The following is a 72,089-nucleotide window of genomic DNA, read 5'->3' as shown; positions in this document are numbered from 1 at the left end:
AAATATATCACTCTATCAAATTATTGTAAATCTACCTATTCTCCTCTCCTCACTATGAAAGACACTTAATGACACTAATCCACTATCAATCTGTATTCTGTGTTTTATGATTTCTCACACTCTGCCTGACGTCCTCTCTCTCCTACTGTATTCCCACAAAACACTATCATTTTCTGATTGGGCTGTTTATAGTGGCTATGGCTCATATGACTGTTATCAACTGAGTCATCAGTGACTTACACCTATACCTCCCATGATTGGATGTGCTAGATTGAAAGCTGCCTGCAAAGCATTATGGAGAAGCCCATTGGGTTATGTGAGCCTGCTTCTCTGTCTTCTTGTCTTTTTCTGATCTGTAAAATGGCGGCCACCATTTCGAGCGATTCGTGCGGAACAAATCTTAAAAGTTTTGGATTTGCTAAAATCTGAAACTTTTGTGAAATTCGTAATGAATTCAATTTGTGTTGAATCGTTTCGCTAATATTTACTTATAAGCATTAATAAGATACTACAATTTTGCTGTTAAAAAATGCTATGGCTGTATTTCATTAGCACTAAAGCATTACACTTGCAGCCTTATACATCTGGAAAGTGAACAGTCTTCTTCAAGGGAATATATTAACACTTAATCAAATTATACTTTTTTAATCATTTAAACTCAATTATGTAAATTTATCTTCAGAATGCTGAAATTATAAAATTGTTCTTGAATGGCTTAGCTGAGCTGAACAATAAGATCATGGCAGCTGAGTTCCTTTGATTATAGGAGTGGATCCTGACAAATAAGTCTTTATCCAGCCATTATTCTTTTATGAAATGGATTTGAGCAGCTCATAAATAAATAATAAATAAATAACATGGGAAATGTGCTTATCTTCTGTATGTATCATAGACTTGTAATTATTAATTTCAAAATATTTTGCATATAAAAGAAAAAAGTTTTTCCTACAATCCAATGTGTTACCACAGGAAAAAGCTATTTATTAATAGATTATTAACAAATAAAATATTAATTTTTTTCAAGTCAACTAATTTAATATAGAAAGATTTTCCAAATGAATGACTAAAACTAGGGTAAGCTTTAAGTGCAGATCCGATAGCACTGAAGTGATAGCACTGAATTTATAATTTCAGTCTCTGGGGCTGCATTTAGCATACTACATCTGCAGTTTATTCTCATCATGCAGACATTGGTTTATTATGAAGAAGGATTAAAGATAGAAGAAAAGGGAAGTAATCAACACAACTGTCCATGGTAACCAGGATTTAGACCAGAGCGGGACACTACTGGTAAAAGCTGATGTCAGACAGGGTCTAATGTACAGAAGTGTAGTAATCAAGGAACCCACAGGCCTCTATCAGGTGGACATTGACAAGACATTCACCTTTATTATTTGTTTCATCTTTATCCACCCAGGACTTTTAAACTTTGCTGTGTGAGACTCAGAGATCATGGTCCTTTGACTAGGTGTAAGCAATGCAATGGGTGAATGGACCAAATACTGTGGGTGCATAGAAGAGCTGACACACAGTAAACATTGTCAGACAGGCCTAGTCAGCAATGGCAGCACATTCATCAATATCAAACAGTGTATAGAAGAGTCAGATAGAAAACTCCTTCTACTTTAGTCACCATCACAAGTCCCTGTCACTGTATAGGCCTTGGGAGAAACCTTTCAGAAGCCACTATATTTCGACATAGAAATGAGAATTTTTTTTACTACAATACACAAGGTCACATTTCAGAACAACAAAATACAAAATGCAAAAGTTAATAAAAATATGTAACAAAGTTGCTGCAAACCCTATTTTATGGTGAGCAAAGGAAAAACTAGGCCTTATTCACACCACAGGGTCCGAGTGTCGGCCGATAAAATCACCCGTTTTGGGCCGTTTTTCCCAGCCGGTTTGCATCTGTTTTGCATCCGTTCCGATTCCATTCCGGGCCGTGTTGCCGTTTTTAACGGCCGATTATGACCATTTTGCATCCGTTTATTTCCCTGTCCATTTTAAAATTGGATGAATTTCATTTCTAAATTTTTGCCACACACTTCCCTCTGTATATACTGCCACAGCCCCCCTGAAGGTAGTGCCACACAGCCCCCTGTAGGTAGTGCCACACAGCTCCCTGTAGGTAATGCCACACAGCCTCCTGTAGGTAATGCCACACAGCCCCCTGTAAAGCCACACAGCCCCCTGTGGTTGTGCCACACAGCCCCCTGTAGGTAGTGGCACACAGCCCCCTGTTGGTAGTGGCACACAGTCCCCTGTAGGTAGTGGCACACAGCCCCCTGTAGGTAATGCCACACAGCCCTCTGTAGGTAATGCCACACAGCCCTCTGTAGGTAATGCCACACAGCCCCCCATAGGTAATGCCAAACAGCCCCCTACAGGTAGTTCTACACAGCACCCACCCCATAGATGGCACCCCCCTACCTGCCTGTAGATAGCGCCACCGTTCCAGGAGAAGTACCTGACTTCAATGTCCATATATGACCAGTGAAGTCAGGGACTTCTCCTGGAGCGGAGACACCGGCCACAGGGTCAGGGATTCCGCTTCAGAAGTGCCTGACGTCACTGTGTCCATATATGGACACAGTGAAGTCAGGGACTTCTCCTGGAGCGGAATCCCCGGCCACTTCGCCGGGGATTCCGCTTCAGAAATTGCTGACATCACTGTGTCCATATATGGACACAGTGAAGTCAGGGACTTTTGCTGGAGCGGAATAACCCAATCCCCGGCCACAGTGTTGACGAAGCTCCTACAGGGAGCAAAAAGCATACCCTCCTCCTCCTCCCCACATGCACTTCGCACTGTTGGGAGAAGGTTAGAAAAACGAGTGACGGAAGACACGGCCGTCACTTGGAGCAGATTCAAGTGATGGCCGTGTATTAACCGGCCCCATAGACTTCTATGGGAGCCGGGCGGCCGGGAGAACGGCCAAAAATAGGGCATGTCCCATTTTTTGACGGCCGGGTTTTCTGGACAGTGACATCAGGGGCAACTCCTGAAGTGGAATCCCCATGTGGCCGGTGATTCTACGGCAGGAAAAGCCCCTGACGTTTGTGTCCATTTATGGACACTGAACATTGTACTGGCTTCTCCTGAGGTGGAATCCCCGGTCACAGAGTGTTCGTGGATTCTGCTTCAGGAGTTGCCCCTGATGTCACTGTCCATATATGGACAGAGACATCAAGCGCTCTGTCCCGGAGCAGAATCCCCGAACACACAGGGATTCCACTCCTTCAGGGAGCTAAAGTGGGGCTAGCACATAGCAGAGCAGGGAGATACCTCCTTGCTCTGCTATAGTGGCATCGCTACAGCAGTAGCAGCCGTAGCAGCTGCTAGCGGCGCCATCGGCCATGGGAGGTGTCGCCGCTAGTAGCCGCTATTGCTGCTATATTGGTAGGGTTGCCTGAAGAAGCTCCCGGGCGGAAAGGCGGCTACTGATTTGCCGGGCCAAGGCGCTTTTAAAACAAGCAGGGGAAGGAAGCCAACGCAGCGCCCCCTCCCACCTGCTGTACACCCCGGCCTGCCACACAGTACCCCTGTATAAGGGCACGCCCACATTGTAGAAACTTACCTTCAGCATACAGTGCTTCATCCGAATGGCATAAACTCCTCCTCCTCACATGCACTCTGCGCTGTGAGGAGGAGAGAGCGAGCGGCGGTAGACACGGCCATCACTCGGGACACATTCCAGTGATGGCCATGTATTACCTGGCCCCATAGACTTCTATGGGAGCCAGGCGGCCGGGTGAACAGCTGAAAATAGGGCATATCCCATTTTTTGACGGACGGGTTTTCCGGCCCGTCCAAAAATCGGTCGTGTGAATAGCCCCATCAGGGGTCTATTGTTCCTACTCCGGCCGTGTGACGGCCGTTTTATGAATGGCCGTCACCCGACCGGGAAACCCTGTCCTGTGAATAAAGGCTAAGTATTGTATGGAGTCATAATGTAGCACCAATAGAACTCTATGGGGCCCTAGTGTACATCCATGTGCCTTCAATTACATAATGAGGCATAAAGAGGTTTTTTTCCTATTGGATGAGGCCTAACATGAATGATTTAGTTGCACATAGATACAAAAAAACAGATATACTATGCAATCCAAACCTCAGGTTTCTGCAGATCTCTTTGTTTAATTGTAGTATTTTTTGAACAGTAGCAAATTATTACAAAAATAAATAAAAATACAATCATAATATTGTAAGTAGGATAATAAATCAATGATCTTGGAAATACAATCAAATTTCTTATTTAGGATAAGATTCTACTCAATTTTAAATCAATAAAATATTTAGCATTACAATAACACATACCTGATGATTTGGCAAAGTACTTGGTCTTGGTTAGACTGTTTTGAACACAGTAACAATAAAAAAGTAATGAGGAATACAGAAAAACACAAACCTGCAATGCAAGCAAAGAAAGACATTTCCCCCACAGTTGGTGCTGCTCAGATGAATTATTTGTTTCTAAAGAAAAAAGAGTGGGAACCTGTTCCTCAGGCTCTTATTACATATACAGTGATCAATATGGCAATTTCACTTCATAAAATGTTTACTTTTATGGGCTATAAAACATTTTCTATAGCAAATATATTTCACTTCGTTTCCATATTATTTTACTTCTGTCAGTTAGGGCTAACAGAGAGTAATGTTGGATTTATTCTACTGTACAATGTAGGCGGGATTTTAACATAAAACCTGGATTATTCATCTGTTGTTTAGGTGAAAAATCAAAGAAGAAATTGGGACAATTTTACAGACCGACTTCTTGATTGCTGACCACTTATTTCATTTATTCAATCACTTGTATTTTAATGTTGGCCATACATAGTACAATATCATTGAGCATTATCATAGCAACTAAACGCTAAAAGTAGCGTCCATGGCTGCGGGCCATCGGGTATACTCACCAACCCGACGCCCGCAGGCATGGATCAGTGAGCGCTGGCTCGTATCTCCTTCCTAGGAGACGCCACCGCTCACTCCTGCAACGGTCCGCTGTGTCCCGTAGGGTGCGCACGCTGGCCCTTTAAGATCGGGCACGAGCGTGCGCACCCTACGGGACACAGCGGACCAGAGCAGAAGTGAGCGGTGGCGTCTCCTAGGAAGGATGATGATTTCCTGGACTATAAGAAGGCTCCTGCCCTTCTGATCCTTGCCTGAGCGTTGTTAGTGTATCCCAAGTCTGTCTTGCAAATGGTCCCTTAGTGTTTTCCCGTCCAGTTGTTACCTGTGCCCTGTTACCCGTATCCTGTATCCCATGCTGTGTTCTCGTTTCTGAGCCTCTTGGTGTTGGAGTCGTGCCCTACTGAACCTGCTGTCGTTTGCCACGTCCAGTGTCGTTTGCCACGTCCTGTGTCATCTGCCACGTCCACTGTTATCTTCCACGTCCAGAGTGATCCGCCATGTCTGGCACAACGTGCTGCCCCCCTGTCATTTGCAATATCTGGCGTAACCTGCTGCACCCACCTCCATCCGTGCTAAAGCCTCGGCCGCTGTCTGGACTAGTCAGGTACCCTAGTGCAGGACTTTGTATTGCTGGGGTGCTCTGTTGTTTGGCCAGCTGCCTTCCCACTACGGCGGTGCGTCCTAGTGGGTCCACATACCCACAGACCGTGACAGTCCGCTCAGGCCCTGAACCCCGCTGAATGCTTGATGACACAAGCCATGCTGGTCGGGATGCAAAACCTCCAGTCACGGCAAGACCAACTCCTTCTATCGGTAAACGCCATTGCTAATCGGCTGGTTGCTCAACCACAGTCGTCACCCATTTCTGCTGTTCCTCCAGCTACACTTCCTGACAATACCAGTGCCGATCCCCTGTGCTTCTTGCCGCTACTTCCTCGTTATGACGGAGACACGAGGACCTGCAGGGGATTTCTGAATCAGAGCCATAGCCACTTCAGACTACATGCCAGGGTCTTCTCTTCTGATGACATCAGGATCGCCTTTATCATGTCTCTCCTTACTGGAAAAGCCCTGGCATGGGCAAATCATGGCAATTGTGGGAACATCAGGGACCAGAGACCCGTGACTTGCAGTGCTTCTTACGGACTTTCCGCTCGATTTTTGAGGAACCTGGGAGAGTTTTTTTGTCTGCTGCATCCCTGCTGACCCTACAGCAGGGAGACAACTCCGTGGCCGAGTATGCCATCCAGTTCCATACCCTGGCTGCTGAATTAACTTGGAACAACAAAGCTTTGGTTGCCACATTCTGGCAGGGACTGTCTTATGGGATTAAAGACGAGCTGGCCGCTCGCGATCTGCCATCTACCCTGGATGATCTCATTCTACTTGCCACCCAGGTTGACATAAGGATTTGGGAGCGTTCCCAAGAGTTTCTCAGAGAGAGAGAGGACTTCCTAGGCTGGATTCTACTTTCCAGCAATCCTTACTATCCTCCTCAGTCATCCCACCAGAGGATCCTATGCAGATGAACAGAGTCAAATTGTCTACCCAGGAGAAACAACACAGGCGCACTTCTGGACTTTGTCTGTATTGAAGCCTCGGAGGCCATATTGTGCGTTTGTGTCCACAGAGGCCAGAGAGACCCCATTGCCTAGGATTGGTTGGAGAGACAACCCTAGGTGTAACGGTAGCAAATAAAGCATTCTGTTCCAAGTTGACTATTCCTGTGACCATAGTATCCGGCGAGAGGACGCTCCAGGTTTCTGCCTATCTAGACTTCGGGTCCGCGGCAAACTTCATCCAAAAGGAGCTAGTGGATCATCTTCAGTTGCCCACAGTTCTCCTGGAGACACCTTTGGCTATTGCCTCGGAGAATGCACTGCCTCTGCCCGATCCGATCGTATCTAAGACCAAGCTGTTGAAGTTGGAGCCCTTCATTCTGAACTAATTGAATTTCGTGTTTTGCCCAAGGCCATCAATCATGTTCTGCTGGGCCTGCCTTGGCTTCAACTGCATGCCCCAGTCCTGGACTGGAATTCTGGAGAGGTTCTCCAATGGGGCTCAAGTGCCTCGGTCGTTGTCGGTTGCAGATCCATCCTGTCCAGCCTCCTCTGCCTCAGTCATTGGCTGGACTGCCCCCCCCCCCATTTTGCTCAGTTTGCAGATGTCTTCAGCAAGAGGGAGGCTGAGACGCTGCCTCCACATGGGACTTATGACTGCCCCATTGAACTGGTTCCTAATGTGGACGGGTATAACCTCTCTCCTTGCCAGAGTCTCTTTCCATGTCCGCCTATATCAAGGAGAATTTGGAGAGGGGTTTCATACGAAAGTCTTCCTCCCCGGCCAGGGCTGAGTTCTTCTTCGTTAAAAAGAAAGACGAATCCCTTCAACCCTGCATTGACTACCATGGTCTCAACCAGGTCATGGTCAAGAACAAATACCCGTTACCACTTTTATCCGAACAGTTTGACTGTATACGAGGAGCCAGAAACTAGATTTGCGTGCGGCTTATAATTTGATCCGAATCCGTCAAGGGGACGAGTGGAAGACATCGTTCAACACTCGAGACGGGCAGTACGAATACCTGGTGATGCCATGCGGACTGTGTAACGCTCCCGCGGTCTTCCAAGAATTCGTCAATGATTTCTTTCGAGATCTCCTCTATGTCTGTGTTGTAGTTTATCGCAATGATATTTTGATTTTCTCCCAAGGTCTGACGACTCTTCAAAGGCATGTCCATCAAGTTCTACTGCGATTAAGGGAGAATCACTTATATGCCAAGCTGAAGTGCGTCTTTGAAAATAATTATCTGCCCTTCATGGGCTACATCATCTCAGATCAAGGTCTCAAGATGGATCCTGAGAAAATAAAAGCTGTCCTGGAATGGCCACATCCTCAAGGCCTGAGGTCCATACAGCGTTTCCTGGGATTTGCCAATTTCAACCAGCAGTTTATCCCAAAATTCTCATCACTGACAGCACCCATCTCTACCCTTACCAAGAAGGGTGTAAACGCCAAGGTGTGAACTCCAGAGGCAAAATCCACATTTATTAGCCTCAAGAAAGCCTTCACTTCAGCCTCGATCCTCCATCATCCTGACGTACTGTATCTCGGCAGTTTTTATTGGAGGTGGATGCTTCTTCTGTTGGTGCAGGTGCACTTCTCTTCCTGTGGACCTCCAAAGGAAAGGCAGATTTTGCTGCTATGGTTTTCGGGTGCCATGTCGCATTTGCAGAGCCCCAGAGGTATCAAATCAATGGAAACCCACCAGAAGTGACCCCATTTTGGAAACTACACCCCTCAAAGAATTCATTTATGGGTAATGTGACCATTTAGACCCCATAGTTTCTTCACAGAACTTATTTGAATTGGGCTGGGAATTAAAACAAAAATAATTTTTTTCCAATAATATGTAGTTTTGGCTGAAAATGTCTTATTTTCACAAGAAACAAAATACCCCATTCTGTTGTGCAATTTGTTCTGAGTGCTGCAATACCCCATTTGTGGTGATAAACTGCCGTTTGGGCCCATGGGAGAGCTCAGAAGGAAAGGACCACCATTTGGCCTACTGGGGATTTACTGGTGCGAAGTCATGTATGCAGATGCCCCTGAGGTACCAGTACAGTTGAAACCCGCAAGAAGTGACCCCGTTTTAAAAACGACACCCTTAAGGCATTCATCTAGAGGTGTAGTGAGCATTTTGACCGGAGACATACACCCCATAAACTGTAATGTGGGTTCTCCTGGGTACGGCAATACCCTACATGTGGCTGTTATCAGCTGCCTGGGCACACAGCAGGGCCCAGAGGGGAAAGACGAGGGGGGATAAGCTGTGCGGAGTACATCAGGGTAAGTAAAATTGGGGTAAATTATAAACCAAGGGATGTATGATAAATTTTAAAACACTCTTTCATACAGAGCTCTGGTTTTTCCGCGACACGTGTCACATTGAAATATTGTGTCCTCCCTTATCCCCCTCTTATAGAAGACTTTGCACCTCTTTTGACTTTTTCCCTTCTTGCCAGTTTGGGGAACTTCTTCTGGAAAGTGTTTCCCTGGTATGATGCGTGTGGCCTCGCTGCCATAAGAACTGAGTGCCCCCCCCCCCCTTCTTGGTCCCTAAAGATTAGGTTCTTGATAATCACCTCTTGAAATTCCAGGAAAGTTCCCGTCTGGCCTGTACATTGACGTAGCACGTACACATTGTACAAAGCCATCGGTATGATGTGCACGGCCAGCTTCTTATACCGCACCGCATGGCGCTGTAGGTCTACAGGACTTGATCTGACAAGTCCACCCCTCCCATGTACCTATTGTAGTCCAGGATGCAGTCTGGTTTGGGTTTCAATGTACTGGTACCTCGTTCTGGTACATGGGTACTGGTGTGGCCATGTATTGTTGTCAATACAAGGACATCTATCTTGTCCTTGTACTTGACACACAATATGTTGCTGCTAAAATGTGCCCTGCTCTCACCCCTTCTGAGTGTTTGCCCAAGCAGAGTCTTAGGGAGGCCTCTCAGATTTCTTCTAGCAGTGCCGCATTCCGCAGGACTAGAAGCGAGGCAGTTGAAGAGTGGGACGCTGGTATAAAAATTATCCAGGTAGAGGTGGTAACCCTGGTCCAGCAGTGGGTGCACCAATTCCCACACAATTTTTGCATTAACTCCCAGTAAGGGGGGAGGGGCATTCTGGGGGCTGAATACTGCTGTCCTTCCCTTCATATATCCTAAATCTGTAGGTATACCCTGATGCACTCTCGCACAGCTTATACATCTTCACGCCATACCTTGCCCTCTTACTCGGCAGGTACTGGCGGAATTGAACCCTCCCTTTAAAATGTACCAAGGACTCATCAATAGAAATACACTTCTCGGGGGTGTATGCTTGGGAAAACCGGGCACTGAAACGGTCTAATAGGGGTCTCCGTTTATACAAACGGTCAAAACTGGGGTCATCTCGGGGTAGGCACGGCTCATTATCAGTATAATGTAAGAAGCGAAGTATTGCCTAATTTATTAATTTTTTTAGGTTACAGTTTAGTTCTGAAGTTGCTTTGAGGGGCCCATATATTATAAACCCCTATCAAACACCCCATTTTAGAAACTAGACCCCTCAAAGTATTCACTACAGCATTTAGAAAGTTTATGAACCCTTTAGATGTTTCACAGAAATTTAGAGCAAAGTAGAGGTGAAATTTTCATTTTTCTTTTTGTCAGATAATCCTCTTTATACCATTTTTTTATAACACAAAAGGTTTTATCAGAGATTACCCAGATTCTGCAGTTTTGAGAAATATCCCACATGTGGCCCTAGTGCGGTAATGTACTGAAGCACCGGCCTCCGAAGCAAAGGAGCACCTAGTGGATTTTGAGGCCTCTTTTTTATTAGGCACCATGTCCGGTTTGAAGAGGTCTTGTGGTGCCAAAACAGTGGAAAACCCCCAAAAGTGACCCCATTTTGGAAACTAGACCCCTTGAGGAATTCATTTTAGTTTTCTTGGGGTGCATGTGGCTTTTTGATCAGTTTTTATTCTATTTTTAGGTAGCGTGGTGACTAAAAAACAGCAATTCTACTATTGTTTTTATTTTCTATTTTTTTTACAGCGTTCACCGTGCGCTATAAATGACATATTCACTTTATTCTGCGGGGGCGATACGATTATGGCGATACCCTATGTTTATCGTTTTTTTTTATGTTTTATGGCGTTTGCACAATAAAATACGTTTTGTAAACAATCATTCACTTTTTGTGTTACCATATTCTAAGAGCCAGAACTTTTTTATTTTTCCATCAATAAAGCCGTGCGAGGACTTATTTTTTGCGTAACGAACTGTAGTTTTGATCAGTACCAATTTTAGGTACATGCGACTTTTTGATCTCTTTTTATTCCATTTTTTGGGAGGTGAAGTGACCAAACAATTGTGATTGTTGTACGGTTTATTATTATTTTCTTTTACGGCATTCACCGTGCGGGATAAATAACGAAATAATTTTGTAGTTCAGGCCGTTACGGACATGGCGATACCAATTATGTATAGTTTATTTGTTTGTTTATATATTTATATTAACCCCTTAGTGTCTAAGCCTGTTTTGGCCTTGTGGACACAGCTGATTTTTGCAAATCTGACATGTGTTACTTTATGTGGTAATAACTCCAGAATGCTTTTGCCTATCCAAGCGATTCTGAGATCATTTTCTCGTGACATGTTGTACTTTATGATACTGAAAAAATGTTGTCGTTAAATTCAATATTTATTTGTAAAAAACACCAAAATTTTGAGAAAATTTGCAAAAATCTGCCTTTTTCTAAATTGTAATGCATCTGCTTGTAAAACAGATAGTAATACCACACAAAATATTTACTAGTTAACATTTCCTATATGTCTACTTTATGTTTGCATATTTTTTGAACGTCCTTTTATTTTTCTAGGACGTTACAAGGCTTAGAACTTTAGCTGCAATTTCTCGCATTTTCAAGAAAATTTAAAAAGGCTATTTTTTCAGGGACCAGTTCAGTTCTGAAGTGGCTTTGAGGGTCTTATATATTAGAAAGTCCCCATAAATCACCCCATTTTAAAAACTGCACACCTCAAAGTATTCAAAATAGCATTCAGAAAGTATTTTAACCCTTTAGGCATTTCACAGGAAATAAAGCAAAGTAGAGGTGAAATTTACAATTGTCAATTTCTTTTTTATGAAATTCATTTCTAATACATTTTTTCTGTACCACAGAAGGTTTTACGAGAGAAACGCAAATCAATACTTATTGCCCAGATTCTGCAGTTTTTAGAAATATCCCACATGTGGCTCTAGTGTGGTAATGGACTGAAACACAGGCCTCCGAAGCAAAGGAGCACCTGATGGATTTTGGGCCTCTATTTTATTAGAATATATTTATGTCAGGTTTGAAGAGGTCTTGTGGTGCCAAAACCGTGGAAAACCGTGGAAACCCCCCAAAAGTGACCCCATTTTGGAAACTACACCCCTCAAGGAATTTTTCAAGAGGTATAGTGAGCATTTTTAGCCCACAGGTTTTTTCCTAAATTTATTGGAACTGGTCTGTGAAAATGAAAATCTACTTTTTTTCTGAAAAAACATACAATGTTTAAGTTTTTACAAGAAATAAAGGAGAAAAAGCACCCCAACATTTGTATAGCAATTTCTCCCGATTACGGTAATACCCCATATGTGGTAATAAACTGCTGTTTGGACCCACGGCACGCCTCAGAAGGGAACAAGGGCCATTTGGATTTTGGAGCACAGATTTTGCTGGAATGGTTTTCGGTGCCATGTCGTGTTTGCAAAGCCCTGGAGGGACCAAAACAGTGGAAACCTCCCAAAAGTGACCCCATTTTGGAAACTACACCCCTCAAGGAATTTTTCTAGGGCTATAGTTAGCATTTTGACCCTACACGGTTTTTGCTGAATTTATGGGAATTATGCTGTGAAATTGAAAATCTAAATTTTTTCTAATAAAATGTCGTTTTAGCTCAGATTTTTTCATTTTTACAATAGATAAAGGAGAAAAAACACCCCAATATTTGTAAAGCAAACTCTTCTGAGCACAGAAATACCCCATATGTGGTAATAAACTGCTGTTTGGACACATGGCGGAAGTTAGAAAGGACGGAGCACCATTTGACTTTTGGAGCTCAAGTTTTGCTGGAATGGTTTGCGGCCCCATGTCACATTTGCAAAGCCACTGAGGGGCCAAAATAGTGCAAACCCGGCAAAAGTGACCCTATTTGGGAAACTATACCCCTCATGGAATTTATTTAGCGGTATAGTGAGCATTTTGACCCCACAATTTTTTTTGCTGAATTATTGGAATTATGCAGTGAAAATGAACATCTACATTCTTTCCACTAAAATGTTGAATTTTTTTCATTTTCACAAGGAATAAAGGAGAAAAAGCGCCCCAACAATTGTAAACCAATTTCTCCCGAGTACGGTAATACCCCACATGTGGTCATAAACTGCTGCTTGGATACACCACAGGGCTCAGAATGGCAGGAGTGCTACTTGGCATGTAGATTTTGGTTGATTGTTTTTTGGGCGCCATGTCGCATTTGCAGAGCCCCTGAGGCACCCGTACAGTAGAAACCCCTGAGATGTGACTCCATATAGGGGTGTACTGAGCATTTTGATCCCACAGGTGTTTCATAGATTGTATTAGAATGAGGCAGTATGAAAATGAAAAATTATTTTTTTTTCCCAAAAATATCTAGTTTTGCACCCAATTTTTTTTTACACAAGGGGTAATAGGAGAAAAAAACACACATAATTTGTTACCCAATTTCTCCCGAGTACGGCAATACCCCATGTCTGGCCCTAAACTGCTGTTTGAGCACATGGCAGAGCTCATAATGGAAGGAGTGCCATGTGGCTTTTAGAGCACAGATTTTGCTGGACTGGTGTATGGGCGCCATGTCGCATTTGCAGAGCTCCCTTAGGTACTAGAGTGAGTGTAAAACCCTGAGAAGTGACCCCATTTTGTAAACTACACCCCTCAAGGCGTTTATCATTTGCCTGGACATATGACAGGGCTTAGGAGTGAAAGGTGCATGTGAGACCTATTTTGGTGATTTTCGCAGCATTAGCCCACAATGGCAGGGCTCTGGGGTCAAATAGTAAAACAAACCCCCAAGTAGTAACCCCCATTTTGGAAACTGCACCCCTGAAGGCATTTTATTAATGGGTGTAGTGAGCATTTTGACCACACAGGTTTTGTTTTTTCTATAATAAATGAATGCTCAGTGGATGGTGCAAAGTGAAAATTTCACATTTCCACAGGTTTGTGCCATTTTAGTGCACAATATTTTGTGCCCAGTTCATGCCACTGAAGACAAATACCTCAAACTGTTAAGCGGGTTCTCCCGGGTATGGCGATGCCATATATGTGGACGTAAACTGCCCGTTGGGCACACTGCAGGGCTCAAAAGGGAGGGAGCGCCATTTGGCTTTTGGAGCGCAGATTTTGCTTAGTGGTAGTTTTGTTTGGGGTTTTGCTGGTATTTCAGTTTATGATGTGGGGGCATATGTAATCTGTGCGGAGTACATCAGGGGCATAATAAGAGGGTATAATAATGGGGTAAATAAATAATAATTCATAGATATGTTGCCGGCAGTGTCGCACTGATAAATGGTGCCAGATCTTATCCGCTTTTGGAACACTCTGCACATTTTGCATCGCCATATTCTGAGAGCCAGAACTTTTTTTTTTCTCCACCGGAGCTGGGTGAGGGCAAATTTGTTGCGGGACAATCTGTCGTTTTCATTGGTACCATTTTGGGGTACATGCGATTTTTTTGATCACTTTGTATTTCATTTATTTGACAAGCAAGGTGACCAAAAACCTGCAATTCTAATGTTTTTTATAAAAAAAAATTTACGGCGTTCACCATGCGCTATTAATGACAATTTTACTTTATTCTGTGGGTCGGTACCATTACGGCGATACCATATGTATATAGTTTCTCTTATGCTTTGCAGCGTCTGCACAATAAAATCACTTGTTTCAAATTTATTTTTTGTGTCACCATATTCTGAGAGCGATAACTTATTTATTTTTCCGTCAAAAAAGCTACGGGAGGGCTTGTTTTTCGCGGGACGGGCTTCAGTTTTTAATGGTATAATTTTGGTGTACATGCAACTTTTAGATCCCTTTTTTTATTCTGTTTTGCGAGGGGTAGTAACTAACAAACAGCGATTCTGGAATAGTTTTTTATTAAATTTTTTTACGGTGTTCACCGTACGGGTAAAATAGCGTGATATTTTTATAGTTTGGGTCGTTACGGACGCGGTGAAACCACATATGTGTACTTTTTTAATGTTTTTTTGTTTTTCCTATAATAAAAGACTTATTATAGGAAAAAAGGCTGTTAGTGTTTTTTGAAACTTATTTTTTTCATGAAACGTATTTTTTTTAATTTTTTACAACATTTTTATTAACTTGTTTTACCTTTTTTTTGTGTCCCACTAGGGAACTTGAAGGCATGAAGCCCTGATCGCTATTCTAATACACTGCACTACCTACATAGTGCAGTGTATTAGAGCTGTCAGCTATTCACTGACAGCAAGCATATTAGGCTTCGCCTACCGGCGGGGCCTAATAGGCTTCCGTACTAAGAAGCGATTGTTAGGTTACGGTTGCCGATGGTTGTCATTAGCAACCATAGCGTGCGGTCCAATCACTTAGATGCAGCGATAGCTGCATCTAAGGGGTTATTCGGCTGGATCGGAGCCTAGCTCCGGTCCTGGCCGTTCGAGCACGATGTCAGCTGTGACAAACAGCTGACATCCGCGGCCGTGGCAACCATCATGGTTGCCGACAGGCTACAAGACGCTTCGATGCATCGATCGCGTTGATCGATGCATCGAAGGGGTTAATCGGCCGGATCGGAGCCTAGCTCCAGTCCTGGCCGTTGCAGAGGGGTGCCGGACATCTTATTACCGGCGGTGATAGCGCTGGCTCAAGCTGAGCCAGCGCCATCACATACACTACGTCATGGAGCTGTGATTGGTCACTCTGCTTTGACTGACCAATCACAGCGAACGTCGGCAGGAGATTGCTGTGAATGGTCCCCTGCCGGCTTACTGTGCCGGTCAACTGTCATAAACAGTTGAGGGCACAGTTCTGTCACCTTGTCCTTTGACAGGGTGACAGTTTTTAGCCAGGATGCACCGGTACGCCCTGGTGCCTTAAAGCACTTCAATGCAGGAAGTACCGGTGCATCCTGGTGCGGTAAGGGGTTAATAATAAAGGACTGATAAGGTAAAAAGGGGGATTTTTACTTTTAATACTTTTAAAACTTTTATTTTCTTATTTTTACACATCTTTTTTTTACTTTTTTTTTTAACTTTATTACTTTGTCCCACTAGGGGACTTGAGGGCAGGAGGCCCTGATCACAATTCTAATACACTGCACTACATGCGTAGTGCAGTGTATTAGAACTGTCAGCTACTCACTGACAGCAAGCTTAGTGGGTCCTGACTTTGTCAGGACCCACTAGGCTTCCGTCGATGGCATAGCCGGACGCCATTGTTTGGTGTCCGGTTGCCATAGTCATCGTGTAGCAGGCCGGCGATGGCAGCTTAACCCCTAAAAATCTGCGATCTCTAATGAACGCGGCTTTTAAGGGGTTAATCAGTGGGGACACAGCGATCTGTCCCCGCTGTAGGAGCTGTGACAGCTGCTGTACGAGACAGAAGCTGTCACAACTCCTGTATGTGTCGGGAGGACGGCCGAAATGGCCGTTACTCCCGAGACGTACTATTAGGTCATGGAGCGCGAACGATACAGCTACCATGACCTAATAGTACAGGAGCGGGAAGGGGTTAAGAACAATTCTGCATGTTTTATCGGAAGCTGTATGACTAGCTCCAGAAAGTTTACTGTAATACGGAGACGTCATATAATGACACATGAATCACCTACGGCTCACTGCTACGGAGCCATAGGGACACAATGTACCATCGTACAGGATCTGCGCAAATGGCTCTGCTATTTTAATACAGCCCTAGAACAGCCATATAGGAAGTAAATACATAACGCTAGTTAAACTTTCATAAGTCTAACTTCCTTCCTCAGTAAATTCTCAAAATGTGGGGAACATTGGTGCTCTAAATAAGTCTTGTGTGCTTCCATCATCTATTATTAAATCTTAAAGGGAAACAGTAAAACTTAGTAAAGCCAACAATAAGTTTTACTTTAACCCCTTCCCTCTTTAGCCACTTTTGACCTTCCTGACCGAGCCTCATTTTTCAAATCTGACATGTTTCACTTTATGTGGTAATAACTTCGGAATGCTTTAACCTATCCAAGCGATTCTGAGAATGTTTTCTCGTGACACATTGGACTTTATGCAACTGGCAAAATTTGCTCGATACATTCAGTATTTAAATGAGAAAAAGCCCACAATTTAGCGAAAAACTGCAAAAATGTGCATTTTTATCAATTTAAATGTATCTGCTTGTAAGACAGGCAGTTATACCACAAAAAATAGTCACTAATTAACATCCCCCATATGTCTACATTAGATTGACATATTTTTTTGAACATCCTTTTATTTTTCTATGACGTTACAAGGCTTAGAACTTTAGCAGCAATTTCTCCCATTTTCAAGAAAATTTTAAAAGGCTATTTTTACAGTTTCAGTTGTGAAGTGGCTTTTAGGGCCTTATATATTATTAAAAACCTCCAAAAAGTCACCCCATTTCAAAAACTTCACCCCTCAAAGTATTCAAAACAGCATTTAGAATGTTTCTTAACCCTTTAGACGTTTCACAGGAATTAAACCAACGTAGAGGTGAAATTTACAAATTAAATTTTTTGTTGTTGCTGAAATTTATTTTTAATCCATTTTTTTTGTAACACAAAGTTTTACCAACGAAACGCAACTCAATATTTATTGCCCAGGTTCTGCAGTTTTAGGAAATATCCCACATGTGGCCCTAGCGTGCTTATAGACTGTAGCACCGGCCACAGAAGCAAAGGAGCAACTAATGGATTTTGGGCCTCCTTTTTATTAGAATATATTTTAGGCACCATGTCGGGTTTGAAGGGCTCTTGCGGTGCCAAAACAGTGGAAATCCCCCAAAAGTGACCCCATTTGGGAAGCTACACACCTTAAGGAAATTATCTAGGGGTATAGTGAGCATTTTGACCCTACAAGTAGGCCGTGAATATGGAAATCAACATTCTTTCAAAGAAAATGTAGGTTTAGCTAACATTTTTCTCATTTCCACAAGGACTAAAGGAGAAAAAGCACCACAGAATTTGTAAAGCAATTGCTCCCGAGTAAAACAATACCCCATATGTAGATTTTGCTGGATTGCTTTCTGGTCGCTATGTAGTATTTGCAAAACCCCTGTGCGACCAAAACAATGGAAACCCCACAAAAGTGACCCCCATTTTGGAAACTACACCCCTCAAGGTATTCACCTAGGGGTGTAGTGAGCATGTTAACCCTGCAGGTGTTTTCCAGAAATTAGTGTGCACTCGATGTTGCAGAGTGAAAATGGGAATTTTTCTATAGATATGCCAATATGTGGTGCCCAGCTTGCGCCACCATAACAAGACACCTCTCTAATTATTATGCTATGGTTCCTGGTTTTAGAAATACCCTACATGTGGCCCTAATCTTTTGCCTGGATGATCAACAGGGCTCAGGAGTGAAAAAGCACCATGCAAAATTTAGGCCTATTTTGGCGATTTACAAAGTATTGGTTCACAATTGCAGAGGCTCTGATGTGAAATAATAACATAAACCTCTGAGAAGTGAACCCATTTTGGAAACTACACCCCTCAAGGCATTTATCAAGGGGTGTAGTGAGCATTTTCACCCCACAGGTCTTTTTCATAAATTAATGCACTGCGGATGGTGCAAACTAAAAATTAAAATTTTTCCGTAGATATGCCATTTCTGTGGCAAATATGTCATGCCCAGCTTGTGCCACTAAAGATACACACCACAAAAATTGTTAAAAGGGTTCTCCCGGGTATGGCGATGCCACATATGTGGAAGTAAAAAGCTGTTTGGTCACACTGTAGGACTCAGAAGGGAGGGAGCGCCATTTGGCGTTTGGAGCGTGGATTTTGCTTGGTAGTAGTTTTGTTTGAGTATTGCTGGTGTTTTCAATTATAATTTGGGGGTACATGAAAGATGGGCAGAGTAAATCAGGGACATAGACAGGTGGTATAATAATGGGGTTAAAAAAACAATAAAATAATCCATAGATGTGTGTTCTGCTGTGAAGCAATCCTTTCTGCACAGGGAAGTGTTGCACTGATAAATGGTGTCGTTTGTTATCCCCCTTTTGGTCCACACTCTGCTGGGAAAGAGTTGTCCTGGTATAATGCAGACGCCCTTACTTCCATCAGATATGTTTGGGCCCTACCCTTCGTAGTTCCCTAATTTTATTTTTTCATAGACGTAGTGGTATGGGGGCTGCTTTTTTGTGGGACGAGCTGTAGTTATTATGAGGGCGGATTCACACGAACGTGATTTGCATCCGTGCAGCCCGCATTGTTTTCACGCACCTCGCGCAGACCAATACAAGTATATGGGGCAGTGCAGACAGTACGTGTTTTTTGCGCAGCGTTAGTCGGCTGCGTAATAGTCGCGACAAGTTCTATATATCGGCGTTTTTTGCGCATCACGCACCCATTGAAGTCAATGGGTGCGTAAAAATCACTCATGCCACACGGAGGCACCTGCGTGGAACGCACGTTTTTCACGCTGGACTGGTTGTCTCTATGCTAATGAGTTTTAGAGCAAACTTGTCCAAACCAGCAGAAAAGCAGGAAGTTGTTTAGAGCCCTGGTTTGAAAAGAGAACAGATCGTACTCCAGCAGCACAATCAACTTGCAGCCATGCCACGCCACATGGATGTTGAGCAGCTCATAATTTTAGTTCAGGAGAGGCCGGAGGTATGGAACACCCGTGCGGAGTCATACCATGACCGGACACTGAAGGAGGTGGCATGGGAGCATATTGCGGAGGCGCTCTTCCAGCAGGATTGGGCCAAGAGCATCTCCCGCGACCGGCAACGCATATGTGAGTCGATGTCTTTATAGATATACGTGTAATGACATCCCTATTCACTAGTGTGGCCCTGTGGTAACAGTTCCTGTCATGCCCAACGTTTCGGTTCAGTCGCAGCTTTAGCAGCTTCAGTAATGTGTGTTCTTCTGTGTAGGTGTCGTCCTGTCGTTTCTAAGCAGTGCCTGTGTGGCCAGTAACATCATGTGTGTTCATTTAATGTTCTGTTCATTCTACAGTGGATGATGTCAAGAGACGGTGGCGAAGCACACGCGACCAGTCCAGCGGGCGCAGCGGAGATGGTGCCACCAGGAAGCGCCGGTATATATATTATGACCAGCTGCTGTTCTTGTGCGAAATCATGGACATGCGACAGTAAGTCATCGACCTTTCCCCTTTATGCAACAGTGACCTCGCTGAAATGTCATATACGGCAAAGAGCCTTGTTTTTCCAACAGGAAAATGTGATAATCAACACTCCCAGGCATTCCTACCAGAATTTGTAGGTGTGCGTGGTCAAGGCCCTTTAAGTTGGGGAAACCCTTGACAGGGTAGTGTTCCTTTTACAGTTTATGTTTATAGCATCATGTTGGTGCAAAAATGTGATTGGGTATTTTATCCAACTATGTCGTTTGTTTTTTTGGTCTTTATGTGACAAGAACATAAACTAGGAAGTAATTTGTTTCAATCCGTGTGGACAATCCTTCTTTTATACATCTCTCCAAAATTAGTAGTGCCTCTCACGCTAGGAGGTCACATGTTTTAAGAGGTTTGCAGGATACCACACTTATCCACCCCATCGTTGAGGTATTAGTTTATCGGTAGGGGTTTGTAATTCCAGGTACTAAGGTGTTAGTATTTTGTTGCCCACAACTAGCTTACCTCAGGCAGAAAGGGACGCTGACATAGGACAGTAAATCATTGGTCTACACAAGGGGATGTTGTGCCAAGGACTTGGTGGCCGCAAAAAAGGGAACTCCAAACCCCTACTGATTTTTAAGCTCGCAACTCACGTCAAGGGTCCTCAAGTATTGCGAGTCCCTGACACAACTCCCCCCCCCACCCAAAACAAAAAAGGACTAGAGGGAGAAACTACCTTTCTCTCCAATAATGATAACTTAGCAACTCTTTAAATGGCAACGTGCTGCCAGGGTACAGCTCCAGCCGGGCTGTCAAAATACTCGCAGCCCAGATGTTGGTGGGCGACCTGCGCGAACTGCCTGCACAATGTTGGTGGTGGGTGCAGTTGGTAACAGATATTCCCCATCATAACTGGCATCATGGATGCGGGTAAAGTTGTGCAGCACAACACACGCTTTGATCACACGTGTCACATTGGCCGGTGACATTTGCATCGATGTCATCAAGACCCTCCACTTGTTTGACATGATGCCAAAGGCGCATTCCACACATCTTCGTGCTCTGCCTAGCCGGTTATTGAACATGTGCCTACGGTCATCCAAGCCCCTCCTCGCAAATGGACGCATCTAAGGGGTTAATAGCAGGTACCGGATCTAGGACCCACTTTCACTGAACCCGTCAGTCCCACGGACCTGACGGATTCAGGTCTTAGCGCAGCATACAGTTTCTCTGTATACAGTATACAGAGCAGCTGTATCTCCAAAAGTGAAAATAATTTTTAATAAAAAGTATTTTGAAAGTTGCACCAATCCCACTGATAGACATTTTTATTAAAAACAAATAAACGATTTCATAGGTTTACATAGCCTTTAAGGTTTCCAGGTGGCCATTGCACCAAATAGGTGTACATATAAGTGAAGAATATATACACATCATCGTCTTCATTTTCCTCCATATCCTATGTAGCATGTCACACAGTTTTAAACACTTGAATGGGAGGTTACGAAACCTGCCACACTCCAACAATTAAAAAGTGTTTTTCTGATCCTTTTTGTTGTCTATTTGTACCAAAATATTATTTATTAGATGCTTATGCAAATGTATTAATTGTTGCAATTGTGAGGCCACGTAGTATAGCCTAAAACTCGAGAGGCTTACTCCTCGATTGTTTCTTGAAAATTTTCAAAAAAAGCTGCCATAGTCTGACACGTTTGCCCCTCCATAAAAATTCATTAACCGTTATATCTAATGTCATGAATATTTTTTATTTCAACCCCACTGAGGAGTTGCTAACCACATAAAGTCCAGTAATTGTGGATCACCATTTTAATAACGTTCACTCTAGCCATAAACTTTATTGGCAGTTTGTTTCAGATTTTTAATTTGTTTGTGACCCTTGACAGCAGTGGATACAAGTTCAATTCCTCATATTCACCAAGGTTGCTTGTTATTACAGTACCCACATATTTGAGTCCCCCTCCCTCTGCAACATCTGTATTGATGCTAAGGGCATGGTCAACATTCTCCCAATGGGCAATAGGACCATCTTTACCCAATTTATTCTGAGGCCTGCATACCTACTAAACAACGCATAATGTTTTACGACTTTGTCTACTGACGTTGAGGCCCCTAAAAGCAACAGTCCGCATATAACCCAACTTTCTCTTCCCATTGCCCACATTGAAATCCTTTTATATTCTTATTACAACATATCAGGGAAGCCACAGGAAAAGCTCCCAACATATATGTTATACACATTAATATTTTTCTTTGCAGGGAGATTCATGCATGCAAGTGTACCAGTATCTATCGACTCGGCGAATTGGAAATGCTCAGACTAAAAATCACAAAGTGACCGAGGAAACTATCACAAAGAAGATTTTACAGTGGCATACGTCACCCATAGGCTCCCATGTGTAAAAAAAAAAAAAGGTATATCGCACTGTAGAATTTTTTTGCGGGATCCTTCGGGATGGAAAAGCGTAATTTACTACACTTTTCATCCTCCCAAAAAAACGGTATACTGACATAAACCTGCCCAATGGAAGCCAAAAGGACACACTTTTGATCTCTATTGGTCTAATGGAGCCCTAAGAACATGTTTAGCGTGTACGGTAAGAGCTTTCCCCACCTAGACAGTAAACATAGAGCAATAACCAGATGTGCATATAGCCTTACATGCACATTATTAAATCTTGAAATTGTGAGTCATAGCAATTCTGCAAAACACATTAATATTTTTCTTTGCTGGGAGATTCATGCATGCAAGTGTACCAGTATCCATTGACTCTGCGAATTGGAAATGCTCAGACTAAAAATCACAAAGTGACCGAGGAAGCTATCACATAGAAGATTTAGAGAGAGCTATGAGCTGTGGAGTTGGCGAGAAAGAGACAGCAAAGAGATTAAAAGAGATGCATTGTGCCATATGGCTGAGTTATTGCTACACCAGAGCTACTTAAAAATGTTTGAATATGATAACTTTGACTCTGATTCATGCGGTCACTAGTTTGTTGCTGTGTCATGCTCCACCGATTCTCTTCTTTTGACTAATAGCAGCACTTGCAAATTGTATGAAGTAGTAGATACAGTAAATATATTGCTTACAATTCACGGTAACTGAATTGGCTTGAAGACACACAGCTCTGAATATCCACCATGCCTCTTAGAATATCATCTGCATCATCCTGCAAGAAAAGGTCATGAAAGCAAAGAAGACAAAGAAAGGTTACTAGTAGAGATGAGCGAACTTATCAAAAGTTCGGTTCGGCTAGTTCGCCGAATTTCACAAAAAAGTTCGGTTCGGACCGAACTAGTTCTGACCGAACCTGTCACTTACGTGCGCCGAGCATGCTACTGTCCAGGGTGCTGATAGAGTTAATGGGCTGCACTAACTCTTTCAGCAACCTTCACAGTACATGCTCGGCGCGCGGAAAATACCATTTAAATGTAATAAAAAAATAAAAATTATACGTTCGTACTTACTTTCCTCCTGTCCGGCCTCCAGCGATGACGTTTCATCCCTTTCGCCGCTGCAGCCAATCACAGGCTGTAGTGGCGGTCACGTACGTCAGGATGACGCTTCATCCCACGTGACCGCCTCTGCAGCCAATCACAGGCTGCAGCGGCGACATGAATGAAACGTCATCGCTGGAGGCCGGACAGGAGGAAAGTAAGTATGAACGTATTATTATTATTTTTTGGCATGTATGTATGTTGGCATGTATGTATGTATGTATATCTGTGCATGTATGTTTGCATGTATGTTGGCATGTATGTATATATGTGCATGTTTGTATGTATATTTGCATGTATGTATGTATGTATGTATGTTTGCATGTATGTATTTTTGCATGTATGTTGTCATGTATGTATGTATGTATGTTGTCATGTATGTATATATGTGCATGTGTGTATGTATATTTGTATGTATGTATGTTTGCATGTATGTTTGCATGAATGTATGTTTGCATGTATGTATGCATGTTTGTATGTATATTTGCATGTGTGTATATATATATATGTATGTATGTATGTTGTCATGTATGTATGTATGTATATATGTGCATGTATGTTGGCATGTATGTGCATGTGTGTATGTATGTATGTATATTTGCATGTATGTATGTTGTCATGTATGTATGTATATATGTGCATGTATGTTTGCATGTATGTTGGCATGTATGTATACATGTGCATGTTTGTATGTATATTTGCATGTATATATGTTTGCATGTGTGTATGTATGTTTGCATGTATGTATGTTTGCATGTATGTATGTTGTCATGTATGTTTGTATGTATGTTGTCATGTATGTATGTATATATGTGCATGTATGTATGTTTGCATGTTTTTATTTTTGCATGTATGTTTGCATGTATGTTTATATATATATATGTGCATGTATTTATGTTTGCATGTATATTTGTGCATGCTTGTATATATGTATTATGTATCTTTGCATGTTTGTTTGTATGTATGTTTTCATGTGTGTGTGTGTATGCATGTATGTATGATAGTTTGCATGTATATATGTGTGTATGTTTGCATGTATGTATATTTGCATGTATATATGTGCATGCTTGTATATATGTATGTATGTATGTTTGTATATATGTATGTATATTTGTATATATGTATGTATGTATGGCCATGTATGATACTGTCTGCTGGCGCCCTGTATCTAAGTCAACTTCACGGCAGGCTTCTATACATGGTATAACAGTCAGTATCACACATTAAACTGAATCTAAGCCTACGACATGTTTTATTTCATTATTTTATTTTTTTACAGGTTTGGTGTTTGGACTACGTCGGTTTCGAGGACTACTTCGATGACGTTTTTTTTTCTACAATAAAATGGTTAATGAGGGTTGTGTTGGGGGTGCTTTATTTCAATAAAATATTTTATCTATATCTTTGTCTTTTTCTTTTCAAATTTTATTATTACCACTTTAGTAATGGCCGCTGTCTGAGTGACAACATCCATTACTAATGCGAGGCTTAGTGTTAGCCGGTGCAGAGGCTAACACTAACCACCATTATTACCCCGGTACCCAAAACCACCAGGGGTGCCGGGAAGAGCCAGGTACGATCCAGTACCCGACCATCTGTTGTGATGGTCGGGCTCTGGGGCGGCCGCAGGCTGGTATTATGAGGCTGGGAAGGGCCAAAAACAGTGGACCTTCCCACCCTTGTAATGCTAGGCTGCTGCTGCTGTGTTGTATCTGGCTGGTTATAAAAGTGGGGGGGACCCCACGTCATTTTTTTAAATTATTTATTTATTTAAATTTTTTTTTTTTAAAAAGACATGGGGTTCCACCCAATTTATCATAACCAGCCACATACAACACAGTGTTATTAGCCTGGGAATGGACAAAACCAGTGGCCCTTCCCACCCATGTAATGCCAGACTGCTGCGGCCTTGTATATGGCTGGTTATTAAAAATGTGGGGGACCCGTCTATTGCTAAATTTGTTAAATTCCAAAAAAAAAACGACGTGGGGGTCCCCCCCATTTTTATAACCAGCCCGATACAACACAGCAGCAGCAGCCTAGCATTACAAGGGTGGGAAGGTCCACTGATTTTGGCCCTTCCCAGCCTCATAATACCAGCCTACGGCCGCCCCAGTACCCGACCATCACAACAGATGGTCGGGTACTGGATCGTACCAAGCTCTTCCCGGCACCCCTGGTGGTGGTGGGTACCGGGGTAATAATGGGTGGTTAGTGCTAGCCTCTGCACCGGCTAACACTAAGTACCGCCTTAATAATGGACGCTGTCAATCAGCCAACTGCCATTATCTAGGCACTAATAAAGTTTGAAAAAAAAACACAAAGACAATTCTTTTTTATTGAAATAAGAAATCCCCAACAAAACCCTCGTTAACCATTTTATTAAAATTTGAAAAAACGCAGATCTACGCAGTAGTCCAACGAATCGTAGATGTAGTCCAATCGGTACATCAAAATCTGCAACAACATAAAAAAACAGTTATCAATGTGAACAATACCAATACTTCTACTCTCCTACACACACATATATACACGCACACACACACAAACAACCATACACAGACACACATATATACACAAACACAACAAGATATACACACACACATAAACAGACAAACACATATACACGAACTCACACATATCCAAACACACACACACACACAGTTATACACACATACACGAACACATATACACAAACACATATACAAACAAAAACACACATACCCAAACACACATATACACAAACACATATACACAAACACACCCATATATACACACAAACACACACCCATATACACACATATACACATATACAAAAACACACACAAACATCTACACACAAACATATACACAAATACACCCATATATACACAAACATATACACAAAACACATATACACAAACACACCCATATATACACACACACATATAAAAACAAAAACAGACAAAGTCACATACCCAAACACACATATATACACAAACACACATACACAAACACAGTTTCTTTTAAATGCTGCTGGGGAACCCGCTCGATCCACTATATAAGGCTGCGCTACAGTGCAGCATTTAAAAGAAACAGGATCCTGACCTGTCCATAGAGTTTAAGGCAGCACAGAGTATTTCAGGAGATGAGCGTGCAGATTCAGTGCTGCTGCGAACTCTGCTCTTACCATTACGTAGCTCTCAGTCTGTTACCTCTCCTCCACTCCTGTCCTCCAGAACACCTTCACATGATTGGCAAGTCACCACGTAATGGTAAGAGCAGAGTTCACAGCAGCACAGAGTATTTCAGGAGATGAGCGTGCGGATCTTGTGCGGGGTGGTGACTTGCCAATCATGTGAAGGTGTTATTGAGGACAGGAGTGGAGGAGAGGTAACAGACTGAGCTACGTAATGGTAAGAGCAGAGTTCACAGCAGCACTGAATCTGCACGCTCCTCTCCTGAAATACTCTGTGCTGCTGTGAACTCTGTTCTTACCATTACGTAGCTCAGTCTGTTACATCTCCTCCACTCCTGTCCTCTATAACACGTTCACATGATTGGCAAGTCACCACCACGCACAAGATCCGCACGCTCATCTCCTGAAATACTCTGTGCTGCTGTGAACTCTGCTCTTACCATTACGTGGTGACTTGGCAATCATGTGAAGGTGTTCTTGAGGACAGGAGTGGAGGAGAGATAACAGACTGAGAGCTACGTAATGGTAAGAGCAGAGTTCACAACAGCACTGAATCTGCACGCTCATCTCCTGAAATACTCTGTGCTGCCTTAAACTCTGTGGACAGGTCAGGATCCTGTTTCTTTTAAATGCTGCACTGTAGCGTAGCCTTATATAGTGGATCGAGCGGGTTCCCTAGCAGCATTTAAAAGAAACAGGATCCTGACCTGTCCACAGAGTTTAAGGCAGCACAGAGTATTTCAGGAGATGAGCACGGGCAGCCGTTCGTTTTTCCGAGCCGTGCTCCCATCATGCACACGACCGTAAAAACACCCGTTATTGCGGGTCGTAATTACGACCCGCAATAACGGGCTCATAGACTTCTGTTACCCACGGGTACCTTTCCGTATTCTCACGGGAAGGTGCCCGTGCCGTTAAAAAAATAGAACATGTTCTATTTTTCTATTTTACGGGCCGTGCTGCTATAATTATAATGACAGCACGGTTCGCAAAAGCGGCCGGCTGCCCGTGGCCGGCCGGCCGTGCTCGTAGTTACGAGTCGTAATTACGAGCACGGCCCGTAAAATAAAAAAATAGAACATGTTCTATCTTTTTAACGGCACGGGCACCTTCCCGTGAGAAAACGGGAAGGTACCCGTGGCTAACAGAAGTCTATGGGCCCGCTATTTCGGGTCGTAATTACGACCCGTGATAACGGGTGTTTTTATGGTCGACTCGTGTGCATGAGGCCCCGTAATGACGGGTGGCTACATGTGTGCACCCATCATTACGGCAGCGTTGCTAGGTGACGTCAGTAAGGGTATGTGCACACACACTAATTACGTCCGTAATTGACGGACGTATTTCGGCCGCAAGTACCGGACCGAACACCCTGCAGGGAGCCGGGCTCCTAGCATCATATTTATGTACGATGCTAGGAGTCCCTGCCTCTCCGTGGAACTACTGTCCCGTACTGAAAACATGATTACAGTACGGGACAGTTGTCCTGCAGAGAGGCAGGGACTCCTAGCATCGTACATAAGTATGATGCTAGGAGCCCGGCTCCCTGCACTGTGTTCGGTCCGGTACTTGCGGCCGAAATACGTCCGTCATTTACGGACGTAATTAGTGTGTGTGCACATACACTAAATAGTCACTGTTCAGGGTGCTGAAAGAGTTAACTGATCGGCAGTAACTGTTTCAGTACCCTGGACAGTGACTACCGATCACAGTACCTGTAAAAAAAAAGACGTTCATACTTACCGAGAACTTTCTGCTTCCTCCAGTCCGGTCTCCTGGCCGTTGCCTTGGTGACGCGTCCCTCTCGACATCCGGCCCGACATTCCTTGATGACGATGCAGCCTTGTGAGCGCTGCAGCCAATCACAGGCTGCCGCGGCCTCTGCAGCCAATCACAGGCTGCAGAGGCCTCTGCAGCCAATCACAGGCTGCCGCGTCAGAAAAGGTCGGACTGGAGGAAGAAGAGGGACTCGTTAACAAGACAACGACCGGGTACGTATGAAATGCTTTTTATTTTATTTTTAATCAGCAGCCTCTTTTCTCTATCAGTGATTGATAGAGATAAGTGGCTGCCGATTTGTATAATGTTTTTGACCGGGTTCGGTCAAAACGGGTTCGGCCGAACCCGGTGAAGTTCGGATTCGCTGCGAACCGAACTTTACCGGAAGTTCGGACCGAAACCGGGTTCGGTTGTCCCGGTTCGCTCATCTCTAGTTACTAGGATATGAGCCTCCGGGAAATAACTGCTCTGGGAGGGTGGGGAAGGTTTTCATGGGGTACAGATGCTATTAAGACAAAGCCTCAGACTTTATTTAAATGCTGGATGGCTCCATGTAGCCTTTTAGCATTTCATTTTGATATCTAATAAAATAATTACTACTCGTTAAAAAGTACTCAGAACACATTATTATAGACTATTTAATTATGCTTCATTGTGCAGGAAACTCTTCATACTGTCTTTGTTTACTCTTCTTATTGCAAGCAAAACATTGCAGAATACAAGTTATGGGTCACTTTTGAGTCTGGAAAAACATGTATTTCATACCAAGCATTCCAATATCCTCTAAAAAAGCCCTAAATAGCTCATCTCACCACCAGCATTTTAAATACATTTTGATAAAAATTTCCAAAACTGCGGGACATTGAGTGACAATTGTTTAGGCAAGTATAGAAATACACTGGCCCCTCAGGTTTCAATAGACTGAGGTTACAATATTTTCATTAACAAAGGACCTTTCCTGAGCCATGAAACCACATCTAGGAAGTGCCTATTTGTGATGTCTGTGATTGGCTAGAAGATCCAGCCAATCGGCAAGTACATTTCTGTGGTAAACTGCCTTTGATTGACAACAGTGAAGAGCCAATCATCATATCAAATTAGAGGAAAGTTTTAGGGGGCCTCTTCGTGCCTCCGATCAAACTCATGAATATACTGAACTCATAAATAGTCTGCCGTTTTCTTATTTCTCAGCTTTTAAAAAAAAAAAAAAAAAATCTTTATTCAAAGAAAAAGTTTTTCATTTTAATACAAAGAAAACAAATAAATGGGTGTACTTTTACATTCAATCTCAGTAATATATTGAATATTGCATACATACACAAGTGCGAGAAAATGTCACGACGTACAGCAGTATGGACAACTGGGGTCCGTAAATGATACATAATATATAAACATGAACTATTTATATGGAGAGATACTGTGTTCGTAGGTAGGAAAAGATAAGATACTTCAATAGTCTATTGCAATATCACACCTGGCCATCCTCCAGGGGCCCCAGATTCTTTAAAATTAGGAGTGTTGCCTGTCTTCCCAGCTGGCGAGCTCCTCCATCCTACACAGATGGTTCATTTTGTCTACCCGCATTCGAATGGAAGGTTTGTGACATCCAATTTACAGAAATAAGCAATTTTGTCGTGGTTATCATAAAGGTCGCAAGGTCGTTTTTAGAAGGCTTAAAGCCTGAGTTAGATTTTCATAAGAGAACCGGAGCGGCAGAGAGGTCAACAGTAATTTTGCAGAAGGATGAAGTAAAGGAGGAGATTGCTAGACAGAAAGTTTTAATTCTCGGGCAATTCCACCAGATACGTGACAGTGAACAAGCGTGGTCGTTGCAGCACCAGCAAAGGTCAGTAGGGTTAAAGACTATTCTGAATCGGAATTCCGCTGTTCTATACCATCGGGTAAAGAGTTTGTATGTGTAAACATGAACTTGAATGCATATAGTGAATACATGTGAGAGTATTTGAAGAGTATTTGAAATATATCCTGAGCATCTAAGCTTATTTAACGCTCTTTCTCCCAGGGTAGTAAAACGTTTGCAGGCGCTTTACGAAGAGTAATTTCAGAGTATATTTTAGATAATAATTTTAGTGGGGGTAAGAGGAAGCGGGTTAGAACGAGAGGGCTGGGTACTTGCTTTGGAAATCTCTACAGGAACTACTGATATCTGATGAAAACAGAAAGTTAGAGTTGCTCGGTGGAAGGAAGAGACTTGGGTCTAATGTTTGAAGGTCGTCAAAAACTTCTGAAAGAGGTACCTCTTTTAACAGTTTCCAAATTCCTTCTAGATGGGGTCTCGCCCCCAAAATTATTGGTATCATGCTCAAGGAGGAGTTTGGGGAAAACTGTCTACGAGTTCAAAGGATGGGAAATATTTATGGAAAGTTTGGATTGTCCCCTAAAAAGAGGATTGATATCTTTCTTGACTGGTAGATGAGGGAGAAGCCCCCACAGTAACGGGTAGTGGGTACTGCCCAGCAGGTAGCGTTCAACATCTATGTGAGGGGCGTTCTCAGTTTTTCTAGATAGGGAGACCCACCTACTCAGGTGAGTGGCCAGGTAGTAGTTATATGGTTCTGGTAGACCCATATCCCTGTGATTAGTTTTGAGGGCCAGTAGTGTATATGGAATCCTAGGATTTTTTTTTTGCCCAAAGAAACCCAGTAAAAAGACTTTTTATTTTTGTAAAGAAAGATTGAGGGAGGAAAATAGGGTAGGTCTGCATTACATTAGGGGGTAAAGGAGAGAGGGGTCTCCAGGGAGTGAGATTCCTAGGTATTTTATAGGTTTGTCTGGCCATATAAAAGGAGAGTTTCTTATGAGGGGTTGTAAGTCTGAGGCGGAAGCAGAGATGTTTAGAGATTCGGAGTTGCTAAAATTAATCTTATAAATAAGAAACAAAGCCAAAACCTTCAAAAATCTGCAGAATCCCATGGCAGGACCAGGGTTGGTGGTAAGTATCAGCAAGTCATCAGTGAAGGCTGCAGTATAATGAACAAAGCCAGCAGCCCTTAAGCCAGCAATCATGTCAGATTAGCTTATTTTCTGTATTAGGGTTTCCATCGTTAAGATGAAAAGAGAGGGGGAGAGAGGACAACCCTGTCTAGTGTTATTATAGGTGTTAAAAAGAGATGACAGGGTGTCGATTAGTTTGAGTCTGACCCTAGGAGTGGAGTAAAGAGTAAAAATGGATTGGACAAAGCTAGAGGAGAAACAATATTTTTCCAGGACTTCCTTCATTTAATCCCAGTTAACCCGGTCAAATGCTTTTTCTGCATCAGTACTTAGTAATACTAGGGGTGTGTTAGTCTTTTTTGCGTGATAGATGAGGTGGATTAAGCGGGAAGTGTTGTGCTTGCCTTCCCTATCAGGCACAAATCAGATTTGTTCAGGACCAATCAGGGTGCTCAATAGGGGCTTTATCCTGTTGGCAAGTAGCTTAGCCCATAACTTTAATTTATTAACGAGATTGGCAAATAGCTTCCGCAGTCCTTTTGGTCTTGTCCGTCTTTAAGAATAAGAGGGATATAGGCTTGTATGGTTTGGGGAAGTAGATGAGACTTACCCAAAGAGGGAGTAGAGGGAGAAGTGTTTGTTGAAACTTTTTAAAATAACAGATCGGAAGGCCATCAGGACCTGGGCTTTTACCGTTTGGCACTGGACCCAAAGTCAGGGCTAACTCTTCTAAGGTGAACGGAGCTAAGAGTGAACTCCTCTCAGAGCCAGAAAGGGAAGGCAAGTTCAGGTAGTCAAGAAAATCTTCAATTCTATTGGGAACATTAGAACTCGTAGGAACATTTTAAAGGGAGTCATAAAAATAAACAACTTCACGTGTTATGTCATCAATATCTAAAACATTTGTTCCAGATCCAATTCTGATCTCAGATATGTGGGCTACATCATTGCGTCTATTGACCAGGATCAGACATGAACTTGGACCCCTTGTCCTCATGTGCGTAAAATTTAAATTGAGTAAACGGGTACCATTTGACCGACCTAATGTTAAGAAGGTTTTTTAATTGTCTGAAGAGTTGTTCACGAATATGTTAAAATGGAATCCAGTTCCAATTTTATTGAATAAACAGCATAAAACAGGGAGTCTTGTTCCCCAGTGGGTAAGGTGGATGCAAATAGAAGAAAAATGAATGCGTAGCCTACGCGTTTCAGACGATAGCCTCGTCCTTAGTCATGGCTGAGAATGAAAGGTTTGACAGCTGAGATTGGAGCTATATCCGGTTCTCGACAGGTGAAAATAGATTGCGGCTCAACACTCAAATCGGGTGGAACGCTAAAACGCTAAAAATGTGATTGGACTGATGTTGCTGTTTATCAAACATTGATTTTTACATCTGGGAATACGATGCAGTAGTCTACCACTTAAGAATCATTCAATGGTAGGTGAATGATTACATTATGTGTCAGTTGCCGACAAATTGGTAACCAAGGACGCGCAAATGCCAGGGAACATGACAGCGCGATCAACTCTTGGTAAGTAGATGGATAATTTATATATTTATTCCCACCATGTTTTGGTATCTATTTCAGTCCCGGGGAGGAAAATGTATAATGAATAATGATAATTATTAGTCTAGAACCAGAGATAGCTCCTATTTAATACGTCTCAGCTTGTCAAAAAATATTCTAAAAGGAAATGAAAAGATGCTTGTGATGCAGAGTGAAGAAAAATGAGTTAAAATGAATAAAAAGTGACAAACATTAATTTAAATGTTTATAGTGGACTGCTGAATATATATACACCTAATCGCTTGAAAAATAGTTGTATATATATATGTTTGTGTACAACACAGGAGTTAGAACACCAATGTTGTTACTATATTAATTCCTGAGACGTACAGTGAATGGAAATGTAAATTGATATATTGTAAATGTAACAAATATTTCAATAAGAAAACTACCATGCAGGAAAATGGAGAGAACAACTTTACACTAACGGGTTGATTGGAGACAAATGTTTCTAAAGATGGGAAAGGGAGTACAAGTATGATTTCCCTATATGGCAAATTATTAATTAATCTATTTTAATTGTGTATATTGAAGAGTCTATATAATCAAGGCGAAGCCTGAGTGTTGATTATAGACTAATTTTTAATATCCTGTTTGAATTGTGATTTTATAGTATATTTCAGAAAACTTAGTATAAACAGGGTATTTTAATAATGAAACATGAGTTCTTTCCTTAGATTTAACCCATGAGGGTGTCTCGTTTTGAGACGGAAAATCCAAAAGGCTTCCCTTCCCAAAGTTTTGTGCTTCAAGTTTCCTCCCCGTTTGGGTGAAAGTACCTTTTCAATGGCGTAGCATTTAAGGGAATCAGTAGATCTATTATGGTGTTTTATAAAGTGCTTGGCTGCATTAGATGTATTTAAAATATTTGGATTCCTGATATATCCCAAATGTTCCAGAAATCTTAGTTTGAACCTGCGATTGGTGCAGCCAACATATTTCAAATTGCATGCCAAGCATTCAAGAATATAAATCACTGACTCACTGTTGCAATTAATGTAGTTTTTAATGGGAAAACTATGGGTATCTGAAGAGTCGAGAAAGGTTTTTCTGGGAGAGGCGTAAGTACAAGTTTTACATGGATGTGTGCCGCATCTATAAAAACCATTTTGTTCTATCCACGTGCTTGTGCGTGTATCTGGTCGCAGCATAGATGGAGCTAATGTATTACCTAAAGTAGAAGCTTTACGTGCAACTATATTGCAGCCTTTTTTCAGAATCTGATCTAATATTGGGTCCTCTTTGAGGATTGACATATGATTCAAAACAATGTTTTTGATTGCCGCAAATTGATTGCTATACTGAAGGATAATAACTGGTTTGTTGGTATCTGTTCTTATATGTTTGTTGGTATTGGTGAGCATATCTACTCTACTTTTTTTAGATACAATTTTAGAGGCTCTCTCTAATGTCCAATTTGGGTAACTCCTATTGTGTAGTCTCTGGCATATAATATTTTGTTCCGCCATAAAATTATCATCCGTATTACAGTTTCGTCTAGCCCTATGCATTTCCCCAACTGGGATAGATGTAATCGTTTGCTTGGGATGACTGCTTTTAGCGTGGAGAATGGTGTTCCCCGAAATAAGTTTGCGATGTGTTTTAGTGCAGATGTATTCGCCTGCAGTCCCTTTCAATTCCAAATCCAAGAAGACTGTATTGTTGGGATGAAACGTATGAGTAAATTTGAGGTTAGCAATATTGGAATTGAGATAACTAGCAAAATGAGAAATATCTGAAATTGGGCCTTTCCAAATGAATAGCAGGTCGTCTATGTAACGACCATACCAATGTATTTGTTTAGTGAAGATGTTATTGTCTGAAAAAATGTAGAGTTCTTCCCACCATGCCATTACCAAATTGGCCATGGATGGTGAGAATTTTGCTCCCATGGAGACACCCTTGAGTTGGAGGTAGAACTTTTTATTGAACAAGAAGTAATTGTGTTGCATCAGAAACAATGAGACATCTAAAATAAAGAGTTGGAGCTCTTGGCTATAGGAACTATGTCTGAGTAAGTGATGTTCTAATGCTTTGTGTGCCACCATATGAGGTATGTTAGTATATAGTGAGATGACATCACAATTTAGCCAAACAAATTCTTGAGACCAAGACTCTTTTTCAAAGGAGCTGAGGACATCCTGCGTATCTTTGAGAAAACCCGGGGTGTTCTTAGCAAGAGGCTGTAACAGAGAGTCCAACCATTCGGAAAATCTTTCAAGGAGTGATCCAATCCCAGATACGATGGGTCTCATCGGTGGAGGGTTCAAATTCTTGTGTACCTTCGGTAACGCGTGTAAGATGGGTATAGTTGGAAATTCAACATCAATATACACGGATTGTTTTACAGTAAGGAGACCTTTATTGAGACCTTCTTGGATTAACTTCCTGATTGTAGTTTGGAAGTTCTTGGTAGGATTGTAGTCTAAAACTTTATAAGTATTTCCGTCTGATAACATATTGGATACTTCTGTTATGTATGTTTCTCTGTTCATTACTACAATACTTCCTCCTTTATCTGATTTCTTAATGATAAGGTCATTATTATTTTCAAGAGATTTGAGTGCTATAGATAGATCTTTGGATAAATTCTTTGGATGTTTCAGCACTTTTGTGGAATCTGTGAGTAGTTGAAGATCTCTCTCTATAGCCATTTGAAATCTGTCCATCGATTCTGTTCTTGATTCTAGTGGATAGAACTTAGGGTTACTGGTTTTTAGTGTTGTAGACAGGTGTGTCCCCTGTGTCAATGTTTCCGAACTTAAACTTTCAAGATCAGTCAAAGTTTTCAATTCATCAAATAGAAAGAGCCCTGGGTTCTGATTTTTGGTAAATATTTTTCCCGGAATAAATATTTGGGGATCGGGTTCTTGCTCTTTAATATTGATGAAGTGCCTCTTGATGGTGAGGTCCCTCACAAATTTATTAATGTCCAAGAGTGTAATAAATGGATCAAAGTTCCGTGCAGGGGCGAAGTTTAGCTCAAGTGAAAGTACTTTTTCTTGTGCTGAGGTCAGTATAGTAGATGACAAATTGATAATGCTGAGTTGAGATGTTACATCCTCCGGTGCCTCAGACGTCGACCTTGATCCTGTTCCGTGTCTTTGATGCTTTCTCCCCCCCCTTCTGCCCCGTTTTTTGAAACCTTGGATTGGTTTTTGTCTGAATTGTATAGGACTGTTGATCTATAATTGGAACCTTCACTGTCCGAAGTTTCTCCGGACTCGAACTCCGTAGAGCTGAAACTGGTTACCAATTTGTCGGCAACTGACACATAATGTAATCATTCACCTACCATTGAATGATTCTTAAGTGGTAGACTACTGCATCGTATTCCCAGATGTAAAAATCAATGTTTGATAAACAGCAACATCAGTCCAATCACATTTTTAGCGTTTTAGCATTCCACCCGATTTGAGTGTTGAGCCGCAATCTATTTTCACCTGTCGAGAACCGGATATAGCTCCAATCTCAGCTGTCAAACCTTTCATTCTCAGCCATGACTAAGGACGAGGCTATCGTCTGAAACGCGTAGGCTACGCATTCATTTTTCTTCTATTTGCATCCACCTTACCCACTGGGGAACAAGACTCCCTGTTTTATGCTGTTTATTCAATAAAATTGGAACTGGATTCCATTTTAACATATTCGTGAACAACTCTTCAGACAATTAAAAAACCTTCTTAACATTAGGTCGGTCAAATGGTACCCGTTTACTCAATTTAAATTTTACGCACATGAGGACAAGGGGTCCAAGTTCATGTCTGATCCTGGTCAATAGACGCAATGATGTAGCCCACATATCTGAGATCAGAATTGGATCTGGAACAAATGTTTATTCAATAAAATTGGAACTGGATTCCATTTTAACATATTCGTGAACAACTCTTCATTTCTTTGCGCTGGATCTCAACTTTTTCTCTGCTACAATTTCATTAGCGTGTGCCGACACGAGGATCCGTGCGCATCAGGCATCTACAATTCTTCTGCCTCAAGGTGAGCTGGAGGTTCTCTCCCATTTACTTTCTTTCTTGAACATCGGCCATAACCTTACGTGCTCACTTTCTGCCTGCCCGTTTAACTAGGGCTTGTTTGTTGAAAGTAGACACTCTGAAGTATAAGTGTCTCCTGAATTTGGGAGGTGGATGCAGCAGCATTTACCTGCAAGAGCAGAGTTTTTGCTACAGAAGACCCATCATTATCTGGTCTGAAAATTTGTGTGTTTTTACTTGTGTGACACAACATTAATTTATACTGCTGATATATTACCAAAAATATGCATCGGACAATGCCACTTGAAGTCCAATTTGATAGAGCGGATTTGGCTGCTCAGGTGTTTGGAAATATTGAAAATCCAGGAGAAAACCACCACAGCCTTAAAAATCTCTTCCATCAAGTTGAAAGACTCAAAACTCAGGAAGCAAAGGTGTGGTGGGATTTAACAACTTTGAAAAATTATTTATCCAAAAATATGATTCCGAGAGGTCTGCGGATAAAGAAAAATCCCTCCTTTAAATATTCAGAAGAGTTTCTTACTAATTGGAATCAAACTTTAACCATTTGTTCTCTTAAACTTATGGAATTGATCACGAAGGAGGAAGAAAGTAAGCTCATAAGTCTTGAAATTGATATACATAAAGTAGAGACACAAATCCATGCAGCATCCAGCTCACCTGATTTTGCAACTCTAGAGGCTCGTACTTCACAGTACATTAATAAAGTCAATCAATCACTGGCGGAAGTTAAAAAGAGAAAATTCCTCAGAGATTCTAGAGATTATGCCAATGATGAGATCTATTCATGGAAAATAGAAGATAGAACATCTAATTCAGCTAGATCCAAATCCATCCTTAAAAAACGGAACTTTGGAAGAAATAGAAGTATTAATACATCTAGAGTCAGTTTCAGCTCTACGGAGTTCGAGTCCGGAGAAACTTCGGACAGTGAAGGTTCCAATTATAGATCAACAGTCCTATACAATTCAGACAAAAACCAATCCAAGGTTTCAAAAAACGGGGCAGAAGGGGGGGGAGAAAGCATCAAAGACACGGAACAGGATCAAGGTCGACGTCTGAGGCACCGGAGGATGTAACATCTCAACTCAGCATTATCAATTTGTCATCTACTATACTGACCTCAGCACAAGAAAAAGTACTTTCACTTGGGCTAAACTTCGCCCCTGCACGGAACTTTGATCCATTTATTACACTCTTGGACATTAATAAATTTGTGAGGGACCTCACCATCAAGAGGCACTTCATCAATATTAAAGAGCAAGAACCCGATCCCCAAATATTTATTCCGGGAAAAATATTTACCAAAAATCAGAACCCAGGGCTCTTTCTATTTGATGAATTGAAAACTTTGACTGATCTTGAAAGTTTAAGTTCGGAAACATTGACACAGGGGACACACCTGTCTACAACACTAAAAACCAGTAACCCTAAGTTCTATCCACTAGAATCAAGAACAGAATCGATGGACAGATTTCAAATGGCTATAGAGAGAGATCTTCAACTACTCACAGATTCCACAAAAGTGCTGAAACATCCAAAGAATTTATCCAAAGATCTATCTATAGCACTCAAATCTCTTGAAAATAATAATGACCTTATCATTAAGAAATCAGATAAAGGAGGAAGTATTGTAGTAATGAACAGAGAAACATACATAACAGAAGTATCCAATATGTTATCAGACGGAAATACTTATAAAGTTTTAGACTACAATCCTACCAAGAACTTCCAAACTACAATCAGGAAGTTAATCCAAGAAGGTCTCAATAAAGGTCTCCTTACTGTAAAACAATCCGTGTATATTGATGTTGAATTTCCAACTATACCCATCTTACACGCGTTACCGAAGGTACACAAGAATTTGAACCCTCCACCGATGAGACCCATCGTATCTGGGATTGGATCACTCCTTGAAAGATTTTCCGAATGGTTGGACTCTCTGTTACAGCCTCTTGCTAAGAACACCCCGGGTTTTCTCAAAGATACGCAGGATGTCCTCAGCTCCTTTGAAAAAGAGTCTTGGTCTCAAGAATTTGTTTGGCTAAATTGTGATGTCATCTCACTATATACTAACATACCTCATATGGTGGCACACAAAGCATTAGAACATCACTTACTCAGACATAGTTCCTATAGCCAAGAGCTCCAACTCTTTATTTTAGATGTCTCATTGTTTCTGATGCAACACAATTACTTCTTGTTCAATAAAAAGTTCTACCTCCAACTCAAGGGTGTCTCCATGGGGGCAAAATTCTCACCATCCATGGCCAATTTGGTAATGGCATGGTGGGAAGAACTCTACATTTTTTCAGACAATAACATCTTCACTAAACAAATACATTGGTATGGTCGTTACATAGACGACCTGCTATTCATTTGGAAAGGCCCAATTTCAGATATTTCTCATTTTGCTAGTTATCTCAATTCCAATATTGCTAACCTCAAATTTACTCATACGTTTCATCCCAACAATACAGTCTTCTTGGATTTGGAATTGAAAGGGACTGCAGGCGAATACATCTGCACTAAAACACATCGCAAACTTATTTCGGGGAACACCATTCTCCACGCTAAAAGCAGTCATCCCAAGCAAACGATTACATCTATCCCAGTTGGGGAAATGCATAGGGCTAGACGAAACTGTAATACGGATGATAATTTTATGGCGGAACAAAATATTATATGCCAGAGACTACACAATAGGAGTTACCCAAATTGGACATTAGAGAGAGCCTCTAAAATTGTATCTAAAAAAAGTAGAGTAGATATGCTCACCAATACCAACAAACATATAAGAACAGATACCAACAAACCAGTTATTATCCTTCAGTATAGCAATCAATTTGCGGCAATCAAAAACATTGTTTTGAATCATATGTCAATCCTCAAAGAGGACCCAATATTAGATCAGATTCTGAAAAAAGGCTGCAATATAGTTGCACGTAAAGCTTCTACTTTAGGTAATACATTAGCTCCATCTATGCTGCGACCAGATACACGCACAAGCACGTGGATAGAACAAAATGGTTTTTATAGATGCGGCACACATCCATGTAAAACTTGTACTTACGCCTCTCCCAGAAAAACCTTTCTCGACTCTTCAGATACCCATAGTTTTCCCATTAAAAACGACATTAATTGCAACAGTGAGTCAGTGATTTATATTCTTGAATGCTTGGCATGCAATTTGAAATATGTTGGCTGCACCAATCGCAGGTTCAAACTAAGATTTCTGGAACATTTGGGATATATCAGGAATCCAAATATTTTAAATACATCTAATGCAGCCAAGCACTTTATAAAACACCATAATAGATCTACTGATTCCCTTAAATGCTACGCCATTGAAAAGGTACTTTCACCCAAACGGGGAGGAAACTTGAAGCACAAAACTTTGGGAAGGGAAGCCTTTTGGATTTTCCGTCTCAAAACGAGACACCCTCATGGGTTAAATCTAAGGAAAGAACTCATGTTTCATTATTAAAATACCCTGTTTATACTAAGTTTTCTGAAATATACTATAAAATCACAATTCAAACAGGATATTAAAAATTAGTCTATAATCAACACTCAGGCTTCGCCTTGATTATATAGACTCTTCAATATACACAATTAAAATAGATTAATTAATAATTTGCCATATAGGGAAATCATACTTGTACTCCCTTTCCCATCTTTAGAAACATTTGTCTCCAATCAACCCGTTAGTGTAAAGTTGTTCTCTCCATTTTCCTGCATGGTAGTTTTCTTATTGAAATATTTGTTACATTTACAATATATCAATTTACATTTCCATTCACTGTACGTCTCAGGAATTAATATAGTAACAACATTGGTGTTCTAACTCCTGTGTTGTACACAAACATATATATACAACTATTTTTCAAGCGATTAGGTGTATATATATTCAGCAGTCCACTATAAACATTTAAATTAATGTTTGTCACTTTTTATTCATTTTAACTCATTTTTCTTCACTCTGCATCACAAGCATCTTTTCATTTCCTTTTAGCATATTTTTTGACAAGCTGAGACGTATTAAATAGGAGCTATCTCTGGTTCTAGACTAATAATTATCATTATTCATTATACATTTTCCTCCCCGGGACTGAAATAGATACCAAAACATGGTGGGAATAAATATATAAAGTATCCATCTACTTACCAAGAGTTGATCGCGCTGTCATGTTCCCTGGCATTTGCGCGTCCTTGGTTACCAATTTGTCGGCAACTGACACATAATGTAATCATTCACCTACCATTGAATGATTCTTAAGTGGTAGACTACTGCATCGTATTCCCAGATGTAAAAATCAATGTTTGATAAACAGCAACATCAGTCCAATCACATTTTTAGCGTTTTAGCGTTCCACCCGATTTGAGTGTTGAGCCGCAATCTATTTTCACCTGTCGAGAACCGGATATAGCTCCAATCTCAGCTGTCAAACCTTTCATTCTCAGCCATGACTAAGGACGAGGCTATCGTCTGAAACGCGTAGGCTACGCATTCATTTTTCTTCTATTTGCATCCACCTTACCCACTGGGGAACAAGACTCCCTGTTTTATGCTGTTTATTCAATAAAATTGGAACTGGATTCCATTTTAACATATTCGTGAACAACTCTTCATTTCTTTGCGCTGGATCTCAACTTTTTCTCTGCTACAATTTCATTAGCGTGTGCCGACACGAGGATCCGTGCGCATCAGGCATCTACAATTCTTCTGCCTCAAGGTGAGCTGGAGGTTCTCTCCCATTTACTTTCTTTTTTAATTGTCGCCTCAGTTCAACAAGGTCATCTTGGGCTGAGAGAGCTAAGGACTGTTTACCTAAGGACTCGAAGGTAAATATCTAAGCTAGTAGAGAATTGAGTTTAGCCTGTCTCATTTTTTTAACCTTGATCCTAGGTCAATGAATTTGCTGCGGATAAATGCTTTGTGGGATTCCCACACCAAGGTAGAAGAGACACTAGGGGTTTCAGTTCTAACAAAGAAGTCATTTAGGGCTTCTTCTATGTGCTTAACCTCTCTCCCACCATCTAGAAGCGTTTCATTGTGTCTCCACATCCAGCTTTGTGGGGGACGATGACGATGTAGAGAACTTCATATGGATAGGGGCATGATCAGAAAGAGTTATATTTCCAATTTCAGTGTGATGAGCTAGCGAAAGGTGAGATCTAGATATAAACAGGTAATCCAGTCTATTGTTGGTATTGTGGAAAGCAGAGTGGAAGATGTAGTCTTTATCGACTGGGTGTTGAAGGCGCCACACGTCCACAAGTTTGGGTACATGTAAATTTTTCATTAATCTTCTAAGGGAAGCAAAGGCATGTACTGATCTTGTTGATGAGCCTAATAGTGGTTTAAGAGCTAAGTTTAAGTCTCCGCCTAAAAGAGTCAAACCCTCAGCAAAGATGAGGAGTTTATCTAACACCTCCAGCAGTCAGTCAACTTGACAAACATTAGGTGCATACAAATTAGCAATAGTCACCATAGTACCAGCAAGATTATCCTTTACAAAAATGAAACAACTCTCGGGGTCTGAGTGAACCAGAGTGGGAGAGAAGGGAAGGGATTTCCTGATCGCTATGCTAGTTCCCTTCGAGGCAGAAGAAGGGTATGTGCTATGAAACCATTGGGAGAAGTAGTGAAGGGATAATTTGGGGATGTTGTTACTTCTAGGAGGGGAAAAAATGACTAGGGTTGTCATTTAAATCAGGGTATAGAGCAGCAAAGCTGAGATCCTAAGGAAATGCAACTTAAATTCTCAAACAGCATATCCGTATATAAAAGCAGAAAAACAGAATAACAGTGGTCAAGTCTGGATTAGATGCAATATCAGCAAATGTGAGCTAACAGACTGCACTTATCTATGCCATGACCTGTAAGCCAAAAGTTAATAGTAACAATATTAAACAGAGTAAGATACGAAATCAGGTAGTGTAACATCCGTGGTCGCTGACCACAAACTCCTTTCATCCAGTCGACGCCCTTCTCTCAAGAGATGTTTGCACATACGGCCATCATGCTCCACAGTGACCACCAGGGTGCACTCACGAGCTCAGTCCAGACTTGGGAAGCCAGAGCGCAAGCATATTTGTGATTGAGCTAATTGGTCCAGAGTACCCTGGGCTATAAGAAGAACCCAGCCCCATCCTCCCACGCCTGTGCTTTGTTGTTGTATTCCTAGTCTATCTTGCAAATGGTCCCCTAGTGTTTCCTGCTCCCAGTGTTTCCTGTTCCTCTAACCTGTATCCTGATATAGAGCCGTGCTTAGCTGTAGCCGTGCTGTGCTGTATACCACGCCTGTCCTGCTTCTCTACGCCTGATGTCTACCTGATGCCTAGTTCCTGCCAAGCCTGCCTTGCTACTGTCCAAGCTGCCACAGGTACCCTATATAAACTATAGACTCTGACCTGCTCTCTGTTGGCCAGCTGCCATACCGCCAAGGCGGTATGGCCCATTGGGTCCACGAATCCTACGTGACAGGTAGTGTCCATGTCAATTCTCTTCGGGGTCAGTTTCCCAGACTTTTTACGAGATTTGCCAGCTTTGCCAGAGCTAGCTACTTCCCAGGGAGTAGGAGGTTGGGGTGTGGGAAGCGAGCCCAGATCTTGGACGCTAGACCAGTCTGGAATGGGCAAATCTTGTTGGTTCAGGGCTTCTAAAGTGGCAGGGAGATCTCCATGACAGCGAATGAGAAACTTTTTCCAGAGATTTGAAAGGTTATCCCGAAGGGAAAAAAACATCTTTATGGAATATGTTGTCATCTAAGGGTATCCGTTAGTGGCTTTAGGGTCCTTCTTTTGGAAAGTGTAATATTGGAGAGGTCCTGGAAGATGGAGACGTCTGAGCTTTTAAACTGAAGGTGTTCCGTTTCTCTGGACTTCCATAAAATGTCATCCCTCTAAAGTTGAATAGCCTGCAAAATGTTATCCCTAGGAGGCTCAGAGTGCTTGGATTTGGGTCTGAGTGATCTATGGGCTCTTTCTATTGATATTTGTCCCCTAGGATTGAGATGAATAGTTACTTGGTATTAGAAAGCATGGATTCAGGTTCAACAGACTCAGACAGACCTTTAAAACGTAGGTTATTCCTCCTGCCTCTGTTGTTTTGGTCCCCCAGAAGATCCATTACGAAATTGAGGTGTGTTTGGCAAGCCCGGAAGGACTCAATAGTGGCTGTAGGGTAGGAAATATTGTGATTGAATATCTTCAAGGCTTTCTACTCTGGCTCCGATCTGTTTGACCTCTTGTCCTTGATCACTGGATCAAGAGGTTTGGTCAGGGCCCTGGTGATGAAGAACCCAGAGATTGGAAGTTCTGGGTTGGTGCATAGTCCTTCATCTTCGCTATTAGAGTCTTGCAGGGCACCAGGGAGTGGTTTAGGAGGAGCCATAGAAGCAGTATGAGATTCTCCCGAAAGATCTCCTTCAGAAGGGAGACTTTTCTTTAAGTAGGTTACCGTGTCTGTTCGGACTGTTGGAATACCTGTTCTTACTGGGACTAATCTTGAACATTATAATACTATGTTATTGCTTCTAAGGATCAGGGAGCTGCCCTAAAGAGCTAGAAATCATGGCATGGTTAGGGGAAGTCCGAAAAAATTAAGGGCAATGCCCTTAACTGCTATGCCGGAGTTGCTGAGGGGCTACCAGATGGTCCAGAGAATGTGACTTCTAATGTGTCAAATTCCCGTATCCATTTTAGGATCTGGCAGATATGGCGGACAGAGCAAGTGTGTGGGGGGGGAGGCAGTAATCCCCTAATGGACTGCACCATTATCCCACAGTGGGTGTGGAGGAGTAGGTGATCAGGACTAATGTACAGCAGTGAATGCCCAGTCCAAATGGCGGGGGTTATGCCCTCTGGTGTCACACCTCTTCCCCAAAGTACTCACAGTCTTTTAGACTTAACTCTCACAGTCCTCAGTAGAGAGGTGCCAGGATCAGGAGAGTTGGTTGTTCAGGCCAGGAGGGCCTCAGGATTGCTAAGCAGGGATCACTTCTCGGCTTTTATCCAATGACCGCCAATACGCCTTTTCACGGTCCAGAATCTCCTTCACCTCGATTGCATCAGAAGAACCACTGAGAGCAACTGCATAACCAATTGCTTTACTATAGCGGTTCAAAACTACGTGGGTTAAGGAGGGACACATGAATCTTGAGAGTAGGAGGCAACCGAAGTTCATAGAATACAGGGTTAATCCGTTGTAGAACCTTGAAATGGCCATGGAGCCTGGGAGCGAATTTGTGGGAAGTCATCTTGTGTCGAATGTTTCTCGAGGACAAACAGACATTGACTCCAGGAGAGAACTGGGGAAGGACTTTTCTTCTTGTATCGGCATGCCTTTTCATGCGGTCCACTGCTTGGAGAATCGCAGCCTTAGTTTGCTGCCAGATGTGAATAAACGAGCCAAAAGAAGAGTTAGCTGCTTGTACTTGAGTCATGGCTCGCACAAGAAGAGGAACTCAAGGATGCTGGCTGTACACGATGTAGAAAGGAGACGAGGAAGTAGACTCACTTGTGTGATTGTTCTATGAGTATTCCGCCCAATGCAGAAGTTGTTCGTGTTGGGTGGAAACAAAATGACGAAGGTAATTCTCTAAACTCTGGTTGGTCCTCTTCATCTGACTATTGGACTGTAGGTAATAGGCAGAAGAGAAGTCCAATTTAACGTCTAGCAGTTTGCACAGGGCTCTTCAGAACTTGGATGTAAACTGTACACCCCGGTCCTAGACAATATATAGAGGAAGTCCGTGTAACCGGAAGATTTGTAAAATAAACAGGCTTGTCAGGCAAGGAGCAGACGGAAGGCCAGTCAGAGTAATTAAATGTGCCATTTTAGAGAACCGATCCACTACTACCCAGATCGTAGTACACCCAGCTGAAGGAGGAAGATCCGTGATAAAGTCCATAGTGATATGTTGCAAGGGGCCTCAGGAATGGCAGAGGTAGGAGCAGACCAGTATGTTTGAAGCGGCAGGGCTCTGGCACGGATAAAGTTAGGTGTGGCAGGTTGCGCCAGACTTGGCGGATGGCACCAAGGATGGCAGATCACACACAGATGTGGCGTATTCAGCAGCCGGCACCACACGACTCCGATACAAGGCAGGCTCAGGAAGAAAACACAGCACGGAACACAGGAGATAGGATGCAGGGAACGGGAACACTGGGAGTATGAAAACACTAAGGGACCATTTACAATACAAACATGGTAAAATTACAAACAACGCTCGGGCAAGGAGTGGGAGCTCAGAGCAATCTTTATAGTCCAGGATACACTGGGGCAGGGTAGGGAACTTTTAGGAAGTGCGTGCGCTGGCCCTTTAAGGCTCGGGACGAGCGCGAGCGGGCACTCCATTGCACACTCCAGGAAGGGAAGGCCGCGCCAGCTGGGGTCTCCGGGGAGGAGGATGTCGGCAGGTGGCCAGGAAGTTGCGGTCGTGGCTGTCCACCGAGGGTGAGCGGCAGCGGTCCGCGACTGCAGCCATAACATTGGCCAACTAATTTAAATCCTAATGTAAATCCATATCTTTAATCTCCCTTCTTATTGTAACTCTCCTTTATTTCTGAAACATTTAAAAAATAGACCATTAAAATAACCAAGCAATGTTGTGTTAATTACAACAATCTCCTAGTTATTTTGATTAAATCAGTTTGGCTGACCTGTTTTAGGCTGTAATAATCACTGTTCACGAGCAAGAGAGAGCGTATAAATGAGGTTTGTGATTACTGGAATAAATCTTACTGTAGGCTTACAATACTTATCAGGTGCTATAAATTCATAACTGAAAACTGGAGATAAAATTAAAACTGTAATGGATTCAAAGGTGATGGCCAAAGCTTTGAATGGCGGAAACATCTGGTTCTAAAACAACAGCTCAAGCCTAGTGTTCTCAGTATTACATACAGTGTCTAATACAATCTGCCATATTCCCTAGGGCAGTCCACCCATTCTACTCCATGTCCACACATATAAAAAGGGTATACTGGGAACCAGACATTGATAAAGAATCGGCTTGGGTCTAACAGCAATGGGAGCTGTGAGATGGCTCGAAAAATATTTCTCCAATGATATCTCACACTGACCAGATTTGCAAGGACGAGCAGCCCCTACTCTGAAACATGTTGGACAGGAAGTCATTTTAAAGGGGCATAATTCCATATGTGAAAGTATTGTGCTGTGATTCCTCCCTTCTGATTTGAGACTATTAGGGTATTTTCACATGCACTGTTTTCAGACGTAATTCGGGCAATTTACACCTCGAATTACGCCTGAAAAAACGGCTCCATTACGCCTACAAACATCTGCCCTTTGCTTTTAATGGGTTTTACGGTGTTCTGTTCCCACGAGGTGTTGTTTTACGCGTCGCTGTCAAAATACGGCGCGTAAAAAGACGCCCGGGACGTTTTTGGAGCCGTTTTTCATTGACTCCATTAAAAAACAGCTCCAATAACGTCTGTAAAATACGCAGCGAAAAACGCGAGTTGCTACAAAAAAGTCTGAAAATCAGAAGCTGTTTTCGCCTGAAAACAGCTCCGTATTTTCAGACATTTTTGGTCACTGCGTGTGAACATACCCTGAGGGTATGTTCACACCCAAACTCAAAAACTTCTGAAAATACGGAGCTATTTTCAGAGAAAACAGCCTCTGATTTTCATGCGTTTTTGAAGCTAAAAATGAAGTTTCTTTTATGGCTTATTTAGACAAACGTGATATATGTCCGTGCAACGCGCATGGTTTTCACGCGCCTCGCACGGACCTATGTTAGTCTATGGGGCCATGCAGACTGTCCGTGAGTTTCACGCAGCGTGTGTCCGCTGCGAATAACTCACGACATGTACTATATTTGTGTGTTTCAGACAAAGGGTGCGTGAAAATCACGCACAGCACGCGGAAGCACTTCCGCGTGACGCGCGTGATTCACGCAAGAGCAGTAAAAAGTATGAATGAAAACAGAAAAGCACCACGTGCTTTTCTGTTTACAAACATACAAACAGAGTGTCATAATGATGGCGGCTGCGCGAAAATCACGCAGCTACGCATCATATAGTGATGACACACGGAGCTGTTAAGTACCTTTTGCGCGCGCAAAACGCTGCGTTTTTTTGCACGCGCAAAACGCACACGCTCGTGTAAATCCAGCCTTAGGGTATGTCCACACGCAGAGTTTTCAGACGTAATTCGGGCGTTTTACGCCTCGAATTACGCCTCAAATAACGCCCCTAATACGCCTACAAACATCTGCCCATTGCTTTCAATGGGAATTACGATGTTCTATTCCAACGAGCCTTTATTTTATGCGTCGTTGTCAAAATATGGCATGTAAAATGACGGCTCGTCAAAAGAAGTGCAGGACATTTCTTGGGACGTTTTTGGAGGCGTTTTTCATTGACTCCATTGAAAAACAGCTCCAAAAACGGCCGTAAAAAACGCAGCGAAAAACGCGAGTTGTCAAAAAAAGTCTGAAAATCAGGAGCTGTTTTCGCCTGAAAACAGCTCCGTATTTTCAGACGTTTCTGGTCACTGCGTGTGAACATACCCTTAATTTGGAGCTCCTTTTGAGGCTTCTTTTGAGGTGTTTTTTGAGGCGTTTTTCATAGTGTTCAATGGAAAATCAGCTCCAAGAATTGCCTCAAGAAGTGACATGCACTTCCTTTTACGGAGCGTCTTTTTGCTCTCCGTGTTTTAAAACAGAGGCGTAAAAGACGTCCCATATGAACTAAATGCGGTTTTTCCCATTGATTTCAATGGGCAGATTTTTGTAGACGTACAGCTTTCGTTTTTTCAGGCGTTTTTCGAGGCGTAAATGCCCCGAAATACGCCTGAAAACACTGCGTATGAACATACCCTCACTCTCATCAGAACTGTCACACAGACTAGCCTTCAACTAGAACCCGCTCTAGCACTATGCTTTTTGAACTCGTTGAATCTCTCATAACCCTGCATATGGCATATTATTCCGGCTACTAGGATGATTATAGTCAAAAAATGGAAATCACACACTTTTGTTTTTATGTGGATATATTCCGAATCAGTTTATTGATTTTTTTTTCTTCATTTCCTTTTTAACACAGTAGATGCTCCTCAACAGTAGATGCGCTATAATACATTATACTCATTTCTTTCTTTCTTTTCTTGTCTTTTTTTTTTGTTATTTATGCTTCTGAATGCTGGTTTGACACTAGCCTAGTATTTTTTTCTATTAACATTGATTTTATAACCTTATTGTTATAAACATGTGAATATAAATGCACCTTGTGCTTATGAGTTTCCTTTTTTCACCCCTTGTAAATTCTGTTATTTGTTTTGATAATTAAATCTTAATAACAAATAACACAGAAAAACAAAAGCAAAAAAACAGGAACAAATTGTCAACCTTGCCTCAAACAAAACTAAATTGTAGTGACTAACGTGCTAGCGTTTTTTTTAAAGCGCTTTATAAAATACATATTTGGAGCATTTTGTGTGCGTTTTTTCAGCTTGTTTTTTTGGAGCATAATTCCCATTGACTGTGTCAATTAGGCGCAATTTTGGCGCTTTTTACACGCCAAATAATTTATCTGACGCTTTTAGTTACACTACGCGTTTTTTAAACATGCGCCCGTAAAAAAAAAACGTGTTGTATGCATTAACAATGCGCTTTCCCATTGATGTCAATGGGAAGCTCAAAGCATGCATTTTTGACGCTTTTTTTTAGCGCATAAAACATGTCAAAAAAAGCGTCGAATACATTTTGTGTGAACAAGGCCTTATCCAGTTTTAGTGTAAAATAATAGTTACAGATTTAATAATAATGGCTTAAAGATAAATAGCCTAAAGCTAGATGTGTTAGGCTGGAAATGCACCAATTTTTTCAATTACGTGCATGCTCTTTGATAAATTTGGTGCATTGTGGCTCATGTTAGACTCCTTGCCCTTCTTTACACCACCTTTTGGGTAATATACTTTTAGACAAGTATTTTGCGCTGCATAGTGATAATTCTGGCACATTTCACGTCTCATTTTGCAAATCAAGGTTCTTTCTAGCACATACATTAATAAATTTGGCCTACAATATATATGCCAAGAAAATAGGCTCACGCTAGAAGCAAGGAAAACATAGATATTTAGAAAAAGCATAGGAGGTTTAAGAAAATTAGGTGAAAAAGCAAGTCTGCTGTGAATCAATATTGCTGATTGCTGGCAACGTATGCATCTAGTGGACACCTGCACAATAGATGAGACTTTATACACTTAAAATCAGGTATATTTTATTAAATACTGATTATTTAATTATTTATTTCCTGCTGTTCATATAGCATAAACATATCCCTTAGGGTATGTTCACACAGGGCAGTTACGCTACGTAAAAGCACACAGCATATCCGCCCTGGGCACCGCAGGGCGTCGTAGAAAAAAAAGTTTCCTGGGATGACGTTTCATCCCATGTGACCGTTGCAGCCTGTGATGGGCTGCTGCGGTCACATGGGATGAAACATCATCCCAGGAGGTCGGCCCGGACTAAGAAACACAGAATTCTGCGTAAGTATAAGATTTTATTTTTCTCCGAGTTTCGTTTTTTGCAGCTGAATTGCTGCTTTTCCCGCCTCAAAAACGCAAGAACTGCTATTTGTTGCGGGTTTTACTTCCCAATTGCATTCAATGGGGAAAACTTGCAACAAATAAGCAGCGATTACACAAATACATTTGACATGCTGTGGATTAAAAAAACGCATCATAGGTCAATTTCTGACCTTTTTTTCCGCTGAGAATTTATGTAGCATGTGGATGACGTTTGTGCAAATCTCTTGCACTTTGCTACTACTTTAATGCACTGCGGATTTCCGCAGTATTAATGCTATGTGTGAACTTACCCTTAGGGCTTATTCAGACGAACGTATAATACGTCCATCGCACGGACCTATGCTAGTGAATGGAGCGGTCAGACTGTCAGTGATTTTCATGAAGCGTATGTCCGCTGTGTGAAACGCACGACATATCCTATATTTGGCCGTTTTTTGCGCATCACGCACCCATTGAAGTCAATGTGGCATGAAAACCGCGCACGGCACACGGACGCACTTCCGTGTGCCGTGCGTGATGCGTGCAACAGTAGTCAAAACTATGAATGAAAACAGAAAAGCACCACGTGCTTTTCTGTTTACAAAAATAAAAACAGAGTGTCATAATGATGGCGGCTGCGCGAAAATCACGCAGCCACGCATCATATGCTGCTGACACACGGAGCTTTTATGAACCTTTTGCACGCGCAAAACGCTGCATTTTTTGCGCGCGCAAAACGCACACGCTCGTGTGAATATGGCCTAAGGGTATATGCACACGGTGTAAAAACCGCACCAAATAGGTGCATGCGTTTTTACCGCAATTTGTTGCAATTTTGTAAATCTCAATAAAAACGTATGCATTATTTCAATGTAGTCGTCAGCCGCGCGGCAAAAATCGGGGTAAAACCGTGAATACACCCTTAGTGATGCACAAAGATTGTCATCACTCACATCGTCCCCATCAGCAATGGGGCTCACAATCTAAATTCTCAAACATACTTTGTTTCATAGAAAGCCAATTAACCTATCAGTATGTTTTTACAGTGTGATGATAGCAAAGTAACCATAGGAGACCCACACAAACATGGTGAGAAAATACAAACCCCATGTAGATTTTGCCCTTGGTCAGATTTGGAGGCAGGACTCCAGCGCTGCAAGGCAATAGTGAAAAACCAGTTTACTGAACTACCGGTTACATTTTTGGGCACAATAAGGAAATCAATAAGCATTTGCCGATTTCAGATTGCCACAAACAAATAGAAAACAATCTGCCCATGAAACGCCCAACTGACAAAAAGGTGCAGCAACCGTGTAAATGTTCTCAATCATCACAATAAAATATAAAGAACCATTGCGCTCTATCGGTGTCTTCAGTAAGCGAAGTGGTATAGTACTCCAACTCTCCATTCTGTTCAATGAATAAATGACAATCCCTGCTGGCTGAGAATTGTCTCCACTATTCAGTGAAAAACTGAATATGATATTTAATGGTTGTCTAAATCATTATATAGATAATAAAAAGATGTACAATGTTTGTCATTAACCTGCTGTTAAAAAACTGATCCAATAAAGAATATTGACATTTGCATGCATAGTAGGAACCTACCTGGTGCTCAAAGTGTACAGTATAGCAATGTGCACTTCCACCTAATAAGCTCAGTGCTGGGTGATAGGCATACTCAGCCACTCTGCTCACAGTCAGTCCTCTGCATAGTGATCCTCACTCTACTCACAGTCAGTCCTCTGCATAGTGATCCTCACTCTACTCACAGTCAGTCCTCTGCATAGTGATCCTAACTCTACTCACAGTCAGTCCTCTGCATAGTGATCCTCACTCTACTCACAGTTAGTCCTCTGCATAGTGATCCTCACTGCAGAGCAGCCAATAGAAATAGCTTTCTCCCCTGTTTATCAACGGAAGGAGCGGAGCCTCTGCAATAACATGGCAGCATTTCTACAGGGGAAGTAAGAAGAGACTATATCATCAGCTGTCAGAGAGGGATGGAACATGATTCTGCTCAGAGTCCCTCCCCTGCAGCACAGAGTAGCAGCAGCACCAAGGGGGTCACAGGGAAGCAAAAAAGGAATGAGAAAGGTATTTTCGATGCTAGAAACTTTGCAAAGTAACAGCTATTAACAGCATTTCTGGACTTTTAGTATAAAAATTATTCATGGGATGTAAGGTTGCCAACTTTTGCCAGATGGTACTTAGGGTTCGGTGCAGGATAGTTTATACAAAGACAAGAGGTAGTTGCATAATTGAAACTCTTTATTTACAGGCCGGCACCGATGGTCCATATAGCCACATGTATATGCAGATCTTGTCATTATGGAATGCACAATAATTGGGTACAGTTTAGGTAGGCTAAGATGGATGGCTTGCTGTTTACTGTCACAGACAGGGCCAAAGGTGCACCTCCTTGTTACAGGGGTTAGTCTGGCAATTTAGGCCTAGTAGGCCACAAAATGGCTGCTGCTTCTTGCTGTCTCTATTCAGGCTTTGTAGGCCACAAAATGACAGCTCACAACTTGTTGTATCTGGGTTGGCGCCTGCCCATTACCACGACTGCTCTCACACCGGGACGCCAGACAATCGGGAGATTTCTACCCACCCACTGCTAGCTCTTCAGGGCTTCTGCCGCACAAGCCCAATGATAGACACCAGCGCTGTCTTCATGGCCTTCATAGAGAGTACAGCCTCCTTGATCAAAGCTCTTAGCATGACACTCGTCAACAGTTTCAGCTCTCTCAGCAGCTTGTCACCTTCAGCAGCATGTCTGCTTTTATCTCCAACAGCACTGCTTCTTGTCACAGTTTTTCACTCCCTTCTGCACAGACCTATTACTTTATGGGTATTAGCCCTCGCTCTGAACCCCTTTTGGCGGGCTCACTATGGTTTTATACACCAATATCTACCTACTGATGCTAAGCTTTGCCCCCTGCACTAAGCTCTGGTTAGCCAACAACTCAACCATCATTTGTCGGACATGCAAGGGAACAAAACTATACACAGTGCAATATATACAGTGGCTGGACTGATTACTTCACATCGCTGTCATCACAGTGGCTGCACTAGCCACTGACTGTACACCTCCTACTGGGCAAGAGAACACCAAACCAGCAGATAACAGCAGACATCAGCACATCTTAAAAATACAGTGAAATTGTATATTTCCTTATTATTTACAATGTCACGGATGGCCTTATTTATTGTGGAATTACATGTATTTTTGCACTAAGTTAGGGTACGCATAACTTAGTGATTAACTTCTATTAACTCTCTCTGGAGGAAAAATGGGAAAAAACAGCAATTCTGCCTTCTTTTCTTTGCGCTTTGAAAACATATTTAAAAAAAAGACAAAAATTTTATATTGTATTGCCACATTCTAAGAACCATATAATTTTATTTTTTTTCTAAGGTTGATGAAAATTCCGCCAATGTTTTATGTGTTATCTGCATTGGAAAAGTTTCCAATGAAGGTTAAATAACATGTTAAACTTATGGTTCATATCGTTATGATCCCGGTAATACCATAACTATGGATTTATTTAATTTTTTTGCACATTTAAAAAATAAAACCATTTTTTTATAGAAAAATTAGTTTTATTTTTTTTACGGTGTTCTCTTCTTATAAAACTTTATTTTACTTTCACAAAAACATGTTTTATTATTAGTGGTGGTCTCTAAATTCACAGAGCCTCCTCATAATTCACCAACTGTGTCATTAGCAATACTCATTGCACCATTAAAAGCAGTGGCGGATTAAGTAGATGCGCCGTAACTATTGTTACACTACCTTTATGTGCAAACATTAACAAATGGGTGTTACGATTCCCCTTGTCAAAGGGCTGTGTCCCCACATACTGATAGTATCACACTGTGCAGGGACACAACCTCCTGACAAGGAGAATGGTAACACCAATTTTTCTATCAGTCCTGGACTGCACAAAGACTTTTTGTGAAATATAAGGATTTCCTATAATATACATGTCAGGAAAAGTAACAGATTTTATATAAATCTAGTGTCTCCATCCGATCCAGACTTTATGACGACTTCTCCCGGCAATGGCCAATTTCTGCAGAATTTGCCACTCAGATGTCTTCGGCTCTTTACTTTCCAAAATTTCAACACCTATAAACGAAGATAAAATTATCATGGTGCCACACACTGTGCCCCTAAACATAATAGCACCATACACAGTGCCCCCTGTAGATAGCGCCACACCCCCAAGTAGATAGCGCCACAGCCGCCACACACACCCCTGTAGAAAGCACAGGCTCCCTATAAATAGCACCACACAGACCACCTGTAGATAGATAGCATCAAACACATCCCCCTGTAGACAGCGCCTCACACAGCCCCCTATAGATAGTGCTACACAGCGCTCCCCCTTTGTATATAGTGTCACACAGCGCTCCCCCCTTGTATATAGTGTCGCACAGCGCTCCCCCTTGTATATAGTGTCACACAGCACTTCCCCCCTCGTATATAGTGCTGCACAGCGCTCCCCCTTGTATATAGTGTTTCACTGCGCTTCCCCCTTGTATATAGTGTCACACAGCGCTCCCCCTTGCATATAGTGCTGCACAGTGCTTCCCCCTTGTATATAGTGTCACACAGCGCTTCCCCCTTGTATATAGTGTCACAAGCGCTTTCCCCCCTTGCATATAGTGTAAAACAGCGCTTTCCCTCCTTGTATATAGTGCTACACAGCACTCCCCCCCTTGTATATAGTGTCTCACAAGGCTTCCCTCCTTGTATATAGTGCCACACAACGCTCCCCCCTTGTATATAGTGTCACACAGCGCCTCCCCCCATTGTATATAGTGCTACACAGCGCTCCCCTTGTATATAGTGTCACACAGCGCTTTCCCCTTGTATATAGTGCTACACAGCGCTCCTCCCCCCTTGTATATAGTGTCACACAGTGCTTCCCCTCCTTGTATATTGTGCTACACAGCGCTCTCCCCTTCTTGTATATAGTACCACAGAGCACTCCCCCCTTGTATATAGTGCTGCACAGCGCTTCCACCGTTCTTGTATATAGTGCTACACAGCGCTCTTCCTTGTATATAGGGTCACATAGCAACTCCCCCCTTGTATATAGTGCTACACAGCACTCCCCCCTTGTATATAGTGTCTCACAAGGCGTCCCCCCTTGTATATAGTGTCACACAGTGTCCCCATTGTATATAGTGTCACACAGCACCTCTCCCTTGTATATAGTGCCCAATAGCGCTCCCCCTTCTTGTATATAATACGACACAGTGCTCCCCCTTCTTGTATATAGTGCTGCATAGCGCTTCCCCCCTTCTTGTATATAGTACCACACAGCGCTCCCCCTTCTTGTATATAGTGCTATACAGTGCTTCCCCCTTCTTGTATATAGTACCACAAAGTGCTCCCCCCTTTGTATATAGTGCTACGCAGCGATTCCCCCTTTGTATATAGTGCTACACAGTGCTTCCCCCTTCTTGTATATAGTACCACAAAGTGCTCCCCCCTTTGTATATAGTGCTACGCAGCGATTCCCCCTTTGTATATAGTGCTACACAGTGCTTCCCCCTCTTGTATATAGTGCTACACAGCACCCCACCCTTCTTGTATTTAGTGCTACACAGTGCTTCCCCCCTTCTTGCAAATAGTACCACGCAGCGCATCCCCCTTGTATATAGTGCACACATTGCTTCCCCCTTGTATATAGTGCTACACAGCGCTTCCCCCCTTTCTTGTATATAGTGCTACACAGCACTCCCCACCCAAAATAAAACAAACAAATAAATTAAAAAACATTTTACTTACCTTGTCACGTTTCCGCGACGTGCGGAGCGCTACACATTCTCCAGGCGGGACGCATGCGCAGACCAGCATGATGCAGTGACGTCATCACGCCGGCCTGCGCAGGAAGGCTTCCCAGTGCCTTATAGGCTGCAGGCCTAACGTGGCCTGCAGCCTATAGTATTCACTTGTATTTGCGTCCTGTGGACACAAATACAAGTGAATGTGGCTGTTGCTAGCACCAGTGCTAGCGATGCCACCGGGCATGAGGGGACCCATGTGGTCATGTGCAGTTCAAGTGGCCATGGGCCCCCTGGGAGCTTTGGGCGGCCGCCCAAACCGACCTAATGAGGATCCGCCACAGATTAAAAGCATTTCCCTTTGGTTCAGACATAAAAGCAAGAGGTGTTGTGTAGGTATGGTCTGAAGCAACCATAAGCACAGTCTCATCTGTTTCCCTTTTTGCACTCAAAACACAAGTTTGTTTTGTGGGCAAATATTCTTGATGTGATAAATCACCTATGGTCTTTTTCAGATTACTGATCGTCTCATCCCTTTTAGGCACACAACTGTAGTTTTTATTTGTTCTTACGTAATTGCGGATAATCTGCGGACCCATTCATTTCTATAGGTCACGTACACCTTGTCATAGAAATGATCCGCAAAATATAGAACATGTCTTATTCTTGACCGCAATTGCGGCACAGACTCGCCCATAGCATAGAAAATTGCAGACGGCTACAGATGTGCATCCGTTGCCATCCGTAATTGCAGAAGCGTTGCTATGCGACGGCAGGGGATTTCACAAGAAAATGGCGCCTGATCGGACATGGTGTTGAGGTGTTCAAGGTGTTGAGTGACATCATTTGTATTCTCACTTTTTTATGGATTCGTAAATACGGATTCTCTATGGATGCACTACGGATTGTATTTGCAGACAGCTTGCCAGATATGAGGATTACTTGCGGACGAATTGTGGATCCGTATTTGCAGTCAGTAAAAACACTACAGTCATGTGAATGGGGCCTTAGCTAGCTCGCTTTTCAGGTAAGCAATTGTCACTTCAGTAGATGCTGCTTTTTCCTTATATCCAGTTATTTCCATATTTAACTGTATAAAAACCTTATCATCATCTGCATAATAATTTTCCTTTTCAATGAATTGAGACATACTGCATTTATTTAGCTTTTCAAAAGTCACATGTCCTGTTTTGTCGCTCATTATTACCCTGTGATCCGTGTTACTCCTACAAGTAGTGTCTACTTGTTGCTACTTTGGAAAGATCCTCTTTTAAAATTATTTCCTCGACCATCAAGATCCTGCCAAAAGACTAAAAATAAAAAATCACAGAAACACACCTCACGCTGGCAATAACCTTCAGAAGGATCTGTTAGAAAACAAAGAAAGTAACCAGTATTCTGGGAACTTAATGTCACGATCTGTGGGTATGTGGACCCACTGGGCCGTACCGCCGTAGCGGGATAGCAGCTGGCAAAACAGTGTACCAAGTAAAGTCTATAGTCCGAGCAAGGGTACCTGTAGTAGTACAGACAGTAGCGGTGGCTAGGCTACAGGATACAGTTAGCAGGAACGGGAAAACTGGGAACAGGAAAACACTAAGGGACCATTTGCTAGACTGACACGGGAAAACACAACAACCCCCAGGCAATGAGTAAAGGGGCAGGGCCCTTCTTATAGTCCAGGGTGATTAGACAATTCTAAACGTATGTGCGCACTGGCCCTTTAAGGCCGGGACTGAGCTCGCGCGCGCACCCTAGTGGTCACTGCAGGCCGGGGCGGATGCATGTGCTTGCATCTCCAGGAAGGAAAGCGTCGGCAGGATGAGAGAAGTCTGTGGTCTGCGGCCGTGGACGTTATACTGAGGGTATGTTCACACGGCAGCGTCCATTACGGCTGAAATTACGGAGCTGCTTTCAGGAGAAAACCGCTCCGGCATTTCAGACGTAATGGCATGTTGCAGGCATTTTTCGCAGCGTCCATTACGGACGTAATTGGAGCTGTTTTTCTATGGAGTCAAAGGAAAACGGCTCCAATTACGTCCCAAGAAGTGACAGGCACTTCTTTGATGCGGCCGTCTTTTTTACGCGCTGTCTTTTGACAGCGGCGCGTAAAAAAAATGACCATCGGCACAGAACATCGTAAAGCCCATTCAAATGAATGGGCAGATGTTTGCCGGCGCATTGGAGCCCTATTTTCGGACGTAATTCGAGGTTAAAACGCCTGAATTACATCCGTAAATAGGGTGTGTGAACCCAGCCTTAACTTAAAAATGTTTGCTGTAATGAATTGATCAGATGAAACTGTGCTACCTGTCCGAACCTCCCAGTTCTAATAACCTAAGTTCACAGTATAACAAAAATGGCAATGTTATATCCTAATAAAGAGTAATTAAAACAGTTTGGGCTTGGCTCACCATTATTAAAGGAAACTTTTGCCTATCTGTATCTTTAATCCTTTGATCCGCTCCTAGTCATTTTCATCTGGTTACTATACAGCTCACTTAATTTGTATTATTCACTATGTTTACACACTCCAGTCCTGTACTGGAGACCCCTGTAATACTAATAAGGCAGTAGATAAGAATCTATGACCAAAAGGCATACTGACACATCAATGGGTGAACATTACTGTATAATATCACCATATACTATAACTATTTACCAGGTATATTTTATGTGGTCATAGGACAGATTGCCTGGATAGAAACAATATTCTCCTTTAACACGATCAAATTTGGATAAAAATAAATTTTCTAAACACTGAAGATACAAGTTCGAGTTTGCTAACATAGTATTTGAGATATGGAGATTATTGTTGAATGTTCTTATATTAACTTGTTTGACCCCTCCTGGGATGGAGAGATTCAGTCACATTATGTGGTTAACACCACATCGGCTCAATCCTGGTTTAAAATGAAAGCGGTGAAAGTAGACCCTCATTGGCTGGTCTAGATTACGTGACCTGGGACTGAGACAGCTATGATTTATTTTTTTTTAATAGAGAATTGACATTTGGTTATTGGTGTATTTCAGTCAGATAATCTGCAACATTAATTAACAGTTAAGATATTATATTGGACGCATTTTAATTTTGACTCTAAGGCCTCATGCACACGACCGTAGCCGTGTGCACGGCCGTGATTTTCAGGTCGGCCGGCTGCGGACTGTCAGCGGACTGTCAGCCGCAGGCCGCCCGCACATGCACATGGCCGCGGCCATTGTTTTCAATGAGCCCGGACCGCAGAACCGGGCCGTAATAAGACATGCCCGTTCTTTCTGCGGTCCGGGCTCCCGGGCCGTGCACGGACCGCAAAAACTACGGTCGTGTGCACGGCCCCATAGAAAAGTATGGGGCCGCAATTCTCCCGTGGATTTTCGGGGGAATTGCGGCCGCAAAAACACGGTCGTGTGCATGAGGCCTTAGAAAAAGTCTGTGTAGAAGAGCCATTTTAATGTTAAATTTTACATTTGGAATTTTTTAAAGGTTATGAATAATGCACATATTTGTTTACCATAAATTTTTGATTAGGAGAATGTATATTTTTTATGTAATTATTTATAGATCAAATATTTTTTTTTTATAACATAGGCTTTATCCCATGAATCATTTTAAGCCAAAAGTCCAGAAATGCTGTTAATACGTAGCTGTTTTAAAATAATTTGCACTGTTTCTAGCATATAAAAATACCTTTTTCATAATTTATTTTCTTCCCTGCCTCCCCCTTGTTGCTTCTGCTAATCTATGCTGCTGGGGAAGGGTCCCTGAGTAGAATCATCCCTACTTACTTTAATCTATTTCTATTGGCTGCTTTGCTAGGAGGATCACTATGCAGAGAACTGGCTGTGGGTAGAGTGGTTGGTTATGCGTGTCAACCAGCATTTAGTTTAGTAGGTGAAAGTGCACATTGCTATAAACTTTAAACACAAGTAAATGTCCTAACTCTTCACTGGATCAACTTTTAAATCCCTTAACGACATACCATGTACTAGTACGTGGTAGCCATTAACGGGAAGTATGGAGCGGGCTCACGGGCTGAGCTTGCTCCATACTCAGCGGGTGACACCTCACTGCAACGGGAGGAATCAAAGATCACTTTGATTCCATCCGTATAACACCTTAAATGCCGCGGTCAATCGCGACCACAGCATTTAAATTGTTAGAATAAGGGGGCGCCCCCTCAAACATGCCATCATGCCCCTACCCCGCAACGGGAATAGCTGGTGACTATGGTTGTTATGGCAGACTGGGGGCCTAATGAAGGCCCCCAGGTCAGCCATCTTTGTACCCCTATGAAGCCTTGCCTCATAGGAGACTGTCAGAATCACGATATATGGCAATTCATTAGTATTGCCGTATATCTTGCAAGGGCTTCAAAGGACACTGCCAGTATCACGACATACTGCAATACATTAGTATTGAAGTATATCATGCAAGTGATCCAATGATCGCTGGTTCAACTTACCTAGGGGGCCTAATGAAAAAGTAAAAAACAGTTAAATTAAGTTTTTTATAGTGTTCCAAAAAAAAAAGTATTACAAATTTTAAAAAAAACCCTTTACCCATTTTTTCCCTAAAGCAATGTTAAAAAAAAAAAAGTTGGCATAACTGGTATCACCGTGTCCGTAAAAGTGTGAACTACCACAATATTTTATTCACATTTTTCTGTTTATATGTGCGTTATACTGAAATATACGTTGTTTTTGACGTTTTGCATAATTTGGCTTCACGTCCAAGTTGGTATACACTGTCCTATCCTGGGTTACTTACCTTTTCGCTGTGTCGCTCTTTCTGATTGGTAGAGGGGTGCCCGGCCTCCGTTCCGCCCTCATGATGCGCCGGGTTTCGGATCCACGTCACCGCGTCCTCTGACGCGATGGCGTGCATCCGACCCTGGCCTCTCGTGATTGGCGGTCCTGGTAGGTGCGGCCACCGGCTTCACCACGAGGTAAGCGACCGGTAAACATGCAGCGAAACATGTATTATTACATGTTTATACTTGGGCTTCTCCCCCCTCTTTTTTATTCTACGATCGGCTGGTCCATCCCCATATATAGTGGCATACACATCATTTAAAACGCTACCCCCAGACGAAGGCAGTTGCGCCGAAACGCGCGTTGGGGCAGACACATCGCCGTGCTTCCATCTGGTTGATCTATGGGTATGTGCTTGATGTTCACATATTTTCTTGCATTTTTTCATTAATGTTTCATTTCATACTCATGCATGTATTTACCCTGATTATTAGATCATATCTCTTGGTTGTCATTATTACACGTCAACTTCAGACGTTACCTTCCTTATACATTGTATGGCGGTTTGGTCTTTTTAACCTGTTGGTTCATGGATTCTTTTTATCATTCTTGTATGTATATGTCATTTTGAATAAAATATTTTGCTCATTTTTCTAAATGTTCTTGTGTATTGGCATTTTGTTCTCTTCTCGGTCATATATTATGTTTTGGATGCCTTATGGGTATACACCCCTGGATCTGGTTCATATTTAACATGCTTGCTGACAGCCGCATTCTTACTTTATTTTGAACCATTCTGGATCCATGCTGTGCTTTTTGGTCATATCATTTGCTTTGTTTCTGTTTTTTACAGATATTTCCAGCAATCCAACCATGGATTTTCGGGCCAGGGAACAATCCTGGCTTTCTCAAATTTCTAATGTTTTTAAAGACGGATCCATGGCCACAGGTGCTGGCAGTCAGAGAGATGTCAGGGAGTCTCAAAATTATTTTAAGAATCTTATGCACAAAAGAATGAAGATATGGTGGAATCGCGCTTTTCTTCAGAATTATTTGCAGTACAATCTTATACCGAGGGGCCTGAGGGTCCAGGTGTTCCCATCGTTTCCCATTGAGGATGAATCCTTCACATCCTCATGGGAAAACAATTGTAACGCCTGTTCCCGTAAGATGATGGAGTTGCTCATTGACCTCAACACTAAATCCATTAATACAATGGATGTTGAGCTAGAATTGATCCAGTCACGCTTTAAATCGGAGATGCCTAGGGAAAGTCTTGAGACTTTTAACATCCATTTGGAACAACAATGCACCATCTGGGAGAAGGAAATCGAATCAATTAAAACTAAAAAGTTGATTCGTGATCACGATGATTTCACTCAAAAACGGATGTATAGATGGAACCGCCGTGGACCTTCTTTGAACACTAGTCGCTCTCCGTCTGTTTCATCCGCATCATCCCTTAGTGATCACTATGATATAACTACACACAATACAGGCCCCGGACGTATCAATACCAGACAAAAACGCAAAGTCAACTATACTAATTCAGTTTATCCAAAAAGAAGAGTCAATAGAGAAACTGATTATAACTCTAGACAAGTGCATTCCACTTTTACTTCGGCTTCCAATTTGGGTCCTCCACAGCTTAAGGTAATTAATCTGTCTCAACACTCACTCACATCAAGTGACATGTCTCTTTTGGAAAGGGGGTTAACTTTTTCCCCCGCCTCTTCTTTTGATCATTTTTCAGAAATAAAGGATCTGCAACTCTTCGGCAGATCTCTGATTTTTAAAAAATGGTACTTTAGAGAGGAGGACAGTATCTTTACGACAGTACAAGAAAAGGAGACATTGCGTATTTTAGAAGAGTTACTTGATCAAGATGAGAGTACATCCCGAGGTAAGATACCATCATGTATTAGGAATAAGTCAACCAAATTTCCTCCTTTGTCCATTTGTCCAGCAGTTGACCTATTCGTCAAACTTGTTTCTAAGGATTGGGGTATCATACCTAGTGGCATCGATCATGACAATCTGAATCGGTCTGAGCGAGCAAGTCTCAAGAAAATGAAAGCTTGGGACGATATTTTGATAAAACCGGCGGATAAGGGGGGTAACGTGGTACTTTGGCCCCGCCAATTATACATTCATGAAGCTAACCGCCAACTAAGGAATATAACGTGTTATCAAAAGCTTACTTACAACCCCTTGTCTTCCTTTAGATCAAAGTACTATGGAATTTTGCAAAATGCTGTGGCAAAAGGCACTATTACAAAACCTTTGAGTGAGTCTTTATTCGTGTCAGACCCTACTATACCAACGATGTACTTATTGCCCAAAATTCACAAGGATGCCAAGAACCCACCAGGTAGGCCTATTATTTCGGGCACCGGAGGCCTTATGGAAAAAGCATGTAGGTGGATTGATTTTCATCTGAAACCCCTTGTTGAGTGTTTACCATCCTATTTGCGTGACTCTGCCGATCTTTTATTGAAGGTCGAGGGGATTCACATTGATTCAGATCACTTATTAGTCTCATGTGATGTTGAATCCCTTTATACTAGCATCCAACATAGCGATGGTCTACATGCAGTCAAGAGTTTCCTATCCATGAGTGACATTGAAGGTGAAATTTCTCAACTCATATTGCTGTTGTTGGATTTCACACTCAAACATAATTTTTTCACCTTCAATGGATCGTTTTTCCTACAGCTCCAGGGGACGGCGATGGGGGCAGCCTGTGCACCCTCATATGCCAATCTTTTCCTGGGGCTGTGGGAGAGAGATCTTTTCCTGTCAGATCATGGGCCGTCAATGAGTCGTGTCCCCTTTTGGGCACGGTTCATTGATGACATTTTCATGATCTGGCAGGGCACTCCTGAAGATCTTTCGGATTTCATTAAAGTTCTGAATTGTAACCTACTTAATATCAAACTCACATATAAGTGGAGTTACTCTAAGGTCGATTTTTTGGACATACTAATCAAGAAAGATGGCAATGGTTTCTTACAGACGGATTTATACCGTAAGGAAACCTCAACCAACTCACTTTTGCATGCCACTTCATCGCACCCTCGCCATACTATCGATGCTATTCCAGTGGGTCAATTTTTACGTGTAAAGAAAATTTGCTCTACCAATGAAGATCTCAAATTTCGCTTTAAAGAACTAGGCGACAGATTTACTCAAAGGGGTTACAGTCAACGCAGTATACGCAAAGCTCGGGATCGAGCGTCTAAGACCAACCGACAACAACTGTTGCAAGTTACCCAAAGGTCGGGCACAGAACCTAAGGTGAGATTTGTTACCACCTTCAATTCTCGGTGGACAGAAATGCGTAGTGTCCTGTATAAATTCTGGCCTATATTGCTGAGCGATCCCACTTTATCGAAAGTTCTTCCTCCTTATCCTGCCATGGCACCCCGCAGAGCTCCCAATCTGCGTGATGCCATGGTACGTAGCTATCTTTCACCTATTCAACCTGGTAGGGTGTTCGGGACTAAGGGACCAAAATGGGGCTGCAAACCTTGCGGTGACTGCATCAGTTGTCCTAATATCGAACGAATAGGAAATTTCACGGACTCTAGTGGTAAACAAGATTTCAAAATCTGTTGGCCCATATCTTGTGGTACTAAGGGTGTCATATACTATGCTCTCTGCCCCTGTCCGAAAATATATGTAGGTATGACTACCCGTGAGCTTCGGTTGAGGGTAAGGGAACACGTACGGGATATCGAGAATGCGAAAACGGCTGATAATATCGAGCAGCTCAAGACAATCCCTAGGCACTTCCGATCACACCATGCCTGTAACTCCAAGATGCTTAAAATCAGGGGCATTGACCATATTAATCTTGGGATGCGTGGGGGTGATCTCAAAAAATGTTTATTGCAACGTGAGTGCAAATGGATATGGAGACTCCAAACTATGTACCCCGCAGGTCTCAATGAGACCGCTGGATATTCATCGTTTCTCTGACTGTCAGCAGCTTTTAATGGTGTTGGAGTTCATCTTTTTATACAGGATCCTATGTGTTTATATGATTTTAACATTTCTTTATTCATTTACAGATTAGATCTTTGATGTGATTCTCTTCCTTTTATTACTTGGATTCCTTGTTTTCCACTCCTTGGGATGCCAGCATATTTCTCCATCGACTTCGTTTACTCATGATGCGTAGTGACCAGTTATTCATACAAATTTTCATCTACACTTGTGTGTCATCTTGGTTTTTTCGTCAATACAACCATTAGTGTAATATTTTGTGCACCTCTAACCTATTTTATTAAAAGATGTTAGATTAAACTTAATTCTATATTGTCACTTTTTCAATATTTATTTATCTAATTTATGTGCTTATAAACACATACATATAAACGCAATTATTCTTCTCTTTTCTCTGCCATTGCACTGCTCATTCATTGGGCATTATTCACTCTACTCACTTTCACTTACTTTCTCACAACATACACAGACACATACACACATTCCCTCACTTAATATATTTTTCATTTTCATTCATATACTTTTTTCACGTATCTTTGTATGTACTCATTATTTATTACCCTACTGACGCAGGAATTTATTTATTATTCATTTTTTTCTTGCTTCTAATACTTACGCACTGTTTTTCAGTGCATTTGTCTTCTTCCTCACGATTCATTAAAATTCATTCAGTATCACCTCACGGATCACATTATTTCATCATCTCTTCACCGCAGTGTTATTTAGCATTCATGCTTCTTCAAGTTGTCTTTTGTCATAACGTTATATTTTATTCACATTTGTCTGTTTATATGTGCGTTATACTGAAATATACGTTGTTTTTGACGTTTTGCATAATTTGGCTTCACGTCCAAGTTGGTATACACTGTCCTATCCTGGGTTACTTACCTTTTCGCTGTGTCGCTCTTTCTGATTGGTAGAGGGGTGCCCGGCCTCCGTTCCGCCCTCATGATGCGCCGGGTTTCGGATCCACGTCACCGCGTCCTCTGACGCGATGGCGTGCATCCGACCCTGGCCTCTCGTGATTGGCGGTCCTGGTAGGTGCGGCCACCGGCTTCACCACGAGGTAAGCGACCGGTAAACATGCAGCGAAACATGTATTATTACATGTTTATACTTGGGCTTCTCCCCCCTCTTTTTTATTCTACGATCGGCTGGTCCATCCCCATATATAGTGGCATACACATCATTTAAAACGCTACCCCCAGACGAAGGCAGTTGCGCCGAAACGCGCGTTGGGGCAGACACATCGCCGTGCTTCCATCTGGTTGATCTATGGGTATGTGCTTGATGTTCACATATTTTCTTGCATTTTTTCATTAATGTTTCATTTCATACTCATGCATGTATGTACCCTGATTATTAGATCATATCTCTTGGTTGTCATTATTACACGTCAACTTCAGACGTTACCTTCCTTATACATTGTATGGCGGTTTGGTCTTTTTAACCTGTTGGTTCATGGATTCTTTTTATCATTCTTGTATGTATATGTCATTTTGAATAAAATATTTTGCTCATTTTTCTAAATGTTCTTGTGTATTGGCATTTTGTTCTCTTCTCGGTCATATACCACAATATTGCGTTGTTTAACCTACTCGGTGAATGGCGAAAATTATATATATATATATATATATATATATATATATATTTATTTATATATATAAAACATGAAAATTACTGTTTTTTGGTCACAGCTCTCCAAAAAAAGGAATAAAAAGTGATCAAAAAGTCGCATGTACTTTAACCCCTTAACGACCGGCGTATAGTGTTTTTACGTCGGCTGTTCAGGGTAGTTCTTCTGAAGTGTCAGCTTTTCACGTCGGCACTTCAGAAGAACTTTCCCCGCATCGTGCAGGGTTGTGCTGTAGCCCGTGCTGTTAGTAACAGCCTCGGGCTTCAGGGCAACGATCGGAGACCACTAGCAGTGGTCTCAGATCATATTTAACCCCTCAGATGCGGTGCTGAATAGCGGGAGCCGCATCTGAGTGATTTTAGAGGGAGGGGGCTCCCTCTCTCATCCCACTGGCATCCCCGCGTGCATCGCAGGGTGCCGATGGGTTCTATGGCAGCCTGGGGGCCTAACAAAGGCCCCCAGGTCTGCCTTTAGTAATTGCCTGTTAGACCATGCCAGAGGCATGACCTAACAGGTGCCTGTCAGTTTTACACTGACCGGCAATAATACACTGCAATACAGAAGTATTGCAGTGTATTATAATAGCGATCAGAAGTCTGCACAGTAAAGTCCGCCAGTGGGACTAAAAACAAAGTAAAAAAAAAAGTAAAATAAAGTTTGAAATAAATAAATAACTGCGAAAACAACCCTAACACTAAAGGGATCATATCAGTCTTATATAAATGGCTCCTTAACTACCCCACACCTGTTCCTCACACATATGTGGATAGATGGCACCGGGACCTGGGGGTGACGCTCGAACCAGCAGAATGGGATAATATCTGGAGTATAGTATCACACTGCTCCATTAATACGAATATTTTAGAATCGGCTTATAAAGTCATGATGCGGTGGTATTTGGTTCCTAGCCGACTTGCACGTGCCTTTCCCACCTACCCCGCCTCTTGCTTTCGTGGTTGCCACTCTCCCGGTGACATGCTCCATATTTGGTGGTCCTGCCCAAAGCTCATCCGATTCTGGAGTAGGGTATTTGGTCTCGCCCAAAGTTTGTTTGGCATTATTATAAGAAGAGATCCGAAGATAGGCCTTCTCCATCACAAACCCCCAGAGCTTACAAACGCAGAATTTCGGTTATTCTCTTATATCCTTTTGGCTGCAAAAATAACTATAGCCCACTCTTGGAAAAAACGTACAGTAACTTTTGCAGGGGTTAAAACTAGAATCGACCAGATGTTTGTGAACGAAAAACTTACAGGAATCTTACTAGATAGGGTTGCCGGTTTTGAGTCGCTCTGGTTACCCTGGATTAGCTACGCATACCCTCACTTACCTGCCACTATGATCACTGCTTATTAAGTCCAGCGACTTTTTTTTCATTCTAGATTTCTGACCGGCTCCCCCCCTTACCATTCCCAGCTTTCCGCTATATTCTTCCCAACCCTTCTATTCCCCCCTTCTCTGTCTCTTGTTTTATAGGATGTTTCCTTTTCATATATTGATCCTGCATTTACTGTCATTACATTCACGAATGTTTGTCATTTTGTTTTTATAACAACATTATAATTCACTGAGTGAAATGATTTATATTTAATATTATTTCTATCTGTTTTTGATATATGTCTTTTACCTTAATGTAAAACTGTTCAATAAAATCTGTTGAAAATAAATAAATAAATAAATGTCCCAAGTGAAAAAAAAAAACAAAAAAACACTTTTTCCCCTTACAAAATACTTTATGAAAAATAGTTAAAGTTACTCATACTTTGTATCGCCACGTCCGTAACGAACCCAACTATAAAATGATTACATTATTTAACCCGCACGGTGAACGCCGTAAAAAAATATAATAAAAAACAACTCCAGAATTTCTGTTTTCTGTTCATCCTGCCTTCAAAAGAATTTGATAAAAAGTGATCAAACCGTCGCATCTACTCCAAAATTGTTCCAATACAAACTACAAGTCGTGCTGCAAAAAAAAAGCCCTCATACAGCTGCATCGGTCAAAAATAAAAAAGTTATGGCTTTTAAAATAGGGCGACACAAAAGCAAATAATTTTGAAAAAATGTGTTTTTACTGTGTAAAAGTAGGAAAACAAACAAATCCATATAAATTTGGTATCGCCGCAGAAAAATATGGCTGCTTTGTTTTAGAAACAGCACCAAACCAGCCTATGGGTTGTGTCTGCTATGGCATTTCAGCTCCATTGAATTGTGTTGAGTTGCAATACCAAACAAAACCTGTGGATAGATGTGGTGCAACATTTGGAAAAAACTGTCATGTTTTTCTAATCCTGTTTAACCCAACTAAGAGTTGGTAAATTGCAGGAAGATAGACAACACAATGAAAGCAAAATATAGGACGTTTTACCCTAAACATTTGCTGTGCTTTGAGTCCGCATAATACTATTAGGAGTTATCTAGCCTAGCGGTCAGTCCAACAAGCATTTAGCTGAAAGCTATATAATGCATGTGGCAAGCTTAAGTAGTAAAGATCTATAATATAATTAGCCACTTTCTTTCTTGGCTTTGGAATTGAGAGGTTTATTGTAATAACTTTCTAGTTCTTTTCCTTGGTCCACAGAAACTTGTTCTAGAACATATTTGTGCAGAAATGTATGCAAAAAGAGCAAATCTGTTTTAGAACTATAGATTTAATCCAGTACCCACTGTTCTGACATAAAGGTTACTATTTAACTTCTTAAATCACCCTCTGAACCTACTACGAAAGACTGGAATCAGAACTGCTTTTTTATTTTGTATTTAAATTTTTCTCAGTATTCTTAGTATCCTTATTATAACAGATCACCTGTATTGACAGTAAGGGTATGTGCACACACAATAATTACGTCCGTAATTGACGGACGTATTTCGGCCGCAAGTTCCGGACCGAACTCAGTGCAGGGAGCCGGGCTCCTAGCATCATAGTTATGTACGACGCTAGGAGTCCCTGCCTCGCTGCCGGACAACTGTCCCGTACTGTAATCATGTTTTTAGTACGTGACAGTTGTCCTGCAGCGAGGCAGGGACTCCTAGCGTCGTACATGAGTATGATGCTAGGAGCACGGCTCCCTGCACTGTGTTCGGTCCGGTACTTGCGGCCTAAATACGTCCGTAAATTACGGACGTAATTAGTGTGTGTGCACATACCCTAAGACTTCCAATAAGGCCTTATTCACACGAACTGGGATTACGTCTATGTGGTCTATGTGACGGACATTAAAACAATGGCCGACACACGGACCTTTGTAATTCAATGGCGCTGTTCACATGGCCGTTCTTTCGTGGTCCATTAAGAAATAGGACATGTCCTATTTTTTCGCTTCACGCATCCCTCCATAGGCTCTAGTCTATGGAGGGATGCGTGATAACACATTTCCGCAGGGGTGCAGCACGGAAGCACAGCGGTTTTTCACGTCCGAGGTTTCATACGCTCGTGTGAATCTAGCCTAAAGGATTTGAGACAACGGATGCAACCTTTTGTTAGCATTCTATTAGGGTATGTTCACACCGGCCTATTTTCAGCCATTTTTCGGGCCTTAAACAGCTGAAAAATCTGAAGCAGAACGCCTCCAAACAGCTGCCCATTGATTTCAATGGGAAATACGGCGTTCTGTTCCTACGGGGCGTTTTCAAATAACGGCGTGTGAAAAGATGCCACGTAAAACGTAGTGCATGTCACTTCTTGAGCCATTTTTTAACCCGTTTTTCATTGACTCAATAGAAAAACTGCTCCAAAAAACGGACGTAAAAAAACGCTGCGAAAAATGCTAGTTTGATTAAAAAACAGCTGGAAATCAGGAGCTGTTTTCACTTGAAAACAGCTCCGTATTTTCAGCCGTATTTTGTTAACCGTGTGAACACACACTTAAACTGATCAGACCCTACATTAAAAGTCAATTTACAAGGAGCTCAGGAGTAGGGCTTCATCGGAGTAACCAATGAGATGTATCAAAGCATTTTCCCCAATAACGGTGCACAAGTATGTGAATTATTTTCCCTTTGGTCCCAGGCTTTAATAAATTTGTTTGGCCATCCTCTTGCATCATACACCATTAATGTAAACCACTGAATCTTAGAGGAAATTCAAACGTGCAGGTTTTGATCAGGTTTAGTTCAGATTTTTTTATGCTGTTTTTGAATCTCAAACTTGGATTTGGCTTCCAAAACTGCATAAAAAAACCTGATCAAAACCTGATCAAAACCTGCATGTGTACATATACCATTAGTATGGAGCTTAGAAATCTCTGAATTTGGTAGCTTATTTTTTTTTTAGCTGAAAGGATATTTACTTATATGGTTGGCACACTATAAGTATAATGAAGAGAAACAAAGAAGGTGCTGTCCAAAAATAAGAGGAAGAGTGGGATAAAATAAATAGCTTCCACTCTAGTGGGCTTTAGTTTTTGTTGTAAAATTATAATATGATGGATCCAATGAGAGACAGTGGGGGTGCACTACTTAACCGCAATATGTATCATGAGGGTCAGTTTCCTATTGTTCCTTAAAGGCCAGTTTCATAGACTTTTTCTGGATAGAAAAAAAAGAATTGGCTCCCTACAACGTAGAGTTAATGAACTGCTGCCTGAAGGATAAAAGATGCTCACATTCCATAAACTTGTACAGTATATATTTTGATCCCAGACTATATTACCCATTGATTGATCCAATATTATATAACTATTCTTGGTATTTTTAAAAAGGTACCAATGGAGTAGGCAAAACTTTTAAAATGACATCATTCTCATTCCCTGAAGAGAACAGATTTTCTATCCAGTGCGTCAACACAACCCACAACCTCCCGGAATTACTGTTCAGTAATTGGTTATAAGTGGCTTAGCCAGTGATTTTAAAAGGCCAAATCATATTAGCTTTTGTTTGCACTTGGCATTCTCAGAGTCAGCTCCTCTTTTGAATTGTCCACCAAAGGATATAAGAAAGAAATAGGTAACTGGCCTCAAATATTCCCAAGAAGTAGGGAAGGAAATGTAGTTTACTGTATTAAATTGATATTTATGATTGATGGTGTCCGGTTAGGCCCCATGCACACGACCGTAGATTTCATCCATCCGTAAATACTGTCCATAAATACGGATCCATAGTCATCTATAGTCATCCGTAAATCAGCCGCATTTACGGAATGGTCTCCGTAAATACAGTCTGTAGTGCGTCTGTAATGCATCCATATTTACAGATCTGCAAAAAGAAGAAAAAAACCACAAATGATTGCAACATCTGAAAACCTGGCGTCGCCAAGCAACGCTTCCGTAATTACGGACGGCTTCATGTGCACATCCGTAGCTGTCTGTAATTATGGAAGCACCCATAGACTTTTATGGGGAGTCAGTGCCGTAATTACGCACAAAAAAAGGAAATGTTTTATCATTTCTACGGCACGGATACCCATACGTAAAAATACGGAATGGTGTCTGTATCCCATAGAAATGAATGGGTCCCTTATGACGGTCCGTAATTACAGACCATAATTACGGATGAAAAATACGGTCG

This window comes from Rhinoderma darwinii, chromosome 2 (assembly GCF_050947455.1).
Source record: "Rhinoderma darwinii isolate aRhiDar2 chromosome 2, aRhiDar2.hap1, whole genome shotgun sequence".
Lineage (NCBI taxonomy): Eukaryota > Metazoa > Chordata > Amphibia > Anura > Rhinodermatidae > Rhinoderma > Rhinoderma darwinii.
The sequence above is the reverse complement of the archived record's forward strand: the minus strand, read 5'-3'. Positions refer to the sequence as shown.